General features: G+C 41.1%; 3 protein-coding genes across 3 annotated transcripts; 1 reads left to right on the top strand and 2 right to left on the bottom strand.

The window, feature by feature from the left end:
* The first annotated feature begins 9317 nt into the window (after positions 1 to 9317).
* Positions 9318 to 14708, top strand: dad1 (defender against cell death 1). The gene is made up of 3 exons (XM_072254421.1): positions 9318 to 9621; positions 13132 to 13264; positions 14575 to 14708. Exons 1-2 carry the CDS (start codon positions 9411 to 9413, stop codon positions 13260 to 13262), a joined length of 342 nt encoding a protein of 113 aa, XP_072110522.1. The 5' UTR covers positions 9318 to 9410; the 3' UTR covers positions 13263 to 13264; positions 14575 to 14708.
* Positions 14709 to 18355: 3647 nt separating this feature from the next.
* On the bottom strand, positions 18356 to 51809 carry adhfe1 (alcohol dehydrogenase iron containing 1). Its single transcript, XM_072254429.1, has 14 exons — positions 51724 to 51809; positions 47374 to 47411; positions 45764 to 45807; positions 45562 to 45615; positions 39217 to 39371; positions 32867 to 33063; positions 31161 to 31238; positions 30006 to 30111; positions 27767 to 27919; positions 25941 to 26039; positions 23750 to 23828; positions 22315 to 22411; positions 21648 to 21805; positions 18356 to 20270 (listed from the first exon to the last, which is right to left on the bottom strand). Exons 1-14 carry the CDS (start codon positions 51774 to 51776, stop codon positions 20187 to 20189), a joined length of 1395 nt encoding a protein of 464 aa, XP_072110530.1. The 5' UTR covers positions 51777 to 51809; the 3' UTR covers positions 18356 to 20186.
* Positions 51810 to 57440: 5631 nt separating this feature from the next.
* Positions 57441 to 58749, bottom strand: rrs1 (ribosome biogenesis regulator 1 homolog). Its single transcript, XM_072254673.1, has one exon. The coding sequence runs from the start codon at positions 58703 to 58705 to the stop codon at positions 57701 to 57703; it is 1005 nt and encodes a 334-aa protein (XP_072110774.1). The 5' UTR covers positions 58706 to 58749; the 3' UTR covers positions 57441 to 57700.
* Between the last annotated feature and the right edge of the window lie 13340 nt (positions 58750 to 72089).

The following is a 72089-nucleotide window of genomic DNA, read 5'->3' on the forward strand; positions in this document are numbered from 1 at the left end:
TATTTGAGTCAGAAATCAAGTGGAGCCACAAAGATGGAGAGCCTTAAGGGATAGTCAAATCAACATTTCTTTCTGCACTGCTTTGTTTCACAATGCACGAGATCTACTGTAATAGATCTGAAGCCTATTTTTCATCAATAACTACTTTGTGAATGAAAAGCATTTGAATCAATCATAGTGTTACTCTGTTTATAGCATGATAAAATGATTATTGTAAACTACCGGAACTTAGAATCTATAAAAGATCTAAAACCTGTTAATAAGTAGAAACACAATGGATCAAAAACAACTTTATGAACAAGACCAAATCTCTTACTAGCTCTTCTTTCAGTTAGTCCTGACGAAGGGTCTCGGCCCGAAATGTCAACTGTACCTCTTCCTAGAGTTGCTGCCTGGCCTGCTGCGTTCACCAGCAACTTTTATGTGTGTTGCTTGAAATTCCAGCATCTGCAGATTTCCTTGTGTGAACAAGACAGCATCTCATTTTGGGAGGGTGTAGTTTTGATATAGAATTGAAATTTTTTTTAATACTAACTTATAAAGATTTTGGACAGCTATGTGAATAATTATTTTTGCAGACACTTATATGTTGTCTTCCATATGCACGCCTCTCTGAACTTTATGCTCTTCCACCTCTGATTCCTTAAAAACATCAGCTATACTCATATCACTAGCACCATGTCAAGTTCCGGATCACATCTTCCAAATTCATGTAGAACATTTGGTGCTCACAATGTGGCCTTCTCTGTCTGAGAGAGACCAGAAACAGATTGGGTGTCTGCTTTGTGGAGCATTTGGATTCCTTTCATGGGGCAACTGCAAGCCTCTTGCATTTTTATTACAAGGTCCAATGTAAGCTTGAAGAACAGCACATTGTTTTCTGCATAAGCATGTGCAGTCTTTGGCACTCATTACTAAATTCAACAAGTTAGGATAGAGATAAGGAGGAGCTGCTTTTCCCAGAGAGTGGTGAATCTGTGGAATTCTCTGCCCAATTAAGCAGTAAAGACTACCTCAGTAAATATACTTAAGACAAGGTTGGATAGATTTTTGCATAGTAGGGTAATTAGGGGTTATGGGGAAAAGGCAGGTAGGTGGAGATGAGTCCGTGGCCAGATTAGCCATGATCTTATTGAATGGGGAAGCAGGCTCAACTTCAGATAATTAATTTTTTCTATTTGTATCAAAACTGGCTTATTCTACTCTATGGGGATCTATCTGTGATATTGGCTATTATTACTCTCTCCGCCACCAGCATCTGACTGGCTGGGCATTTTCTACCACTGTGCATTTTGTAGTTTGACATTTCTTTTACATATATCTCCTTTGGCTAGATGTTAGTTTTGTCTGAATACAATCCTGAGGCATGCTTATGAAAATGTGGAATAAAAAGCAATTATTTTCATTCTAATCCTCGTCACTTACTGTTCATTAATTTGAATCACTCTCTTACTAGTTAGCATTGTTTCTGCAGCCAGGTCTAACTGCAGAAATTCTTTCTACAAAACCTCCTCTATTACAATATCAGTTAAAATCTTCTTCCTGCACCAAGTGTTTGACTATCTGTCCTGATATTATCTTTTCTGACTTAATGTCAATTTTTTTTGTTTGATAAAGCTCTTGTGGAATTTCTTGGGATACTTTACTTCATTGAGGACTATATAAATGCAAATTTGATAGTAATTAACTTCTGAACTTTGTTGTTCTTGTGAATTTGGTATGTTAATCATCTGGTTGTTTAACTTATTCAAAGTGGAATTGATTAATCATTTCAGGGTAACCATAGTCTTTCTTGTAAAACCAAATTTACGAGATTAAGTTTACAATATAGTTTAAAGCATTTTAGTAAACACCACATTTTATTTAACTGTACACCATTCTCAAATTCTTACTTTAGGATATTTCTCATTAATAATCTGAAAAAAATCCTTTTTGAAGTTACATATAAATAAAATATGATCAGTAAAAGGACTAGTGGCTGCATTGAACTTGCTCAGAGAGTGCTCCCTTGTGGTGAAATATTGTCAATCTATTAAAGTTGACAGAACAACTCAGTAATTCAACCGTTGTCAGTTATGGGGCTTGTTTAACTCTTCAGCTTCGGCACATGGCCAGTAAGTTTCAGTTACAACTGATGTAACATTTCATTAGTATTAATTGAGAACTTTCAGCATGAAAGACTCATGAATTTCGTTGATGATGGGAACTACTGCATATTGACACCATACAAGTTGTTTAAACATACAGTACTCATGCGTGAGCAGCACATAAACATGTATAGTAGGTTTCTTAGCAGAGAGGCTCATAAACTAGGCTTAAGGAGAAATTAATTACCTCACCTTCTTGTGCCTCCTATATTCTGAGTCAATATATTTGTATCTGTCAGGAGGATGAATAACAACCACAATTAATTACACTTCACAGGTCACAGCACCCCAGCAATAAACCACTGGGCCACTGCTTTATTCTTGCTATTTAGAGCACAATTTGCAAATAAGCTATTATTAATCATTGAATGTGAGGGTCATATGTACTAAGTCCTCACCTGTAGAGCGGAGGACTGTTGTAAAGATAGTCATTGTTACAGCTGTAAACCTGGTACAATTCCAGTTACTGCGCCTGCTAGGGGTGGCTGAGTTATGTACATTTGAAGCCAAGAGGGTTAATCCAACCATCCTGCTTATCTGGGCCACAGGGTCAAAATGCTGAAGTGCACCTGTCTACTGTGCCATATTTTTCATTTGAACCCCCATCAGCTCCATCTGTCTTTCTGTAAAGACTACAGTTCAATTAGATTTAATTAATTGCCTCCAACTCAAAGATAAAGATTTTGTTAACTGTCATTCAATTTACTTTACAAAATCACATGGTATATAATTACATACATATACAGGATACAGATAGATAAGATGAAATAAATCAAGTAAGATACATGGAGACAAAAGTATTCTGTCCAGTCTGTTATTTTCAGCATTTGCTGTTTATATTTCACAATTCCAGCCATTTGTTTTTCCTTATCCTAAATATATTTTCATAAAAATCACCCCACTGAAAAAGGTTAAATAATTTTAGCTATTCTAGGTAAATAATTTTTGATACACATGCAAATATAATTTACCATGAATGTGCTAGCTACAGGTAATTACCAACTGGTAAATTCAGTGATCTGTGCTCAGCAGCAAAATACTGCAAGTATAGATCCACATCACAATGCAGAGAACATACATAAGGTGGTATAAATTACCAAATGCTAAAATGTAAAATAACTGGTTTTATTTATCCATTATGATAATGTATGTTACTCTTCCTTATGGTTAATTTCATGATTAATTTCATCTTTAGTCATTTTTAAATTATCAAATGAATTTTGCTGAAGAATTGTTGATCTGTTATACTTAAAACCTCTAAAGAGCGTAAGGCTAAATTCATACTCGATTCATGTAAATAAAATCATTAACAGTTGCTCTGGTCAGTTTGGAATCGTGTGCCTCACAAGAGGAGATTTAGCAGCTTGAGTAAACTCAACAGATGGGACAATGTTAACTGAAATGCTTTTTTTTTTGTCCTTCCATTGTATAAATGACAAGTAAGTCAAAAGGAACTCCTTCAGACAGAAGCTTTAAAATTAAATACAGAGCCGTATGATTTATGTTTGGACGATGTCGATTAGGTTTTAAGTTAAATGAGATGTTAAATTGCATGTTTTCAAGAAAAGGATGAATTGATGCTTTAACATAACGTTGAATTATGCCCTTTGCTTAGACCAATTTAGTTGCTTAAGTGCAATGAGTAACTGTAGCAGGATTGCCCCCAATCCAGACTTTTCTAAGTGTTTCTAATTCCATTGCAAACAGTTAATACATGAATTAAACTATAAATGTAATTATATAATCAATTATCTAGAATGTTGTTTACAATACTTTTACTTAATGGCCTATTTTATTAATGTAAAGTTCTATAATTCAATAGAACTATGGGTCAAAATTTTACATGAGATAATAATGGTTATTTTGTATTACCACATACAATTGCAGTGCACTGAATGTACAGATATTGGCAATTATATGTGATTGTGCAGACAATAAGTTCTGTCTCAAATACGCAGATACTATGGTAACAATGAATGCAACACTTGGAAAATAGAACATGCTACATTTTAAAAATTTGAGAAAATGGTGTATGTAGAAGAGTCACAAAATATGTAATAAGAACATAATGCAAAGACAAAGCCTGCTTTTAACAAAAGGTCAATAATGTTGTGCTTAGTAAAACTATGCAAGGCTTCATCAATAATCAGTTTGCAGCAACAGGCATCACTGTCTAAAATGTGAAGATAAATCAAAATAGCACACAGTGGAAAACATCAGTGATCCCTTAATACAACATTTTCTTCCTCTCAAAATAAAATGGGGAACATGAGTATGAAAGGAATTACCCCTTTAATGAGGATGTCTTCTGATTACTTAGGTCAAAGTTCAAAGCACATTTACTTATTATCAAAGTACATTTATGTCACCAGAAACAATCCTGAGATTCATTTTCTTGCGGGCATACTCAGAAAACCCAAGCAAAATAACAGAATCAGTGAAAGACTGCACCCGGCAGTGTGGACAAACAGCAGTGTGCAAAAGACAGCAAACTGTGCAAATACAAAAGAAAAATAAATATAAACAGTTTGTAAATAAATGAACAATTAATATCAAGAACATGAGATGAAGAGTCTTTGAAAGTGAGTCCATAAATTGTGGGAGCAGTTTAGTGATAGGTGAGTGAAGTGCTGTTGAAGGGTATTAGTGTTTCCATACCAGGCTGTAATGTAAACAGACAATACACACTCCACCACATATCTACAGAAGTCTGTCAAAGTTATAGATGTCATGCCGAATCTACACAAACCTCTAAAGAAGTAGAGGCGTCACCATGCTTTCTTTGTAATGGCACTTACGTGCTGGGCCCAGGACAGGGCCTTTGAAATGTTAACACCTGTTGTCATTTATATTTGTATTACCCTGATGAGGACTGGCTCATGGGCCTCCAGTTTCCTCCTTCTGAAGTCAACAATCAGCTCCTTGGTCTTGCTGACACTGAGTGAGAGGTGGTTGTTGTGGTAGCACTCAGACAGATTTTCAATCTCCCTCCTATTTGTGATTCATCACCTCCTTCGATTTGGCCAATGACAGTGTATCATAGGGAAAGTTAAATATGGCATTGGAGCTGTGCTTAGCCACACAGTCATAAGTATAAAGTGAGGAAAGCAGGGGGCTAAGCACACAGCCTGTTGGTACCCCTGTGCTGATGGAGATTATGGAGGAAATGTTGCTAATCCAAACTGACTAGGGTCTACAAGTGAGGAAATAGAGCATCCAGTTGCACAAGGAGATATTGAGACCAAGGTCTTGAAGCTTATTTATTAGTTTTGAGGGAATGATGGCATTGAATGTGGAGGTGAAGTAAATAAAGAGCATCCTGATGTTCCAGGGTTGAGTGAAGAGCCATTGAAATGGCCATCTGCCATTACCTTATATATTCTCCGAAACTTCTGCCACCTCCAACGGATCCCACCACTAAGCACATCTTTCCCTCCCCCACTCTTTCTGCTTTCCGCAGGGATCACTCCCTACGCGATTCCCTTGTCCATTTGTTCCCCCCATCCCTTCCCACCGATCTCCCTCCCGGCACTTATCCTTGTAAGCAGAACAAGTGCTACACATGCCCTTACACTTCCTCCCTTACCACCATTCAGGGCCCCAGACAGTCCTTCCAGGTGAGGCGACACTTCACCAGTGAGACGGCTGGGGTGATATACTGCGTCCGGTGCTCCCGATGTGGCCGTTTATATATTGGCGAGACCCGACGCAGGCTGGGAGAACGTTTCACTGAACACCTACGCTCTGTCCGCCAGAGAAAGCAGGATCTCCCAGTGGCCACACATTTTAATTCCACGTCCCATTCCCATTCTGATATGTCTATCCACGGCCTCCTCTATACTGTCAAGATGAAGCCACACACAGGTTGGAGGAACAACACCTTACATTCCGTCTGGGTAGCCTCCAAGCTGATGGCATGAACAGTGACTTCTCTAACTTCCGTTAATGCCCCACCTCCCCTTCGTACCGCATGCCTTATTTCTTTCTGTATTATTATTATTATTTTTAATTTCCCCCTTTTTTTCTTTCTTCTCCCTCTGTCCCTCTCGCTATAACTCCTTGCCCATCCTCTGGGTTTCCCCTTTCTTTCTCCCTAGGCCTCCCGTCCCATGATCCTCTCCCTTCTCCAGCCTCATATCCCTTTTGCCAATCAACTTTCCAACTCTTGGTTCCATCCCTCCCCCTCCCCCTCCCACTTTCAAATCTCTTACTATCTCTTCTTTCAGTTAGCCCTGACGAAGGGTCTCGGCCCGAAACGTCGACTGTACCACTTCCTATAGGTGCTGCCTGGCCTACTGCATTCACCAGCATTCTTTTTGGTGTGTGTTGCCATTACCTTACCTGGATTGGTGGAATCTACAGTTGCTGACAGTCAAAGTGAATGCTGAGGATGTATATAATGGAAAAGGTTTTGAAAATGAGAGTTTCTAACCATTTATGGAATTTATCATTACCTTTTTCCACTTGACATTTGAAGAGATTTTCCTCTGGTTGTCTTGATTTTATTTTGGCTTTCCTTTCCCTTTTTTTGGGAGTTGTGAGATTCCTGACAGGATGCCTTAGTGCAGACATACCTGAAAGGAGAAGGATAATCATAGAGGAATTCTGGGTTACTTGTGCTATGGAAAATATGTTCTGTGAACTCGATCCCACATTCTGCCCTTTCAATCTAACACCCTCCGCTGCATGGTGACATGACTTGTTATATTTATTTGGTGATATTGGTAAATGCGTTTTTATTAACCATCTGTAGTTGCTCTGGTGATCCACGATATAACAAAGCGTAGGACAGGCTTGAAAAGTTGTTGAAGATGATAGATGTAGAGGTTCTGGAAATTTTCTCTCCTGAAGGAATCTGTCTTCCATTGCTTGCTGGCTTTCTTCATTTGCAAAAAGGGGTTGGGGCAGGAATAGAATGTTTAAGTAGGCATAAAAGTGGATAAATACCCAGGGGGCCGATGAATGTTTCCAGGCAAGGGAGAATTCTGCTGGGGCCAGATTGTAACTCGCATCATTGTTGAAACTCATTCCTTGTGTTTTTGACCTACAATAAATGATGATTTTGCAAAGCCTTGATTTCAAAGTATTTGTATTCAAAATGTGCTTTTACTCCATAACAATTTCTGAGAGTTACAGTGTCTGTGCTTTTCCATTTCCAGCCTTTTGTGCTCCCTCAATTTAAATTGCTTTACTATTGGTGACTGTGCCATTGTTTGAATCTCTGAGATTTCCATCATAAATGTATCAATTTTCCTACTCTTCTTTAAAATCCTGTTTAAATCCTCTTTTGGTGACTTCCCTTCTTATCCATTCATGTGACTGGATGACAATTATTATTTATTAATGTCCTGTGAAGTGTTTAGGATAGTCTACCACATTAGAAATTGTATAAATGCACCCTGAAACCTGAATGCCTTTCCATCATCTCTGTAGTACAAGTCAGGAATCTGATGGACTCCTTCCTCTTCAATCGATGAATATACTTCCAACAGTACACCACTGGCACCTTGCCTGCAACTCGGAAATCCATTCCCTTCAGCATGGTCGCTGTACTGTGTGTCATCAAAAGAATGGGACGTCATCTAGACAACTCCCGCACCTCCTCCCAAACCTTCAACCTCATCTATGAAGAAGCCAAGACCAGTGAGTGCATGGGTGCCCTGGACCCATCATATAAATATAATTGCACAGAAAGCACGACAGCACCTCTACTTCCTCAGGAGTCTGCAGAGATTCAGCATGTCATCATAAACCTTGGCAAACTTCTATAGATGTGTGGTGACTGGCCGCATTACAGGGTGCGATGGGATCACCAATACACCAATCTCTTCGAGTGGAAAATCCTACAAAAGGTCATGGATTTGGCCCAGTACATCACGGATAAAGCCCTCCCAACTATTGAGCACATCTACATGAAAATTCACTGTAGAGAAGCAGCATCCATCATCAAAGATCCTCACCACCCAGGCCATGCTCTTTTCTAACTGCTGTCATCAGGTAGAAGGTACAAGTGCCTCAGGACTCACCCCACCAGGTTCAAGGACAGTTACTAGCACACACCACCAGGCTCTTAAACAAAAGAGGATAACTACACTCATACAAACAACAGGAATTCTGCAGATGCTGGAAATTCAAGCAACACACATCAAAGTTGCTGGTGAACGCAGCAGGCCAGGCAGCATCTCTAGGAAGAGGTGCAGTTGACGTTTCAGGCCGAGACCCTTCATCAGGACTAACTGAAGGAAGAGTGAGTAAGTGATTTGAAAGTTGGAGGGGGAGGGGGAGATCCAAAATGATAGGAGAAGACAGGAGGGGGAGGGATGGAGCCAAGAGCTGGACGGGTGATTGGATAACTACACTCATTCTGTTTCTGGTGTTCAATGGTCCCACTTTAAAGACTCTTCCATTTTCAGTTTGCTATTCATCGATCCTTTTTATAGTTACTGTTCTATAGATTTGCTAAGTATGCCCGCAGAAGAATAATATCAGGATTGTATCTGGCGACATGTATGTACTCTGATAATAAATTTTTCTTTGAACTTTTGAAAACTACAAGTTTTCCTCTAAGCTGTACACCTGAGTTGTTCCTCCATTTACGTAACTTCCTCCCCAACAACCTTATGGGAGCTAAACACTAACTTCTCAGGGGCAATAACTTATTAGAAAAGAATGTTTGGTGGTGTTTGAAGGTTGGCACAGTAGTGTAGCTAGTAGAGCGAAACCTTTTCGCACCACTAACTTAGGTTCAATAGTGACCTCTGGTGCTGTCTATATGGACTTCGCACATTCTCTCTTTGATCAGGTGGCGTTCCTCAGATGCTCCGGTTTCCCTTTACATCCCAAAGCGAATTAGTAGGTCAATTGGCCATTTTAAGTTACCTCGAGTCCAGTGTGTTGTCGAGTGTTATAATCAGAGATGAGAACCAGTTACAGTATAAGGGAAATTTGTTAGTGGACGGAATTGATTTGAGCAGGCAATAACCCCTGGGGATGAATTAGCCTTCTTTTATTTCACCTGGAAATTGATAGAAACTTACCAGCGATAAATCCTAAAGGGGATATTTGATTTCTTTTGAAACAAATAGCTTTAAAATTATATAAAAAGTCAAAAGCTGTAAATAGTAGTGATCATCAATAAGGCGGAACAGTGCTTGCGTGGCCGCAGTAACCACGGGTCCGGTCGGACGAATTACTGTGAGGACGAGTTTGCTGACGTGTGTGCAGGACTTCGCTGCCTTTCCGCAATCAGGCTCCAGTTTGACAATGCGTAGCTCGGTTTTCTCGGTTCTCACCCGCTTCTCCCAGGAGTACGCGGCCGGCACTCCTCTCCGGCTGAAACTGCTCGACTCCTACCTGCTGTACATGGCGCTGAGCGGCGCCACCCAGTTCCTATACTGCGCGCTGGTCGGCACCTTCCCCTTCAACTCGTTCCTGTCCGGCTTCATCGCCTGCGTGGGCTCTTTCGTGCTGGCGGGTGAGTACAAGGGTTCGAGAATGGAGTCGGGAGCAGGGGAGGGTGGGGTGGGTAAGGCTGAGAGGGTACAGGCCTGTTGTGGGGCCTTGTGTGAGAGGCAGGAGATTGGGTGGTGTGGGAAGCTGGGGCCAGAGTACAAAAATATGCAAAAGGAAGGAGAATCTGGATTGGGGGTGAGGATGGCCGTCGCTGTTGTGGGCGGTTGAGGTAGGTATTGGGGGCAATACAGCTTGGTTTGACTCTCTGGTAAACCCATTGGATTGCATGTCACCAAAGAACAAGATGATTTTTCTTGGAAGGGTTTCAGCCTGAAACGTCGACTGTACTCTTTTCCAAAGGTGCTGCCTGGCCTGCTTAGTTATTTCAGCGTTTTTTGTGTGTTGCTGTGATTTCCAGTATCTGCAGATTTTCTCTTGTAGATGTTTTTTTGTGTGGGAAGCAAAATATGAGGAGGGTATTTCACAGTAAATCCCAACCCATGGAGTCCAATGCATTGGTGAGGTTGAAATAGGCTATGTATAGTGGCTGGTACTGTTTCTCACTGTGTGCTTGGGATTGTCATGGTATTGCCCTAACACTTTTGTCAAGCTTTTTTAGTGTAGTGTCACATTTTGCCACCACAAACTTTCTTATGACAACACTCCATAACCAAGTTTGGTCAGTCTTCAGTAGTCAAGAGTGCATTCACTGAAGCATAGGAGAGGTTGGCCTTGCACTGACATTTGCAAAGCAACAGGCCAACACCAATTTGCTTCTGCTGCTCTACTGAGTCCTCTATCAATTGATGTTTGAAGCATGACATTGACAAATGTAGACTACTTCCCAAATCTCAAACCATCTCTTAGTGAAGGTAGATATCACTAAATTTTCTGGCAAAGCCTTTGAGAACTTGGCCTTTGGTTGAGTGAACTTGGCCTTTTCTCCTGGAGTGACAGAGGATGAGAGGTGACCAGATAGAAGTGTATAAGATGTTGAGAGGCATTGAGCATGTGGATAGTCAGAGGCTTTTTCCCAGGGCTGAAATGGCTAACACGAGAGGGCACAGTTTTAAGATGCTTGGAAGTAGGTACAGAGGAGATGTCAGGGGCAAGTTTTTTACGTAGAGGGTGGTGAGGGCGTGGAATGGTCTGCCAGCGACGGTGGAGGCGGATACAGTAGGGCCTTTTAAGAGACTCCTGGATAGGTACATGGAGCTTAGAAAAATAGAGGGCTATGGGTAACCCTAGATAATTTCTAAAATAAGTACATGTTCGGCACAGCATTGTGGGCTGAAGGGCCTGTATTGTGCTGTGGGTTTCCCGTGTTCCATGAGAAAAGACCTCCAGATCTGGGGCGTAGTTTGCTGTGGCATAATGTAGCAGATAGTGTGATGCTGTTCTGTCTTGGAGCATTCTGGAATTCAGAGCTTAATTCTGGTGCCATCTGTAAGGAGTCTGTACACCCTCTCTGTGGAATGCCTAGGTTTTCTCTGGGTGCTCTGGTTTCCTCCTGCAGTCTGAAGATCAATTGATCATTTTAAATTGTCCTATGATTAGGTTAGGGTTAATTGGGTTTGTTGGGGTGTTGCTGTGGCAGCATAGCTTGAAGGGTCAGAAGGGTCTACTCTGTGCTGTATCGCTAAATAAATAAATTATTGTCTCTGCACTATGATCCCCTGCCTTCTATGTGCTTTTCAGACCTGGACTGTTACACAGTTAGCATCTCAGGCACTGGAAAAATATGCTGTCTTCTCAAAGTCATCAAACTCATTGGAAGAACAAGTCAACCAGTATCAGTTACATCAGCTCATACAGTATTGGGCATGCCATTTACACTAGTTTGTGCATCTCGTATCAATTGCTTGCCTAACATCAAACACTCTTCATGAGCTCTGTCATGGGAAGGAATTATCAGGCATAAGGGAGGAAAGGTTCAAGGATATACTCGAATCCTCTTACAATTGGAGCAACTCCACTGATACTTTGCTATGTCTGGCCTATGACCTTTCATAGTGAAGAAGGAACATCTGAGATGGCATGGAGAATTTAAAGGTTGAGCATTAGGAGCACATAGAAACCCTATCTAAGTAATGAAGGAGCAGACCACCTCTCAACATAAACTAGTCTCATCAGCTACTTCCTGCCCCATTCATGGATATCTGATTTCTACATTGTGGCTTAAGAGAAAGCTAATGAATCCCAATATGGGAGTGGAACAAAGTCATTGTCCATCACAACTGCCTGGTCAGGAAAAAGAAACAATGTGATGCCTACACTGAAGAAATTTAAATCTTCTCTTTGACGGGAGTTTAGTGAAACTATCTCACAGCTCCCCATCTTTAATTTCTTTGGCCCTTCAACTTTTCGACCACATTTTGACTCAGGCTCACTATTACAGCCATATATCCTTTCTTGGAACGTGTCTCCATAAGACATAGAATAGTACAGCACAGTACAGGCCCTTCGGCCCACAATGTTTTGCCGACCCTCAAACCCTGCCTCCCATATAAGCCCCCACCTTAAATTCCTCCATATACCTGTCTGGTAGTCTCTTAAACTTCACTAGTGTATCTGCCTCCACCACTGACTCAGGCAGTGCATTTCACGCACCAACCACTCTCTGAGTAAAAAAAAACCTTCCTCTAATATCCCCCTTGAACTTCCCACCCCTTACCTTAAAGCCATGTCCTCTTGTATTGAGCAGTGGTGCCCTGGGGAAGAGGCACTGGCTATCCACTCTATCTATTCCTTTTATTATCTTGTACACCTCTATCATGTCTCCTGTCATTCTCCTCCTCTCCAAAGAGTAAAGCCCTATCTCCCTTAATCTCTGAACATAATGCATACTCTCTAAATCAGGCAGCATCCTGGTAGATCTCCTCTGTACCCTTTCCAATGCTTCCACATCTTTCCTATAGTGAGGCAACCAGAACTGGACACAGTACTCCACTCACTGCCAACTTACTCCAGTTGGCTTCAGGATTCGTTTTCGAGCCCTCAATTTGGCCCTTTTGCCAATCAACTTTCCAGCTCTTAGCTCCATCCCTCCCCCTCCTGTCTTCTCCTATCATTTCGGATCTCCCCCTCCCCCTCCCACTTTCAAATCTCTTACTATCTCTTCTTTCAGTTAGTCCTGACGAAGGGTCTTGGCCCGAATCGTCAACTGTACCTCTTCCTATAGATGCTGCCTGGCCTGCTGCGTTCACCAGCAATTTTTATGTGTGTTGTGTTGAATGAACCCAATGATGTGCAATTGTTTTTTAAAAAAAAAATTCCATTGGATTTAATTGACACAAGTTATTATTATGCTATTATACTCTATGGGCCATCACTTGATGCTCTTTAATTATGTTGAATGTGTTTGAAATGGGTGTTGTGTTCTTGATTGCCATCCAGTGAGGTTAGTGTAAATTGAATGGTGGGCTTTGTTTTGGACTTGTGACCAAAGGTCAGTTTAATATTTTTATGTTTACGTATTTTTTTGTTGGAACCCTGCAGTGCTTTGCTTAGACTATTTTTTCTATCACCACAGTTTGCTTGCGGATACAGATTAATCCTCAGAATAAAGGTGATTTCATTGGCATTTCACCAGAGCGTGCATTTGCTGACTTCCTCTTTGCCAGTACCATCCTTCATTTGGTGGTGATCAACTTCATAGGCTGAAGGTAAGTATGAGGAGCAGAAGAGTTGCTTTTCAGCTTTTTTTTGTTCTTTGTACTGTATTGTCTAATGTGCTAGGAATAGTAAAACTTTGTGGAGCTAGTTAAAGTTGGAAGAAAAGAATTAACTTTGGCTTCTGACTCTTCATATTTTCAGTTCTTCTGAAATGTAAGTCATGAAAAAACAAAGTGGAATAAGTTTTATATGATGTTATCCGAGAATATCAACTTGAAAAATACTAGCATATTCAGAAAGGTAGTGGGACTAATTGTGGTACCTCACAGACAAGCATGATATTAATACATTCTATGAATGTGGCTGATCTGAGTTCCATCCCAATTGCTACTGAATAAAAAAATAGTACTGTTTACTTCACATCTAGTTAGATAATTGGAATCACTGATAAATTGATATTTTTCCGAGATCAGGATTGCGAAAGTATAAAGGAAAGTGCTGACCATCTTCGATTTTACCAAGTGATGTATTACCCTGATTATGATCTTGGGTAATTTGGAATCAGTTTTTAAAAACCATTTTCTTTGTCTTGCTTGACTTATTAAATATTTGTAGTGATGAAGTCAAATAGATTCCCTTGTGCTTTTCTTCCCACGAGTTTTTGGGATGTGATAGATCAGAAATTTTCCTTTGCTAGGATTTTTTTATAACACCAACTCAAAAAGTGAATTTACTTTTTAATATGGTGCCTCATGACTTCTGGATTTTTCAAAATACTTGACCCCTTGAAAGTAAGATTAATTGTCTATGACTACTGCTCAATTAATATCAGAAACAGAGAAAATTTGTGCACACAATTGTAGAGACTAGGTTATGTATTGATGGGTAACTGATAAATATTGGTTAGGAACTTAATGCTCTTTTAAAAAGTGCTATGAAATCATCATGAAAAGTAGATGCATTTTGACATCAGTTCTGAAAGATGGGAGATGAACCAGGTTTTTGGGTCTAGCCCATAGAATAAGTTATGAAGGTTGAATTTCAGAAGGTACAAATGAGATTTGAAATGTGACCATCGTGTCTTTAAGTCTTGGTGTAAGTTTATCTGTAGTGGGGTTTGAAATAAGTTTCTTAGAAACCTGTCATTTTGAGTGATGGAAGCTAAATGTATTGTTTCCCCAGTGAAGGGGCACAATGCTGTCAGCAATTTTGAGAGGAAATTTAAGGTATATTAACAGAATTAGGTGGCATTTGTTGGCATTGAACAAAGGATTGGGAACATGAGTAGGACACTCAGCCTGCTCTGCCTTTTAACTTATAGCTGATCTGACTGTAATCTAACTCTCTTTTGTTTTTGTAGCTGTGCAGCAGGAATAATGTAACCCCAGCAGTTTGGAGCCTGTGTTGATGCTGCGTTGGATCAGTTTGTATTTTGTTTACAAAATCTGTTTCATTCCATATGTAAAAAAAAATTAAAAAAAATCTTTTACAAAATGGTTGATTACGTCTTAATTAGTTACTGGAGGATTAAGATGGATTAGAAACTGGTCAAAGATGTGATGGCAAATTCAGCTGCAGGTTAATATTAAATTAGCTAATTTTGTCTGTGACAAATTCAGTTTTGTGACAGAGCATTGAAGTTACCAACAAGGATAACATTCCAAATGTTACCATGTTATTTTGGTGAGGCAGTATTGACTTAAACTTTCATTTCTTGAGAACAAATAAGTTCTGCACTTAACTATTTTGGTGGGATGGGGCAGACTGACTTAAAGTGGTTATGAGAAGTGAAAACCAGCAAATTATTTTTTCGCCTAAACTTACTCCTGTTCCGAGAGCTTTAGTAATCTAGCAAAACTCTGATAATGCCTAATTATTAAACATGCAAACCTTTTCATAATTATTTTGTATAGTGGCACTCAAAGCCTTGGGAAGTTTCAAAGCTTTGGGCCGAGACCCTTTATCAGAACTGGAGAAAAAAGCTGAGAAGTCAGTAAGAAGGTGGGGGAGGGGAGGAAGAAATACAAGGTAGTAGGTAATAGGTGAAACTGGAAGGGGGAGGGGTGAAGCAAAGAGCTGGGGAGACGATCGGTGAAAGAGAGAAAGGGCTGGAGAAGGGGAAATCTGATAGAAGGCCATGGAAGAAAGGGAAGCACCAGAAGGAGATGATGGGCCTGTAAGGAGATAAGGTGAGAGGGGAATGGTGAGGGGGAGGGGGTCTATTGCCGGAAGTTCGAGGAATCAATGCAATCGGGTTGGAGGCTACCCAGATGGAATACAGGGTGTTGCTTCTCCAGACGGAGTGTGGCTTCATCACGGCAGTAGAGGAGGCCATGGACTGACATGTTGGAATGGGAAGTTGAAATCAAATGGGTGGCCACTGGGAGATCCGGCTTTTTGCGGCAGACGGAATGTAGGTGCTCAGCGAAGCCATCACCCAATCTATATCGGGTCTCACGGATATACGGGAGGTCACACCGGATACAGTAGATGACCCCAACTGGTGAAATATCACCTCACCTGGAGGGACTGTTTGGAGCCCTGAATGGTAGGGAGGTGGTGTAGGGGCAGGTGTACCACTTGTTCCTCTTGCAAGGATAAGTGCCAAGAGGTAAATCAGTGGGGAGGGACGAATGGCAAGGGAGCAATTCCTGCAGAAAGCCGGAAGTGGGGTGGAGGGAAAGATGTGCTTGGTGGTGCACCTTCTTGCTCTGACTGCTCATCTTTTTTTCTCGGTTTTGATGAAGGGTCTCCACCTGAAACATCAATTGTTTACTCTTCTCCCTAGATGCTGCCTGGCCTGCTGAGTTCCTCCAGCATTTTGTATGTATGGTTTGGATTTCTAGCATCTGCAGGTTTTCTCGTGTTTGTGATTGGATATTTAATTCTGGATTGTTACAGAGAAAGTGCAGTGCAGGAAGACAATAAGGTGCAAGGCCACAGTGAGGTAAATTGTCCACCTTCTTGTATGAGGCAACTGTCCAATAGTCTCAAAAGCCAGGGATGGAAGCTGTGCTTGGGCTGGTGGTATGTGCTTTCAGGCTTTTATATCTTCTGTCTGATTTTGGTGGGGAGAGGGGAGAAAGAAGAGATTTGTCAATGTTGCTTAATCTAAGCTCACTGTACTAATGCATTGGCTTTATGAATAACAGTATAAAAATTGGAGTTACATCTATTACATCATTTCGTACAGTACCCTGAGGGCAATTCAGGTAGTGATTATAGTAAACCTAAGTTTTAATCAAAATAATTTGGCTTTGATGACATATTACTGACAACTTGAACATTTCTTTTTGCAAGTGGATCTTTGATTTCCTGACTAACAGACTACAGTCAGCATGGATATGCAACACTTCTTCCATGATTATTCTTGCCGCCTTGTTTCAGCCCATACCGGACCTTTATAGTCTGGCCCAGTGTTTAAATCAGTCAAACATCGGCTTGTTCCTTGCTCCTGGGCTCGGGCCCTGCTGCCTCGCCTCAGATCTGCTGCTTTGAGCTGGTTCCAGGTCCACTCCAGTACTGGCCATACCTTAGCTCATTCCTCGCTCTTGAGCCAAGGCCCCGCCACCTCAATCCGACCTATACACGGCATGCTGCAAATATCTTGCACATTTGAGACTTCTGTTCACACAAAAATGTCAAGTTGTGCAGCGGTTTCAAAGCACAACTCCGAAAGGGAAGTTACAGGCTATTGCAGTGACTGTTTACTGGAAAAAGTGTGATAACAAAGTCGTTAGTAGTTTTGTTTGCTGCCAGTAAGTCGTTGCTGTGTTTCACTAGCGCCATGTTGAATTGGACTGCTGAACTGTAGTGGGCTGTATCACAAATGAGTTGGGCTACAGGAAGGAATAGGGAGCCTAGTGACATGGTGTCATGACACCAGCTTTTCTCTCAATGTCAGCAAAAGAGTGATTATTGACCAGGAAAGGGGACAGTACATGTTCTGTTGTTTGCATCAATATGCTGAGATCAAGAGTGTTGAGAGCTTCCAGTTCCAAGGAGTGAATATCACCAATAGCTTGTCTTGATCCAGCCTCTTTGACACCATAGCCAGGAAGGCTCACCAGTGCCTCTAATTCCTGAGAAGGCCAAAGGTGTCTGTCGTGTCCCCTTTGACCTTCGTCAATGTTTATTGATGTTCCATAGAAAGCATCCTATTCGGATACATCATGCCTTCATATGGCAGATGCTGTGCCTGTGACCACAGAAAACTGTGGAGTTGTGGACATGGCTCAGCAAGTCATGGAAACCAGCCTTCTCTCCATGGACTCCTGTCTGTATTTCGCACTGTCTTGGTAAAGTATCCAGCATAAATATCCCAAACATTTTCTCTTCTCCCTTGACAGTCTGTACCAACAAGCTTAAGGATAGCTTCTATCTGTTGTTATGATTGTTCTTAGTATAAGATAAATTTTTAACCACACCATTGACCTTGCACCTTATTGTCTGTAATTGCAACACTTTATTATACTGTTATAATGAATTGATTTGTATGAATGATGGGCAAGACAAGCTTTTTACAGTATCTCAATGCATGTGACAATAATACTCATTAATGAAGGTGCATGCTGTGATCTCCCTGTTTGACCAGGTAGCTCTCTTATCTCTTTTAAGTGATTTGATGTCCATGTTGTGGCCTCACCCCTGTTATAACCCATGTGTTAAATCTCTGGTTGGTGTTAAATTACCCCAGAGTCAGAAGTTCAAATCCCAGAAAATTGCTGGGGACATTTTATAGTTCTAAAATGCCTTTAACAAAGCGAGTTATGTTGTTTGAAGGTGTTCACAAGCAGGCAAACTGTGCAGAAACCAGGTTGAAGTATTTCAATAGGTGGCTAAGCCAGAAGTGAAAAGTGCTTTTTTAAAAACATATTAAAGAAATTAAACATCAGAACAAAGGATTAAGATAGACCAGATATTATAAATATTTTTTAAAAAGTATGTACTTTGAAATATGGGTTAACAATTTACAATTAGTTTCTCAAACATTTAACAACTGTTAAAAGGCAATTACACTATAATCAGCAAGGCTAGTGTAAAATGCTATTCAGGCAATAGTGATGCTGTGTCATGTGGAAACATCAATCTAAATGTTGGGGATAGTGAAATACAATATGGGTAGAACTTCAAAATAGTTTAACGTCATCAGATCTTCACAGATTGTATACTGACAAAATTTCTCAAACTGCAAGCTTTTATAAATGTAACAGCATATGAACATTGGGATTATTTATCAGCTACAGTTGAATAATCGATACAATCATAACTAATGTTTTGATGGTAAAGCAAGTTTATTTATATTATTTTCCATTTAAAAATTACACCAAAACAGGAGTATTGACACTTGGTGTTTACACAAGTGCAATCTCTATATTAAAAGTCCGCTGTGATAATGTTAAAAAAAATTCATGTAGGCATAGGTATTTATTCCAGCCATGAGATCATTCTTAGAATAAAGGATTAAGAAATGCAAAGAATCTCACACCAGTGCAAACATTCTCATTGTCACAGCTGTACTGAACACACAACCTCCTATGAATTCTTGTGAGCATTTGCTTTACTGATTATCGTTCACAGTTACATTTCTCTTGCCCATTGCTGATAATGTCTTACAAATCCTGCATGGGGGGGGAAATTCTTCTCAACTTCTCTCTGATCTTTTAACAACAATCTTAAAACAATAATATCTGGTTAGGGATTAACTTATGAGCCTGTATAAACAACTTTAGCTTAGTCACTCAATTAAAACCTCTCATTATTTTGAAAACCTGTATTGAATGTCAACCTTTTCAGCTGTAAGAATAATCCTAATGTCTCCAGACTGTCAATTATATTAAATAGTCCATTATAAAAATAGTATTAATGGTAAGGCTCTTGGCAGTGTGGATAATCAGAGGGATCTTGGGGTCTGAGTCCATAGGACATTCAAAGCTGCTGTGCAAGTTGACTCTGTGGTTAAGAAGGCATATGGTGCACTGGCCTTCATCAATCGTGGGATGGAGTTTAAGAGCTGAGAGCCCTATAGGACCCTGGTGAGACCCCACTTAGAGTACTGTGCTCAGTTCTGGTTGCCTCACTACAGGAAGGATGTGGAAACCATAGAAAGGGTGCAGAGGAGATTTACAAGGATGTTGCCTGAATTGGGGAGCATGTCTTATGAGAATAGGTTGAATGCACTCGGCCTTTTCTCCTTGGAGCAACGGTGTATGAGAGGTGACCTGACAGAGGTGTACAAGATGATGAGAGGCATTGATCATGTGGATAGTCAGAGGCTTTTTCCCAGGGCTGAAATGGCTAGCACGAGAGGGCACAGTTTTAAGGTACTTGGAAGTAGGTACAGAGGAGATGTCAGGGGTAGGTTTTTTGTGGTGAGTGTGTGGAATGGGCTGCTGGCGACAGTGGTGGAGGCAGATAGGACAGGGTCTTTTAAGAGACTCCTGGATAGGTACATGGAGCTTAGAAAAATAGAGGGCCATGGGTAAGCCTAGGTAATTTTTAAGGTAAGGACATGTTAGGCATAGCTTTGTGGGACGAAGGGCCTGTATTGGGCTGTAGGTTTTTCTATGTTTCTATAATTGAAACCCATCTTCTGGTCATGTTCTACTAAATCTCCCCTGTTTCTTGACCTAATGTGTCCTGTCCGGAACTGAACACAATGTAGTGTGTAATTTTCAGCTTGGGAAAATTGTTAGTAGCAGATGAAACTATATACTCATTTTCCCTTCCACTGATTCAGGGATTGTGCTGGGAACCATTACATGGGAGTAACCTAATTAACAATTGGTGACACTCAGAAAAGTAACATTTCACAAGCTTACAGTGTTTATAGTAACATATAAAGTAACATATCCAAAACATAGTAACATATTTCAGTAACACTTTGACATGTTGGTATACCAGACAGCAGTATCTTTGTTCAGTGAGTTCTCTTTGTAAAGTAGTTTTGAATTCTGTATTTATGCTTGAAGGTCAATACAGTTTCATAGAGGACTCAAACAAATTTGCCAGGTCCTCCTCTGTCTGAGGCCTTGGTGACAGTTTTGTTACCCTTTCCTAAAACAGATCAACAGAAAAGTTATTATCATTTTAAAATATTCAAAGGCATTATTTTCCAGTACACATTCTCAATGTAACAGAACAATGAGATTGATAGTAGACAATGTTATAAAGGAAAAATATGATGAGAGTGATGGCATCCTAGCCTCAAAATCAAACTTCAACTGAGGAATTTTGCCCCAAGTTATTTATTGCAAGTGTGCTGAAGACTGAAATGAAAGATAGTCTCTGCTCAAATGAAAATTGCAACATTAGTGTAAATACCTGATGTTTCATTATCAATACAACCCATTCCTTGCCTCCAAGGCTATTATTTCCTCAAGACAGTTGGGTTATGAGTATTATGTAACAGCAGTTCATTTAGGCAAGTCTGAATAATTAAGGTATTCCAGGGGTTGGTATAATTTGAAGCTATGAAGAGCTGAAGACTGAAGTTAGTCTCTCTCTATCCCTTGAGTGGATTTATTTCTCCAATACAACCCTTGATTAGCCTCTGCACTAATGAGAACTCATTGATGTTTTTCTGATCTCTCATTTCTAAGAATTTGATGAGAGCTAATATTGGACCAACTAGTCTATTGTTAACTGAGTTTTCCTCCTTGATTAGGTGAAATAATTGTAATTGTAACTTGCATCCTAACGGAAGAAGGAAAAATCTAGCCAGATATTCTGATACTTATTTCAATGAAGCCTTTTATTTCCATTCACCAATTTTATACATCACCCATTCTATTTTTAAATATATTCTGTACCACTTGCCATTTAAATTTTAAATTTTCCATTGCAGTTGATTTATCTTTCAATAAGAATTGTGTCATTTCACTTCACTTTCCATGGGATAGCTTGCCCACCTTCCAGAAATTGGTCCAATGCTCCATTCTTTCCTTTTAAGAGCAATCATGCGGTCAACAAATTACCGGTACCAATTTTTCTCTCTTTAATGGATACTATATGGCATAGAAAGAACACTTGCTGCAGAAGACTTGCATCTACATTGAAGAATCCAAACATATTTTTGTTTGGTTTCATCTTGCTTTACATTACCCTTCATTGCGGCAAAATGTTTGGTTGCAAAAAGGTTATTTATTTCCTTTATCGCTGGATCCTCTTGTGCCACTGATCTATCTTGTGATGATTCATGGCAGCAAAGCAAAACCTTTCCCACTTTTATCTAAATGTTCAGTACAACTGCCTATCATTTAATATCATAGCAAAGAGTTACACAACACTGATTTTCTTTGCATGACTAGCAAAACTTAACATAGAAGTATTCCACTTTTTATTTACTTTTGTTCTTGATTTTAGCTCAACTTATTTAATAATTTTAATGAATAGTAGTCCTGTAAAACTCTCTTTATTAATGTTACTGCAGACCTGAGGCAGTGTTCCTTTGACTAAAGCTGGAATATCTTCATTAGTGTAACCAACTGCACTCAGCCCATCTTCAACGTGCAGTTCAAACAAGAAATTCCGAAGCGTATCAGCCAGAACTAATCCTGCATCTTCACGCTTCACAGTCTTCGTGTCAGCTCCTGAAAGAGATGCAGAGTTTGCAGGATCAGAAGAAAATCATGTTATGCATGCACAATACTTTACATGGGATTCCAATATATGTAAAATTCATCTGAAACTACACAAAAATTACCAATTAATCCAATGACTATGCAGTTTATGTGGGCAATAATGTGAAAAATTATAGAACCACAATGCTTTATTTGTATGACACCATAGACTATGTGGAGAGGAATGCACTCCCTGGTGGTATCAGATAATCTGGCATAAGAAATGCAGCATCATTTCAATAAGAGGGGATGAAGCTTCGGCCATTTAGTTTATTCCTTTAGTCACAATTAATGAACAAACATAATAAAATAATCAATGGTGGCTCATGTAAAAGACAGGTCAGATTTCAGCTTTGGTTCATTATTCATAAAATTGTCTTTGTAACTGTATTGTGAAATGATAGTTTTGAGAGGAAATTAAAGGACTGATCCATAAATTCACTCTCAGTTATGAGGAAGCTGAAAAGTCAGACTCCTACCTAGTATCTCAGCTGCTTCCAAATGGCGTTCAGGACACATGGGGCTTGTGAAAGTGAAGACTGCAGGAGAGGTCAGAACGACAGAAAGGCCATGTGGCTGCAATTGAGAACATCACAGTTATATAAGAGTAGCATAAATCCCTCTACAAAGCTCTACTTAAACATCCATATCAAGATATCCTCCCTTAGTCTATATATTCCTGCTGTTAAAAATATAATGTAATCTAATAAACTAAATGATTTGATCTGTATGCAAGACAAGCTTTTCTCTGTATCTTGGTACAGGTGACAATAATAAACCAATACCAGTGGCCACCTGGGTTCATGGGTAGACAGCAATGTTGGCACACCCTACTGTCTGGCATGCCACCTATTCCTCACTGAAATCACAATAGATTGTTGAATATATGAAATTTTACCAAACAGTGAATCATTTGGTATGATTTTAGATACAACATAGATACTGCTGTTAGTTGGGTGGGATGTTCACTTCCTCTGAAAGAGTAAGCTTTATTGGGATCGTTACCTCTATTCTTTGCTGTAATAAGCAACAACATTAAAGTGTCTGCAGGCACCACATGGCCACAAGAGTTTCTTTAGTTACGTAAAGCCTATGTGAGTGATTTCACTTCTGCAAGAGTGAGCAGCAATTTGGAAGATGCAGCAGAGACTTGCTGTGCCTTGGAAATTGAAAGTCAATATAACTGTGACTCCCATGGAGTAAGCAGTTCAGATATGACAATGGAATGTCACATCATTGAAAAATCCAAGTCCATAAATGTATTGTTCATTGGTCAGGTCCAAATAGGATATGGTGTCTCTGACTTTGTTTGGAAGCAGGTTCTCTGTTCAGGCACACATATCTATTTTTCCTATCCCAGGAGCCCAGACACACCCCGAGTGACTGGCCATGGCCTTAATGTGGCCTCCATTAATGGAATATTGTGGCACCCATTGATTTCTGGTTAAAGGCTGGAAAAATAAACGTTCACTGTTTTGTTGCAAAACTTTGTGGAGGTCTTTAAGCAGCTTGGTCACTTCTAAAGGTGCTCAGTCAGGCCTGTTAGTGAAATACTCCCTTTATAGTTAAAAGGGCAACAAACTGGCACTATTTGCTCCTGGTTCTAATGAGATTGTTCCATAATGGTCACAGTATGAAGATATGTAGGTGCAGGCTAAAATGTATGGACTGTGAATAAAGACATCATTTGGGCTGCGCTTAACACCAGGAAAACATCAGCTATTTGATGTCTGAATGAATTATTCAGGAAAATGTCTGGCCCAATTTCACTTCAGGGTCAATTCACCCAGAAGTGATCTCCAGTGCATAGAACTGGGTAAAACTGAAAAGGAATTGCATAGCATTTAAAACTGGTTGTCATGTGAACTAATGTGGACAGCTGAACTGTGTGTACAATTCAAAACCTGTACATACCACCAAAGGATGATCCACATTGTAATCTTCGGCTTTAAAGGTTTTCACCAATCCTGCCACTGGATAGGACATTCCATGGCTAGGAAAGGAAGATCAAACATACAGTCTAAGTCAACATTTTCGTCTACTTGTGACTGGAATTGTGAAAATCCTGTGTAATTTGACAAATCTCATAACAAAACCAACAGAATCGTAAATTATGGGTAAAAATTCTTGAGCATATCAAAACCATTATTGAGTATCTTCATAGATTTGTTATAAGGAACATGTGTAAAACCAATTTAAAGTTTTTTTTAAAGTAGTGATGTCTACATTGATATAAGGATGGAATGGATAGATGTAGTATGTGTGGATTTTCACAAGGCCTTGGACAAAATCCCCTGTAAGATAGTTGTAGAAAATTTTCAGGTGTTAAAGAGTAAATGTTCTCATCTAGATAGAACATTAGTTAATGAATGTGAAAGAAAATTGGATGTGATAACGATGGGAAGGGCTGTAACTTGGACCTCGCTCTTAGTGGACTGAGACACTGGACAGAAAAGAGCATAACCCTAAACAGAAGAGGTTCTATTGATGCTGGAAATCTTGACCAATGCACACAAAGTGCTGGAGGAACTCAGCAAACCAGACGGCACCTATGGAGAGAAATAAACAGTTGATGTTTTGGGCTGAGATCTTTCGTCCATCCCTGAATCATCTGTTTATTCCTCTCCATTGATGCTGTTCAACTTGCAAGGTTCCTCCATGGCTTTGTGGGTGTTGAGCATAATCCCAAACTGTTTCTGACAAAAAAGTCTTGAATTTTGTAAACATGCAGATATTTGTAGTGTATCGCGATATGGGAGAAAAAAAGAAAGATTGGGAGTATAGATGCAGGGGATAAATCCAGACGCAGAGTCTCCAAATGAGCATTTCCTTGAAAGTAGGGCTGTAGTTATATTATGTTTGTTGATGTTAAAACACATATTCATGTATTTTAAGTTTACTTTAGGGAAGCAAATCTATGATGGAACAGGCAAAATGTTAAGTAAGGTTGCCTCACGCATTGGGTGTACAGTCAAACGTTTGCCACATATATTGTACATTTTAGATTTAATCCTCCCAAGTTTTCCCTAAGATAATTACAGAAAGGAAATTAAAATCATTAAGTGCCGTAAACTCAAGAGGATGTAGCCTGGAATAGAAAACTATAAAGATGAAGATAGTCTTTAGATTATGGCATTGGAGCAGAGAAAGCAGAGAAATATGAAGAGATTTGATAGATGACAGTCTATTTCATCTGGGAGTCCAGGACAAAACTATTACCAGTTTAAAAGTACTAGTAAAGTAGTTCAGATATACAGTATTTGTTTATAATTAATTTCACGGTGCATGAATTGTTTTCTCAAAGCTAGATGTGACAGGCAGCATTTCACCTTTGGGAGAAATGGAACAGTATAATCTTATATCAGGAAGATACAGGATTATTATTCATAACACACTTGTATTGGCAATTAAAATCATGGTTAGAACTTGCATGCCTGAGCTTCTAGAAACTTACTGGGGAAGGTTACTTCATCTTGTATTTCTGGCCAAGTTACTTGATTCTGTGTTAAGTGATCATAGCATTCAAATAACCATCTCTGAAACTCTGGAAGAGTAAACGTGACTAGGTTTTCTCTAACTAATTGTTACTTGGAGACCTGGTTGAAACCTGTATGTGAATGAATGTTGGGTAAGGATTGGATTGGACTTGACCCAGATTTTCTCACAACTGTTATTATTACATGATCCAGGCTCACAAAAGGAAAACAACAGACATGACAAGTTTCAAAATACTGTCTCCACCTATGTGCAACTGTAATCTAGCAATAAGAGCAAAGGACAATGTAGCATGTATGCGTAAGCCTTAAAGGAGAAGATCCCTCATTAAGAACCTGCATTTGATTTCTTATACAGTATTAGATTTTTTCTTTAAGTTCTTTGTGGTGCTCCATTCAGGCAGATTGTGTGGAGCAGTTGTGAATAGGCACATTTGATGGTGAGAATTCTTTCACCCAGTTGGTCAGCAGCCTGTGGCTTCAATAGTTTGGCATCAGCTACCTTATGGAGGAAAAGTAACAGCTAAATCACTTTATAAGATTCTAAAGCATTACATTTTTCATCTTACTGAAATGAAACATTTGGAGCTTCATGGCTCATGACTGCTTACCAGAGATGAACACCAGCATTTCCAAATCCAATCCCTGCAAAAACACTTGCAAGGTGCATGTTGAATCTTGCCTCATGGTCATCAGCATTTCGGACAGCACTAGCAGATTTAAAGAGAAATTAATGTTTAAAAAGCATTGTGTAATTCACACCTGGGCTAAGATTGTACTCCACAAGTAAAACAATTGTCAATAAATTCAGACCTGGAATATATATACAAAGTGTAACAACTATATAATTTTCATGAAAACATTTACAATAACCAGTTAAAAATTTAACAATGTACATCACACAGTAAACTAAGGAAGAAGTTCTGTGAGGATTAGATTGGAACATAAAATAAATCAAACACAGAGACGCAAACTATAGACTCCAATAAATATTAATTATATTTAAGGTGCAATGCAACAATTTTCAAGTTGGAGGAAATCGAGAAATCTGAACTTTAGGAATTAGTTGTGCTAACTCATGATTTCTTTTGTTTCTGCAGGGGATCAGGTGGGATCAGCTAGTTTTTCGAATAAGTATGCTGACCTATTCGAATAAACTTCGCAGACTTCCAGTCAAGTACAGATATTTAGTATAACCAATGTTATGATGACAAACTCTGTTATCTTCTTCAGGGATGATGCCTGGGCATGTCTAGTCCAGTGGTATTTACACCCCCCTATAGTCTGTCCTCACTAGACATCCCCAGGCATCATCCCTGAAGACAATGGCAGTGTTTGTAATTGAAATGTTGGTTATAATTGATACCTGTACCTGGCAGGAAGCCTGAGAAGAGTTTATTCATCATATACACCGGGAAACATGCTGACCTATTGATTGTAATTGGTAGCAGGCAGTGATTAGCACTGTGAACAAGTGTCATTATGTATCCCAGTTCTTTTCCTGAAAACAAATATTTTTTAATAAATGTAATTGTTATCTTAAGCAATTGTTCCTAAGCCGTGATTCCCTGTAAAGACAAAACTACATGACATTTGTTACATGTCAACTTTTTTTTTTAACCCCATAAGCGTCATTTTAGGCACCTGGACGAGGCGGGTGGATGACATCATTAACAAAATGTGGAGAGGTTGCTGGAACATTCGGCAGTTAAGGGACAGGGGACTGCGAGCTACCAGCGGGAGAGTGAGCTGGGTGGAGTGAGTTGAAGAGTTCGCTACAGCAGTGGGCGAGTCTAATACTTCTCCATGTCCAGAGGATTGTGATAATTAGCGGCACGCAGTGCATATTGGATACGTGACTGTCACTTTGTAGGATCCATACTTGGGATTTCTGGAGTATCCTGTGGCGACCACTTTTTGTTAATTTGTACATGGATTCCAGTGTGTTACGTGGCATCCACTTGTGTTACAGAATATTCCATAACTGTCACCTTGTGATATCCCTATGGGGATTTTGGAACTTAGGCATCACTTTGTTACCCCTGCACGGACTCTAGTATTTCAGTGATGACTACTCGACTTCTGGAATCTTCTGTGACTGTCACCTTGTGTCATCTTAAGGTGGATTTATGAGCTCTCCCTCACAGACACCTGTACCTGTTCCTGTGGATTTTTGGAACCTTCTGGATTGCTATCCTAGGACTCTGTTTGAGTAAGACTTGGGAAGAACTGTTCCTAGACCTCTGTAGTTTGTGAGCTAAAATGCATAGCACTGTTAATTTTTGTTTGGAGAGTAATTTGTTTAATTGTCTGTATTTGGGTAGGTACTGAAAATATAGCTGTTTAACATTAAAAACTGAGTCTGTGGTCTATTGCTGCTGGCACATAACACATATTATAGAATTTTCAGCAACAGAGGTGCTAAACTTTGCATTACCGCTTAATGTACTTGGCCACAATTCTCAGGGCATGTTTGGACCACACATCACTGATAGGGTTGCTCCCTTGATACGCTGGCCGATTAACTGGGTTTGGAGGGCAGGGTGATCGTAAACTGTATGGAAGAGCTGTGTAGGATTCCAATGCGTGGCTGTTGGGATAATAAGAACAGTGGCAGGAATTTAAGTAATTTTGCTGTAGAGAAATTAAACTTTATAAAATGTGAATATTATTAATAAACAATGAATTTACATTCAGTTTTATCTACCCGATTGTTCTCTTAAAATCACTATTCATATCTCTGTTACTCTGGCAGTAATTTGATTGGTTTGTGGTCCATGTACTTCTCAGCAATGTAATTGCTCAGTATGAAACATTTGACCATTTATGGTTCTTCATCTGTGAAGAATCATCAGATTTTTGTTTGAACATTGGCTCTTAGGTCTCACCCCAAACACTGCTCCTAGTTTAACTTCAAGTGGCTCTTTTGGTAGTGATGCTAAATACATCATTCAGCACAATCTGTTCAAAACACAAAACTACAGTGGTTTCCAGTTAATTGGGGCACATTGGGACATTTTGGCAAATAACAGCTGTTCCAATTAGCTGACATTTCAAGGAAATAGTAAAAAAACATATAAGGCCAACTACTGTTAACTGAGGAGTAACAAATTATGTATTTAAATGAAACTCAGAACAAATTAGAACACTAAGAATACTACTGTAGTACTATTAAACTGCATTTCCTGATAGTTATGGATGGAGGAATTTATCCAGAGTACGCTGCTGTGTTCTTTTGACAGACTGCAAAATATCAGCGCAGACACCAACTACAGGTAAATGGACTGCTTCATACAATGCAGTCAACAAATGCATCCTCCAAATCTACATTTTCATTGTAACATTCAACATGATTGTCAAAGCCTTTAAATTCATTGTAGTTCCTAACTTGTTGAAGTAGTGAGATTGTTCCATTTTCACTCCCAACTGTTTCTAGCATCTCCAAGTCTAAATGCTTAAAACTGAAGTGAGTAAAACAGTTTGGAATTGTTTTACTGCTTATTTCTCACCAACTATCAGTGACAAAATTCTCTGCTGTTGAACACATGCAACCGATGCTATTTAAAAACTGTTCGTTCTAAGCACAGTATAGTGTATAGAGGCCACACCAGTGCACTTGACTGATGCTTGTTAGAAGCTTCAGAAACAGTCTCCCGGCACATTTAAACAGCATAGATCCCAAAAATGATGGGAAACTGGCAATTTTTTTGATTAGTTTTTGCTCTTTAAGAATTGTCCTAAATAAGCATTTGTCCCAATTAACCAATGGCCCAATTAACTGGAATCCACTGTATAAGTAAATGTCATACAGAAGCTAATCACAACTTATTTTCCAACAACAACATGTAACAGTCAAATTTTACCATCTAAAGACCTAGATGATTTCAATGATAAACATTGTGGTAGAAAACCACAAACATGAGAAAGTCTGCAGATGCTTTAAATCCAGAGCAACACACACAAAATGCCGGAGGAACTCAGAAGATCAGGCAGCATCTATGGAAAAGAATAAACAGTTGACATTTTGGACTGAGACCTTTCTTCGGGACCGAGAAGGAAGGGAAAAGATAACAGAATAAAAATGTGGGGGTAGGGGAAGGGGTTAGCAGGAAAGTGATAAGTGAAGCCAGGTGGGTGGGAAAGGTCAAGTGCTGGAGAAGAAGGAAAGGAAGTATGAACAAAATACTTGTGTGGCTCCTTGTGGACTAACTGAGTAAAGAAACTAGAAGAATAGGTGAGAATAAAAATAGGTTAAACGTAACTATCACCCAGTCTGCAGTTCCTGAAGGTCCTGGGACCTGTCACAAACAACCCAACTCCTCTATGAAAGGGAACTCTCTCAAACTAAAATAGAAAATTCCTACCACAAAGGAGCATCTGAAAAAATCAAATGTACACAACAAAGGTGTGTGTTTTTCAAATCACTGTGCCAAAAAATAAGATAAATAAAGAGCTAAACAAATTAAGAAAACAACTACATTGCTATAAAATTACATTATTCATTCTATTATTTAAACTTGTACAACATTGGTTATGAATTTCCTTTAAGCTACCCCTATTATGAGAAGTGTAACAGAAAGAGGATATCCCACTAAACTTCTAGCAAAGGTTTGTATTTCCTGGCCATGGTTCAGGTTTACTTCATAAATGTTTAAAATGATAAAAATAATTCTTACCAAAGTACATCAAATCCACTGTAAGCTGCCACACGGTCAGGCATGTGCAAGGTATGCAAAGGGTCCACGATCCCGAGTAAGGGCTTCAGAGCTCTGCTGGCAATGCCTGAAATTTTACATAAAGCACATAGCAGCAAAGTTAGACTACTACATTCTATTGTTATAAAGCTTCTGAATTCTATGATATTTTGTGATATGAACTAGGACTTATTAGAATAGTACTGACCACCAATAACCATGGGAACATTGTGAACCATAAATTTAGGCTTGGACTCTGTCTCTACTCATCTTAAAGGGGTAATCAAAGGGGTAACCTAGCTTTCATGCCTTTGTGACAGCCAATGAGGGGATCAATCCTTATCAAATATCAGAAATCCAATGGTCCAAAGATCTAATTACTGTGACTGAAGTTCCCAAACTCTTCAAGATGCCAACATTTACTTATCTCTCGCCTTTTAAAAATATCCACTTCTCATTCCTCCTACAAAAATATGTAATTTCACATTTTACCATATGGTACTTTCTCCATCACCTTCCTGTGCAATCGTGCACAAGGCATAAATTGATGTACTGTATTATGAGGAGGAATTGAGCGGAAAGAGGCCAGATTGTCTAAATCCAAAAAGTAAAAAAAAAGCATTTCACTTAAATATATACAATTATATGAGACATGACATGGACATATTGAAGAGCTGTCTCCCTGGTAGGATGCTCTAAGTCAAGGGTTATGCCACAAGGGCAATTCATTTCATTTCCAGTTTGAATCTTTGGAAATACTAGCTAAGGCCTGCAGATATTCAAAAACAGAATGCTGAAAGAATTTAAGAAGTGTAACCTTTTGCCTTCATAGATACTGCTAAACCCAGTGAGTTCTTCTAGTCAGCATCTGCGATCTCTTTTGTCTTTATACTATGGATGTTCATTTGATTAATATATGCAAAACCAATATTGAAAAATACTTGGGAATGAGGGATTTGGAGATGGGGAACCAAAATGGTGTAGATGCATTAGTTCAGCCATGGCTTCAATGAACTGTGGAACTTGCTGAAAAGATGGCATGATCTATTTTTGCTCATGTTCTTAAAAGAAAAGAGATTTCTATCATTTAGAAGTATTTTCACCACACGGACATAAGGAAGTTCTACCCACTTGTACCTGTTTTAAATTTCATTGCTTCATAATCAAACACAGCCACACCCGTGGTCTCACTTCCAGTGCCAGCTGTTGTGGGAACTAGGAAACAAAGTATGTAACTTGATTAGTATTCAACTCCACAATTAATAGTCTTTCCACATAGATTAACATGCAGATTCAAGACGGAATTAAGGTACAACAAATTTGACTGCACTTCAGAAAAAATTTTAATGATTGTTAAGTGATTTATCCTGAAATTATGAAAGACAATTCAATTGTATTTTTCTTTTTCCTTGAAATGTGCAATGGTCACAAAATCATGATATAGTGTACAGAATAAGCATTATTTTGTCTCATCAACAAAGCCTCAAAAATTACAACTTGATAATATATTACTCCATGTGTTGAGTACAGTAAGGGGGGAGTTATAGCTAGACCCCTGGAAGCTTAGATTTTCTGAACATCCAGCAGTCTTTACAATATTACATCTTTTTGCTTATTTCTATAGGCTTTCCTTCCCTCCTGTCAACCATCTTGTGCTCCACGGTGGTGTAGCGGTTAGTGTGACGGTGATACAGCTTGGGGCGTTCTGGAATTCAATTCTGGCGCGGTTCTGTAAGGAGTCTCTGTACGCATTCTGGAATGTGTGGTTTCCCCCAGGTGCTCTGGTTTCCTCCCACCGTCCAGGATGTACCAGGTAGGTTGTAAATTGTCCCACGATTAGGATAGGGTTATTTGGGGTTATGGGGTTGCTGGGGCTGCGTGGCTCAAAGGGCCGTAGGGTCTTACTCCACGCCGTATCGCTAAATGAAATCTCAGGAAAAACCTGTGGTGGAAGGATGCAGCAGGACAGAAGGAGAAGAAAAATTGCTGATGGTTAGTATGCTCACAGAGATGGTGTTGTGGGGAATCCGTTTGTGGTGGGAGTTGGAAGATGATAACCAAAGGGAACAGATGCAGTGATGGGGGTACTTAAAGGTCACAGGTAAACCTGTTGGCCTAAAAGGAATTCCTGCTCCTCTAAGCGCATAAATAGTTCTGTAAAGTGTGGCTTTGGGGCGCACAGGAGCACAGCGATGAACGTACCGTTAATATAGTGCAATTCCTGCCGCAGTCTGTGAGGAGTTTTTATATTCTCTCTGTGAACTGCGTGAATTTCCTTTGGATGCCCCGGTTTCCTCCGGACGTATGATTACAGCTGGTGACTTGTGGGCATGCTACGTTGGCAGCAGGAGCTTGGTGACACTAGCAGGCTGCCCAGCACAATCCTCACTCATTTGATTTGATGCAAAATATCGAACTGTATGGTTCAAGGTCAATGTGACACATAAAGCTAATCTTAACACAAAAGAATATTTTTCTTTAAACAGATGTTGGTGTTCTCTTCATTGCCTTCTGCACCCGCTAGGATTCCCTTATGTAAAGGCTAACAAACTCTGACTTTGTGCGTAAAACATGAGCAGTTTTCAAATAACGGCATTCTAAATGATGTCAATTCATCTGTTACAAGTGATCAAGCTGTCCTATCATAGTTACACCAGGAACACCAGTTTTTGTTTCTGAGCCTTTCCAGAGGTTGAAACCAATCAAAATTACACTTAATATCACAAATAATTACACAGTTCTATCACATTGACAACAGGTTTGTGAATGCCCTTTCTATATCATTTAGACAGTTGCTAATTCAAACCCACTTTATTATTAAAAGATTTTTTGCATGAGCTCACCTGCTATCAAAGGATGGAGGTTAAAGGTGATGGGTTTTCCCTTTCCTATTGGTGCATTGACATAGTCAAATAATTCAGCATCAGGGCTGCAGCTGTAGAGGTTAGCCACTTTACACGTGTCCATTACAGATCCACCTCCAACAGCAACATACGCATCAAATTGTCCTTGTCTCGCAAATGTTATTGCTTCCTTGAAACTAAAGACATCATAAAACATTATAAAGTGACTAAATTGTCAAAAAAATTGTAAAATATCCTCCTCCTACGATGATGCTTCAGGATCAGGAACTATTTGATTTCCTTCCAGCTCTGTGGGTTCTCAGGTGGCCAGTGAGGCCAATGGGGACCTGCAGACTTTGCCACAACAGTGAGGGGCAGCTGAGGCCTGCTAATGGCCCAGTCCCACAGCGGCTTTATCAACCACCCTGGAACCCACACGGCTGCAGAGGAAGCAACTCATCCTTGGGACCGGTGAAGGAGAAGGCTTTCGAGAACAATGTCACTGCCTTTGAAATCTGGTACATCTTCCTGCAGAAAAGAATTTGAAAACATATTAAGGAAAAAAGTTATCTTCAATGCATTTCCCACTCTGCCTCAAGTGTGTTACTGACTGAAGAACTGGTATTCTCCTGTTAAGGCAAGATTCCAGGGCATTTAAGTTGCTGTGTATCTTTTGGAATTTGCTCTACAATCATATGCTTAGGCTTGAGATTACGATTTATAAAGGATTCCAACTGCCAAGGGTGGAACAGTCACTGAAAGCAGAGATAAGCTAGGTAGAATATTTGACACATAAAAGTTATCTAGTCCAAGTTGGCCTTTATGCCCCACTCAACTTTTCTCACCTGCTTTCTCATCTACCTCTACTTTCTCATTGATTTATCTATCTGTTGTCTCACCCAATTCATTGCACAGTCTTTAAATTAAGAGGTAGATAAGATATATTGGAAATCATACTAAATGTGATGATATTTTTTCTCTCGGAGAGCCATGCATGTTTGAAGTTAGCTTCTTCAAAAGCCAGTGTAAGAGAGTCTTTTGAATGTTTTAAAGACAGAGATACGTAGATTATTGATAAACAAGGTGGTGGGGAGGTTATTGTGGCCGGAGGGGAATGCAGAGCTGAGGTGAGCAGGCTTGAGGGACCAAATAACCTACTCCTGATCGTAATTCATAATGTTCACATGGTCCTCAGTTCTCATTTGATGCACATCAGCTCTGGCAGAGTTTGCAGGCCATTACTTCCTATAAAGCAAAACCCAACAGCATGAATTACAGTGAATACTTCACTCCCAGACGAGCTCAATGCCCTTCATGCTCACTTTGAAAGACAGAATCTATGAGGATCCCTACAGCACATGGTGACCCTGTGATCTCTGACTCGGAGGCCAACGTTAGGCTGCCTTTCAGGAAGGTGAACCCTCGTAAAATGACAAGCCCTGATGGAGTACCTGGTAAAGCTCTGAAAACTTGTGCCAACCAACTGGCAGGGTGTTCAATCTCTCATTGGGCTACAGTTCCCACCTGCTTCAAGAAGGCAACAATTATACCAGTGCTCAAGAAGAAAAGATGAGCTGCCTTAATGACTATTGTCCTGTAGCACTCTCATCTACAGTAAGGAAGTGCTTTGAGACATTGGTCAAGGCTAGAGTCAACTCCTGCCTCAGCAAGGTCCTGGACCCATTGCAATTCACCTATCATCACAATAAATCTATGGTGGGTGCAGTATAATTGGCTCTCTATGTGGCCTTGGATCACCTGGACAATACAAGTACTTATGTCAGGATGCTGTTTATTGACTAAACGCTCAGTGTTTAACACTATCATTCCCACAGTCCTGATTGAAAGCTACAGAACCAGGACCTCTGCACCTCCCTCGACAGTGGGATCCTCAGCTTCCTAACCAGAAGACCACAATCTGTGTGGATTGGTATTAACATCTCCTTCTCGCTGACAATCAACACTGGTGCACCTCAGAGATGTGTGCTTAGCTCACTGTCTACTTTCTCTACACCCATAACTGTGTGGCTACGCACAGCACAAATGCCATCTATAAATTAGCTGATCATGTAACCATTGATGGCAGAATCTCAGATGGTGACGAGAGGGCGTACAGGAGCGAGATATATCAGCTTGTTGAGTGGTGTTGTAGCAACAACCTTGCACTCAACGTCAGAAAGACCAAAGAGCTGATTGTGGTCTTCAGAAAGGGCAAGATGAGGGAACACACACATAGAGGGAGCAGAAGGGAGAGAGTTCGCAATGTCAAATTCATTGGTCTTAATATCTTGAAGGACCTAACCAGGTCCCAGCATATAGCTGTAAAGAAGGCAAGACAGTGGCTGTATTTCATTAGGAGCTTGAGGAGATTTCAAATGTTACCTAAAACACTCAAAAATTTCTACAGATGTACTGTGGAGAGCATTCTGACTGACTGCATCACTGTCTGATGTGGTGGCGGGGGGTGGGGGGGGGGCTACTGCGCAGGATCGAAGTAAATTGCAGAGAGTTGAAAAATTAGCCAGCTCCATCAAGGGCACCAGCCTCTGTAGTAACCAAGAAATCTTCAAGAAGCAATGCCTCAAAAGATGGCATCCATCATTCAGGACCCTCACCACCAGGACATGCCCTCTTCTCACTGTTACCTTCAGGAAGGAGGTACAGAAATCTGAGCAGTTTTTTGTATATTATCATGAATTGCACTGTACTGCTGCCGCAAAGTTAACAAATCTCATGACATATGCTGGATGATATTAAACCTGAATCGGATACCAATTTAAATCCAAGATTTTTTAAATAACTGGGCTCAGAACACATGCACTGTTAGCACCATAGAACACTACAGCACAGAAATAGGCCTTTTGGCCCTTCTTGGCTGTGCTGAGCATTTTACGACCCATGCATTCCTTTTATTTTACTCGTGCACAAGGAGAATAGCATGGGGCCCTGTCACACACCCCGTTCTGAAATCTGAACAGAAAAATGCTATTTTTATACATAATTGGCTTATCAGATACGGATATTGATCATTGTTAATTGTATATATTTGAATTCCTTACTCACAAGGAATCACATTCATAAAAGAAGTGTTGAAGTCAATCAAAACTCTAAGTGGACAGTTGATGATACTTGGAAGTTAGTAACGCCTTAGTTGTTGGGTATAGCTCACATCTTTCCATTATCCTCATCTCATCTGTCTCTAGCACCCCCTTTTGTGTAAAGGGATACTATGCCTCAGAAGACCCTTTTGGAAAAGTCTCACTAGCATAAGATATAGGAGAAGTAGGCCATTTGGCCCATTGAGTCTATCCCACCATTAAATTATGGCCTGATCCAATTCGTCCAGTCATCCTCACTCCCCTGCCTTCTCCCCATATCCTTTGATGCCCTGGCTAACCAAGAACCTATCTATTTCTGCCTTAAATGCACCCCGAATGACTTGGCCTCCACAGCCACTCATGGTAGCAAATTCGACAGATTTACCACCCTCTGACTAAATTAATTTCTCCGCATCTCTGTTCTAAATGGATGTTCTTCAATCCTGAAGTCGTGCCCTGTTGTCCTAAACTCCCTACCATGGGAAGTGCAAAGGCCTCACCTGTTTGCCTTGAGAACACACTGCCGCCATCAACCCAGCCTATCTTGTGTGTAGTAAGCAGGAATGTTTCCGGTGGTCTCAGTTTGCTAATATTGTCCCAGGCTATCCTTGCCTTACTGCAACTTTCACACCCCTAATCTTCTCTAGTATCATGCACTTTTCATAAATGGCAGCTAGAACTAAACAAGGTAATACCAAGTTTAGTCTAACCAAGGTTTGTCACAAGCTTAACATAACTTTTCTGCTTTTCAATACTGAGCATCTGTAGATAAACCTTGTATTTTGTACTTGGTTTCTTTATTTTTAATTGTCCTTATTTTAATGGTCACTAGTTTTAATGATTTGTGTGTTTCTTTTCTAGATTAATGCTCTCCAGCCAATTACCTGTAAATTCTGGTGTATAAACCAACTCCCTATTTTCAAGGTTAAAAAAGTGACTTTTTCATGTTACCTTTGTATATTTAACCAGGAAAGATCACAAGATCTCACATGCCGATACTCAGCTTTGCTGGATCCAGAACCTGGAAATTTTGTGAACCAGTACCTGCTACAAAAATAGGCCTACACATTATAGAACGTTATAAGCAAATTCTTAATAAATAAATCAGGGAGGGAAGTTTTGGATTAGGTTCCCAATGGTAAAGAATCTTCTGAAATGTAACCCCCATGAAACCATTTAGTGCCCATCATAATCTCGTTAAAACATAACACGGGGTGGCGGGATCAGTACATGTACTCAGTATTGAATTTGCGACACCATGTGCAAAAGATTAAAACAAATGCGATATGATGCTGGCTTCAGGCTGAAGGTTGTTGATTTTGCTAAAGGAACAAATAATTCTGCAGCTGCTAAGAAATTTCGTGTAAACGAGAAACAAGTGAGAGAGTGGAGAAAGGCAGAGGACACGCTGAGGGAAATGCCAAAGGCGAAATGTGCAAACTGCGGGAAAACATGCCAGTGGCCAGAACTGGGAGAAAAAGTTTTAGAGTGGGTGAATCACCAGTGATCATCTGGATACAGTGTTACCAGAGAAATGATTCGAGTTCAAGTGTTGAAATGGGCCGAAAAACAGTGAGGTCAGCGAAAGTTTCAAAGCTACGTGAAGTTGGTGCACCCGATTTATGAATGGACGTGACCTTGTGTTGAGACAAAAAATAAAGATTGCTCAGAAGTTGCTGAGCGACCTTGAGAATAAGATTATGGCCTTCCAATCGTTTGTAATCAAGCATCGAAAGGCATATTCTTACCCGCTCTCACTGACTGGTAACATGGACGAGACACCAATGTTCTTTGATTTTGCTGGCAACCGCACTGTCAATCAGAACTGTCCTTGTCAAAACAACTGGACACGAGAAGCAACATTTTACTGTCGTGTTAACGTGTATGGCTGATGGGACCCAACTACCACTGATGGTGATTTTTAAGAGGAAAACATTCCCAAAGAAAGAAAAATTCCTGTGGGGTCTTGTTGTTTACGTTCAAGAACACGGCTGGATGGACAAAGCGGGTTGCTTGAAGTGGGTTAACGATGTGTGGCGTCGACATCCTGAAGGTTTCAGGAGGGAAAAGTTGCTACTTGTCTGGGACGTGTTCAAAGCGCACTTGTCAGGTGAGACAAAAGCAGCATTGAAAGCTGAAAATACGGACACTGCAATCATCCCCGGTGGCTTGAAGTCCGTGCTCCAGCCACTAGATGTGACTTTAAACAAACCATTCAAAGAATTCATGCGTCGAACAATGGGATGCGATTTTTGGAGAGTCAGATAATGAAGAGTGTGAGAGTTTCAAGCTCTGAACGTTTGACGACAACAGTGTGTACAAGTAAATTCAGAAACAGAATGTGTTTTGTAGATCTTTTCTTTTGCGTAGGTTTCATAAGTGTTTGTATTTTCTTTTGTATTTGACTCAAAAACAGCCAATAAATATGACCTGTCTTCCGTGTATTCGTTTTTCCAAAGTTGGCACCCTCTGTATAAGCAGACCCCCTAATTTTAGACCAAATTCTCGGCTTATACACCAGAATTTACGGCAGTATAATTTTCCAAGTTTTATGTGGCGTACTTATTTTTCTTACCAAAACTCAATTCCTCCTGCTTTTCTGTGTTGAAATTTATTTTATAGTGTTATGTCCATTCTGCAGGTATATTGATATAAATTGTTGTAGGCCTCAATATTGAGTATACCATTCAGGTCAGCACTGAGTGTAAATTCAGAAACATTTCTGATTCCAAGAATTGAACTGTGAACACGGATCATGCTGTGGAATGCAACCCTCTGCCTTTTGCCACTGAATAGAGTGCTATACTTCTACCCTTCTGCAGGCGACCACACCTCCACCCACAGGACCAAGCCACGCAACCAATTTCATCCCTGACCCTCTGTTGGGACTGATTCTCCAAATTAATAGTTCCTATTCAGTCCTCAATGGACCCTATCAAATGCTTCTGAGACCCGATCTCTTTCCGCAACCCTCCCTATAATCGTTTGATCACTGTGCATCCACCTCAGCTGATCTCCACTCCAAAGTCCCAGAAGGCCTAAATCTTCACACCTGCAATGATCCAGTGTTTCCTCTTTAATTTATTTTCATTAAGTTTGAAACATCCAAGGCACAATAATGCAGTGATATGTGATTCAATTTCTACTTTGTTTTTAAATTCCTAGTGTAACAGCAATGTTAACGATATCACCGATAATTGCTCTATTAAAACTTTGTTCCTTAAACTTTCATTGAAATGAAGCGCAGCTTACCTTAAATCAGTTGGCTCCACTCTGACCTTGTCAAACACTTGAAAGTTTACTCCATTCTTAACTAGTGAATCCAGGACAGCTTTGACAGGAGGAAGCTTAGCCAGATTTTTGTCTGTCATTACGCAAACTTTCCTGGCCCCAATGTTCTGAAGGTCCTATTGGAGTACCAGAATCTGAATTATTTTTAGATGAAAAACTCAGAGAAACATTCAACAATTAGTAGTGAACAACTAATGATTTTGTTTAAACTCTACCCTCCTTGAAATGCTAGTCAGAAAAGACTAATCAGTTTACATTCTACCATCCTTATAGTTACATGATTCAGTTCAAGCCAATGTATTTAAAGAAAACATACCTAACAAATCAATGTCAGTCTCATTGGATGCATAAGTATATTCTCTATAATGGTGGGACCAACATTAAATCAAATGTAAAAGTGGTGGAAAGACTCCAGTTAATGTTTCAGTCTCCTTCTTTCCAATTTTCTGCCTCACCGCCTGAGTCCTTCCAGCATTTTTGTCGTTGTTTCAGATCCTAATATCTGCAGTTCCATTCATTTTCCTTTCTTAAAAACAAATGTTGTTTCCTTATAGGGATGTGGTCAGAGCTGGAGTGGAATTCCGTAGACAAAGCTCTGTAGACAACCTAAAGTGTCACCATCTCAATCCTTTTTTGCTTCAGACATAGATAGAATTTGGAGGTGTTGAGTGTGAATGATGAAGTTCAAATTCAAGTTTAATTGTCGTTAACCCTACATGTGAATAGTGCCAAAGGAGTGCAGGTAGGACCGATTAGAGACAAAGGTGGGAAGATGTGCCTGGAGGTTGTGGAAGTAGGTCCTCAATGAATACTTCTCTTCGGTATTCATCAATGAGAGGGAACTTGATGATGGTGAGGATAATATGAGTGAGGTTGATGTTCTGGAGCATGCTGATATTAAGGGAGAGGAGGTGTTGGAGTTGTTAAAATACATTAGGACAGATAAGTCCCCGGGGCCTGACGAAATATTCCCCAGGCTGCTCCACGAGGCGAGAGAAGAGATTGCTGAGCCTCTGGCTAGGATCTTTATGTCCTCGTTGTCCACGGGAATGGTACCGGAGGATTGGAGGGAGGCGAATATTGTTCCCTTGTTCAAAAAAAGTAGTAGGGATAGTCTGGGTAATTATAGATCAGTGAGCCTTACGCCTGTGGTGGGAAAGCTGTTGGAAAAGATTCTTAGAGATAGGATCTATAGACATTTAGAGAATCATGGTCTGATCAGGGACAGTCAGCATGGCTTTGTGAAGGGCAGATTGTGTCTAACAAGCCTGATAGAGTTCTTTGAGGAGGTGACCAGGCATATAGATGAGGGTAGTGCAGTGGATGTGATCTATATGGATTTTAGTAAGGCATTTGACAAGGTTCCACACGGTAGGCTTATTCAGAAAGTCAGAAGGCATGGGATCCAGGGAAGTTTGGCCAGGTGGATTCAGAATTGCTTGCTTGCAGAAGGCAGAGGGTGGTGGTGGAGGGAGTACATTCAGATTGGAGGATTGTGACTAGTGGTGTCCCACAAGGATCTGTTCTGGGACCTCTACTTTTCGTGATTTTTATTAACGACCTGGATGTGGGGGTAGAAGGGTGGGTTGGCAAGTTTGCAGATGACACAAAGGTTGGTGGTGTTGTAGATAAGTGTAGAGGATTGTCAAAGATTGCAGAGAGACATTGATAGGACGCAGAAGTGGGCTGAGAAGTGGCAGATGGAGTTCAACCTGGAGAAGTGTGAGGTGGTACACTTTGGAAGGACAAACTCCAAGGCAGAGTACAAAGTAAATGGCAGGATACTTGGTAGTGTGGAGGAGCAGAGGGATCTCGGGGTACATGTCCACAGATCCCTGAAAGTTGCCTCACAGGTGGATAGGGTAGTTAAGAAAGCTTATGGGGTGTTAGCCTTCATAAGTCGAGGGATAGAGTAAGAGTTGCGATGTAATGATGCAGCTCTATAAAACTCTGGTTAGGCCACACTTGGAGTACTGTGTCCAGTTCTGGTCACCTCACTATAGGAAGGATGTGGAAGCATTGGAAAGGGTACAGAGGAGATTTACCAGGATGCTGCCTGGTTTAGAAAGTATGCGTTATGATCAGAGATTAAGGGAGCTAGGGCTTTACTCTTTGGAGAGAAGGAGGATGAGAGGAGACATGATAGAGGTGTACAAGATAATAAGAGGAATAGATAGAGTGGATAGCCAGCGCCTCTTCCCCAGGGCACCACTGCTCAATACAAGAGGACATGGCTTTAAGGTAAGGGGTGGGAAGTTCAAGGGGGATATTAGAGGAAGTTGTTTTACTCAGAGAGTGGTTGGTACGTGGAATGCACTGCCTGAGTCAGTGGTGGAGGCAGATACACTAGTGAAGTTTAAGAGACTACTAGACAGGTATATGGAGGAATCTAAGGTGGGGGCTTATATGGGAGGCAGGGTTTGAGGGTCGGCACAACATTGTGGGCTGAAGGGCCTGTACTGTGCTGTACTATTCTATGTATGTTCTATGAAACAGTGTTCTGCCTGGGCCAAACACAATACCAACAGTCACACACAGCACAAGGCACATATAGCACATGCAACTGTGATAGCGGTAAAGCACAGAGTCATGAGAAAATGCCCAAGTCCCTCAGTGTAAATTGGTGGTGCATGGGATGCTGTCCTGGAGCTCCATTTCTGCAGGAACAAGCATGCAGCGGTTCTTCATCATGTGCCACTGCAGCCGCAGACAGACGCAATGCAGTTCGTTTTCTGCCAAGTGGAGGGCAGCAATGATGAGCAGGGCCAGCTTCCAACTTAGCCATGCCACGCCGCCTCAGGTGTCTCTTCCCCTAGGCGGCTGCAACAGGCGATCCCAACCTCATGGCGTAAGAGCCCTGTCCATCTAACAACCAAGGCCACACAGCTCCCGCACTGTCGGGTCTCTCCAATGAACCAGTGATGTCGACTTGCAGTATTCTATATTACCAATGTCCACAGGGTCTTGCAATCACAAGAAAAATACCAAGACAATCACTTGCACTGTTTGTTGGACTGTGCGCTGCCTCCACGCACCACCTCTGACGCCTTCTTCCCCAGGTGACTGTAGCAGGCAACAAGTCCACCTCCACCACCATCAAGCAACTCGCTGATGGGCAGACCTGCAGTACTTCATGTTTTTATTATCCAGTGGTGCCTTGCAATTCTAAACAAAGAAACATAGAAAATAGGTGCAGGAGTAGGCCATTCGGCCCTTCGAGCCTGCACGCCATTTATTATGATCATGGCTGATCATCCAACTTTGAACCCTGCCCCAGCCTTCCCTCCATACCCCCGATTCCCGTAACCACAAGGGCCATATCTAACTCCCTCTTAAATATAGCCAATGAACTGGCCTCAACTGTTTCCTGTGGTAGAGAATTCCACAGATTCACCACTCTCTGTGTGAAGAAGTTTTTCCTCATCTCGGTCCTAAAAGCCTTCTCCTTTATCCTCAAACTGTGACCCCTCGTTCTGGACTCCCCCAACATCGGGAACAATCTTCCTGCATCTAGCCTGTCCAATCCCCTTAGGATTTTATAAGCTTCAATCAGATCCCCCCTCAATCTTCTAAATTCCAACGAGTACAAGCCCGGTTCATCCAGTCTTTCTTCATATGAAAGTCCTGTCATCCCAGGAATCAATCTGGTGAACCTTCTTTGTACTCCCTCTATGGCAAGGATGTCTTTCCTCAGATTAGGGGACCAAAACTGCACACAATACTCCAGGTGTGGTCTCACCAAGGCCTTGTACAACTGCAGTAGTACCTCCCTGCTCCTGTACTTGAATCCTCTCGCTATAAATGCCAGCATACCATTCGCCTTTTTCACCACCTGCTGTACCTGCATGCCCACTTTCAATGACTGGTGTATAATGACACCCAGGTCTCGTTGCACCTCCCCTTTTCCTAATCGGCCACCATTCAGATAATAATCTGTTTTCCTATTTTTGCCACCAAAGTGGATAACTTCACATTTATCCACATTAAATTGCATCTGCCATGAATTTGCCCACTCACCCAACCTATCCAAGTCACTCTGCATCCTCTTAGCATCCTCCTCACAGCTAACACTGCCACCCAGCTTCGTGTCACCCGCAAACTTGGAGATGCTGCATTTAATTCCCTCATCCAAGTCATTAATATATATTGTAAACAACTGGGGTCCCAGCACTGAGCCTTGCGGTACCCCACTAGTCACTGCCTGCCATTCTGAAAAGGTCCCGTTTATTCCCACTCTTTGCTTCCTGTCTGCTAACCAATTCTCTATCCACATCAATACCTTACCCCCAATACCGTGTGCTTTAAGTTTGCACACTAATCTCCTGTGTGGGACCTTGTCAAAAGCCTTTTGAAAATCCAAATATACCACATCCACTGGCTCTCCCCCATCCACTCTACTAGTTACATCCTCAAAAAATTCTATGAGATTCGTCAGACATGATTTTCCTTTCACAAATCCATGCTGACTTTGTCCGATGGTTTCACCGCTTTCCAAATGTGCTGTTATCACATCTTTGATAACTGACTCCAGCAGTTTCCCCACCACCGACACTAGGCTAACCGGTCTATAATTCCCCGGTTTCTCTCTCCCTCCTTTTTTAAAAAGTGGGGTTACATTAGCCACCCTCCAATCCTCAGGAACTAGTCCAGAATCTAACGAGTTTTAAAAAATTATCACTATTTCTTGGGCTACTTCCTTAAGCACTCTGGGATGCAGACCATCTGGCCCTGGGGATTTATCTGCCTTCAATCCCTTCAATTTACCTAACACCACTTCCCTACTAACATGTAAAGGATGAACAATTACACCTTTGGTTGGTTCCAGAGAGGCCATCTTACCAGAATGATGGAGCTGGATCAAGGACATTACCCACATTCAATAATGCATCATTGCAATTACTTCTGGGACATCAAAGATGGAGGGACTATGTTTCAATCGCTGATTTTGTTTGACAAATAAGTCGTTACTACTGGGTAGCACGATGGAAGATAGTTATTAAAATGAATCAAAGAATTTCTGTGACCCAAAATTGTTTCTCTTTCCACAGATATTCTGTGGGCTTCCAGTAATATTTTACATACCAAGTTACTGAATGTGTTTTCTTTACCCACAATATGCCTATGACTCTATTGATGTATGTCTTCAATAGTGTTGTACAGAAGAGTGATGCATTTGAAAAAAAAACACCACAGACATACCCTTAGACAATTCTTGCTGACAATCAACACTGGCACACCTCCGGGGCGTGTGTTTAGCCCACTGCGCTACTCTCTCTACACCTATGACTGTGTGGCTAGGCGTAGCTCAAATACCATCTATAAGTTTGCTAATGATACATCTATTGTTGGCAGAATTTCGGATGGTGATGAGAGGACGTACAGGAGGGAGTTTTCTCAGCTAGTTGCGTCATGTTACAGCAACAACCTTGCACTTAATGTCAGTAAGATCAAAGAATTGATTATGGACTTCAGGAAAGGTAAGACAAGCAAACATAAACCAGTCCTCATAGAGGGATCAGAAGTGAAGAGTGAGCAATTTCAAAGTGCTTGGGTTTCTGAGGAGCTAACCTGGACCCAACATATTGATACAGCTGCAAAAAGGCACAACAGCTATATTTCATTAGGAGCTTGAAGAAATTTGGTTTGTCACCAAAGACACTTGCAAATGTCTACAGATGTACCATGGAGAACATTCTAACTGGCTGCATCACCGTCTGGTATGGGGCAGGGGGCGGGGGAGGCTACTGCGCAGGATTGAAATAAGCTGCAGAGAGTTGTAAACTTAGTCAGCTCCATCATCGGCACTAGCCTCTGTAGTACCCTGGTCATGTTCAAGGAGCGATGCCTCAAAAAGGTGGCGTCCATCATTAAGGATGCCATCACTCAGCCATGCCTTGTTCTCATTGCTACCACCAGGTAGGAGGTATAGAAATCAGAAGGTACATATTCAATGATTCAGGAACAGCTTCTTCCCCTCTGCCATCCAATTTCTGAATGGACATTGAACCCATGAACACTACCTCACTACTTTTTTGTTTCTATTTTTGCACTACTATTTAACTATTTTATATACTCATTGTAAATTCACAGCTTTTCCCTATTATTACGTAAAACAACAAGTTTCATTACATATGCCTGTGAAAAAGAATTTCAGGATGTATATTGTAAACATTTCTCCGACATTAAATGCACCAGATTCTGATGCACTGAACGTCCAGAATTGTTGCAGATGAGTGTTGAATTATTGTTCAAACTTACTCAATGAAGTTTAAGTCTTAATGAAGGCTTTTGAATAAATTCCCTTACCATACCAACTTCATTTGTCACTCCTTCTCCATATCGGATGTTCGAACAAGCCATCTAAAACAGAACCAAGATGTACAGAGATTGGCAGTTTGGAGAAAGAAAATATGTTACCATATTGTGATAGAGTTTATCTGCATTATAACTGATCAAGTGAATAAAAGTTGTAAAAAAAATCAGAGGACATTTGGTGAATTATATGTACCTCAAAAGCATAGTCTGTTGCTCTGGTTGTAACATGTCCCGGTGCTGGAACACAAAAACATCAGTAGTAAGCTCATAACTTCCAATCATTCTTATATCATTGTTATCTCAAATCTATCAAGTATTGTGAACTTCTGGGGCCTAAATTCTTTACATAAGTTTAGTAATCCAGTACTGTACTGTGTCCTCTTCTCTTCTGAGAGATCAATTTCACATTCTTTTATTATATAAAACTATTAAAAAGTAAAATAACAGGAGCCAAGTAGATGACAGATGACCTAAATGAGTATTCTGCATCAGTCTTCACTGTGGAAGACACTAGCACTGTGCCAGCTGTTGAAGGTGTGAGGGAAGAGAAGTAAGTGCAGTTACTATTACAAGGGAGAAGGTGCTCAAAAAGCTGAAAGACCTAAAGGTGCATAAGTCTCCTGGACCAGATGAACTGCATCCTAGGGTTCTGAAAGAGGTAGCAGTAGAGATTGTGGAGACATTAGTAATGATCTTTCAAAAATCATTGGGCTCTGGCATGGTGCCAGAGGACTGGACAATTGCAAATGTCACTCCACTCTTTAAGAAAGGAGGGAGGCAGCAGAAAGGAAATTATAGACAAGTTATCCTGACCTCAGTGGTTGGGAAGATATTGGAGTCAATTGTTAAGGATGAGGTTATGTAGTACTTGGAGACACAGGATAAGATAGAACAAAGTCAACATGGTTTCCTTAAGGAAAAATCTTGCCTGACAAACCTGTTGAATTCTTTGAGGAGAGTACAAGTGAGATAGATAAAGGGGATGTTGTGATTGTTGTATATTTGGACTTTCAGAAGGCCTTTGACAAGGTGCCACACATGAGGCTGCTTACCAAGTTAACAGCCCATGGTATTACGGGAAAGTTACTAACATGGTTAGAGCATTGGCTGATTGGTAGGAGGCAGCGAATGGGAATAAAAGGATCCTTTTCCGGTTGCCTGCCAGTGGCTAGTGGTGTTCCGCTGGGTTCTGTGTTGGGACCACTCTTTTTATGCTATATATCAATGATTCAGGTGATGGAATAGATGGATTTGTTGCCAAGTTTGCAGATGATACGGAGATTGGTGGAGGGGCAGGTAGTGTTGAGGAAACAGGAAGGTTACAGAAGGACAGACAGATTAGGAGAATAGGCAAGAAAGTGGCAAATGAAATACAATATTGGAAAATGCATGGTCATGCACTTTGGTAGAAGAATTTAAATGAGTAGACTGTTTTCTAAACGGGGAGAAAATCCAAAAATCTGAGATGCAAAGGGACTTGGGAGTCCTTGTGCAGAACACCCTAAAGGTTAACTTGCAGATTGAGTCAGTGGTGAAGATGGCAAATGCAAAGTTAGTATTCATTTTAAGAGGTCTAGAATATAACAGTAAGGATGTGATGCTGAGGCTTTATAAGGCACAGGTGAGGCCTCACTTTTAGTATTGTGAACCGTTTTGGGGTCCTTATCTAAGAGAAGATGTGCTGGCATTGGAGAGGGTTCAGAGGAGGTTCACAAGGATGATTCAAGAGAATGAAAAGGTTATCATATGATGAACATTTGATGGCGCTGGGGCTGTACTCACAGCCTTGTAACAGAATCTTACCTTGTGAGTAGGTTTGAGAGTGAGCAGGACATCGACATCTGGTGAAATAAGAAAAAATATTCAATCCATGTTGCTTTTAAAAGCATTCAAATAAATTTGCACTTAATATTTATTTCTCAATAGTCCTGCATTAAAATGTCCAAACTGTTGTTCTAAAACTTAATCTACGGTATATTGGTATAAAACAACAGGCTGTTTTTCAATTTCTGTGTTATTAGAAAGTATTTTGAGGTGTGTATCTACACCAAACTTGTAAATACAGGGTAAAGTTCAACCTAGATAAGTGTGAGGTGGTTCATTTTGGTAGGTCAAATATGATGGCAGAATATAGTATAAGTGGTAAGATTCTTGGCAGTGTGGAGGATCAGAGGGGACTTGGGGTCTGAGTCCATAGGACACTCAAAGCTACTGTGCAGGTTGACTGTGCGGTTAAGAAGGCATACGGTGTATTGGCCTTCATCAACCGTGGGATTGAGTTCAAGAGCCGAGAGGTAATGTTACAGCTAAATAGGACTCTGGTCAGACCCCATTTGGGGTATTGTGCTCAGTTCTGGTCACCACACTACAGGAAGGATGTGGAAACTATAGCATGGGTGCAGAGAAGATTTATAAGGACGCTGCCTGGATTGGCGAGCATGCCTTATGAGAATAGGTTGAGCGAACTTGGCCTTTTCTCCTTGGAGCAACGGAGGATGAGAGGTGACCTGATAGAGGTGTATAAGATGATGAGAGGCATTGATCGTGTGGATAGTCAGAGGCTTTTCCCCAGGGCTGAAATGGCTAACATGAGAGGACACAATTTTAAGGTGCTTGGGAGTAGATACAGAGGAGATGTCAGGAGTAAGTTTTTTTTACGCAGAGAGTGGTGAGTGCGTGAAATGGGCTGCCGGTGATGGTGGTGCAGCCGGATATGATAGGGTTTTTTAAGAGACTCTTGGACAGGTACATGGAACTTAGACAAATAGAGGGCTATACGTGACTCTAGGTAATTTCTAAAGTAAGTACATGTTCGGCACAGCTTTGTGGGCCGAAGGGCCTATACTGTGCTGTAGGTTTTCTATGTTTCTAAAGTTTACTCCTTGAAGGATACTCATTCCAATTTCTGGTTGAATTCAGAATGCCTCCACTTCAAATTGCAGACAATTTTTTTCTTATGTGGTAGGTACAAGTTGCCATTTCTACAGGAACTTATCAGAGGATAAAAAAAAGACAAATGTTTATATTTACAACAGAAATTTCACAGCAGAGTTTGATGACTAGCTCAGTAAAATTATAATAACCTTCCCAATAATTGTTTATCTGCACTTTCTCTGTAGCTGTTACACTTTATACTTCATTGTTATTGTTTTACCCCTGCTCTACTTCAAAGCACTGTGTAGCAATTCAATTAAACAAACTTAAAAGTTTGTATCCGAAAAACAGAATTTCAAAAGTCCACTGCTCTGTAATTTTAGTCCATCAATAATGTGGCTCCTGTTCACTATAATATATTAATACACAATTAAAACTGAGTAACCAACAGATCATTGTTTCGAAAATAAAATGCTACAGACCCTGGAAATAGGAAATTTAAAAAAAGTAATTGAAAAGCATGGCAGGATAAGGAACAGCATTAACATTTCCGCTGGATAATCCCTCAATAGAATTGAAAAAAATGTTGTGGGCTTTATTAAAAGTTCATTGCCATGAAACATTAATCAGTTTTCACTGTTTAAATTTCAACGGCAGAATTGACGAGACTGGGAAGGACATCTGTTGCTGCTGTTCTACAGTGTGATCTAAGGAAAAGTAATGCCTGACCAATCTTTTGAATTTCTTGAAGGAGGAACAGTGTGAATAGCCAAGGATAGAAAGACATGCATACATACAGTATATCTTTTCTCATATCCTTAGGGTACCACAAATACATTAGACCAAATAAAGTATGTCTGGAAACATAGTCACTGCCATTATAGGCCTTCAGTAAGACACTGCTACTTAGGCTTATGAAAAAAAGTCAGCATGTATACAATTAGAAGACAAGACAAAGCAAATTGACTGCAAAACAGAGTAAGGTTAAGTACTGTTACTCAAACCATCAAATATTGATAAGGATATTCTGCAGTGATTGGTGCTAGCACAACTGGATTTATAATTTCAGAATTTGTTGATGCTAAGAGTTAATACTTTGGAAAACTGTGACATTAATAATCTTGCAGAATGAGACTGTGTATGGCAAATTAATTTTGATACAAATAAGAATAATGCTGTTACACGTAGTTAGAAATAAAACCTCTATATTCCTAGATAATAGGAACCTAAAGACAACAGACACACCAAGGGATCTAGAGTCACATACATCACTTGAAGCAACAATTCAAACTAATAATTCAGGTCACATACTTTTCACTTCTTTAGAAGGACAGAACAGAACGTCAGAGAAGACACATCAAATACCTTGATTAAATCCTTCTTACATTACCGCACATGGTCCTGTTTTTGCTATCGCAAGAGGGACCATCAGACATGGGAGCAAAACTGGGCCATTTAGCCCCTTGAGTCTAACTGCCATTCAATCATGGCCGATTTATTGTTCCCTCCCAATCCATTCTCCTGTAACCTTTAACACTCAATCATGTGACAATGATTAAAAAATGCAAAAGCATTGAAGATGCAAAAAGGACTTTAAAAGGTTGAACTGGTTTAGTTCTTTTCACTGGAAATCAGGAGACAAATGGAAAACTTAACACAAAATAATCTGCAGATGCTGGGGTCAAAGCAACACTCACAACACGCTGGAGGAACTCAGCAGGTCGGGCAGCATCCGTGGAAAAGATCGGTCGACGTTTCGGGCCAGAAGCCTTCGTCAGGACTGTAGGGGGAAGGGGCAGAGGCCCTATAAAGAAGGTGGGAAGGAGAAGGCTGGTAGGTTCCAGGTGAAGAACCAGTAAAGGGAAAGATAAAGGGGTGGGGGAGGGAGGCAGGGAGGTGATAGGCAGGAAACATGAAGAAAGAATAGGGGAAAACACAATGGATAGTAGAAGGAGGCGGAACCATGAGGGAGGTGGTAGGCAGCTGGATAACTTAACAAGAGTCTAAAAAGGACACTATGGGAGATTGGGAACTGTCCAACTGTCAGGATAAGTACAAGATAATCACTGCCAAATTAATATGTCAATTCTCAAGAAACTGTTTTACCCAGAGAGAGATGAGAATATGGAACTCAACATAGAACACAGAATAGTACAGTACAGTACAGTACAGGCCCTTCGGCTCACAATGTTGTGCTGGCTCTTAAACCCTGCCTCCCATATAACCCCCACCCCGCACCTTAAATTCCTCCATATACCTGTCTAGTAGTCTCTTAAATTTCACTAGTGTATCTGACTCAGGCAGTGTATTCCATGCACTAACCACTCTCTATGAGTAAAAAAACCTTCCTCTAATATCCCCCTTGAACTTCCCACCCCTTATCACAAGGAATACTTGAAATAAAGAATATAGATGAATATAAAAGTAGACAAAATGTAAAATATAGGTTACACTGAAGGTCAATGAAAAGGGATGGAAGTCACCTGGTAGTATGGCCAGCTTCTAGTAATTCTATGCATAGGGGTCTTGTTTCAAAATGACTAGACCTGTATATACAATTATAGATCAAGTATGATATGCTTCAGTTGCCCATTAAGTGTCAGGTTGTTACTAAATTGCCTAACATTGATATTGTGCTTGCGGCTGAATGAATTGCAGGTACAACTGTTGAAATCAACAACATCTAGCATCAACGGGAAATCTTTTCATGTTTTATTTAAAAATATTGTTGTTCTGACGACAGAGCAACATACCGAGGCATTCAAGAATTCTACCTGCACAAGTGCAGCCCAACCTGCTATGTACTTCAGCACTTTTTTTTGTTTCCAAATCTGTGAGATTGCCGCTGGCGTTAACAGTAGACCAAGCTGCAAGGTTATGCGCGGCGACAGGGCCGTAGCTACCTCTCCTGTTATCTAGTAGCAGCCCAGACTCTCGGTGTCAGCAAACTGGGGAAAAAAAAGTTTGCGGGTGTTGTGGTTCGAACTTAAGAGTAACATTTTTATAAATTTCATCTGGTTGTACTGATGCCAGTAAAGTCCGGAGGCCCGCACGACCAGTTATTTGGCTCAACCTCAGCGCCCTGGCTGGCCGGGGGCAGCGGAGCGAAACCACAAGGCGCCGATAACCAGCTCTGCAGTGACTGCGACCCGCGCTCGGTCCCGACCCGTCTCCAGACGGCCAGATTCCCGATTCCCTACGGTTCCGTTGAGTTCAGCTGGCGCTAGCCAAGCAACCCAATGGCCCGGGCGGCGGCGGCAGCAAGAGACTGTCACTTACGATGCACTTTGCAGCTGCCTCAACAGATGAACAACCCTCTCTCGAACGGCCATGATTAGGGAGTTGTGTGAGTTACCGAGGGTCAAAATGTCCCACAATACGTCAGCTCAACTATATTATACTGATTGATATATTCAGACATCCCACCCTTAAAAAACTCATTTCAGGGAGGTAGCACCCCCCGGTCGACCTCCACGAGTGTATGTATACAGGACATTTGATTATGATAATAATAGATAATAGGCATCCTTTAGTCACGTGAGACCATGGATTAGCGCCTTGGAAGGTTGTATGGAAAACTGGCAGTTGCCTATGCTGCAAGTCTCCCCTCACCACGCCACTGATGTTGTCCAAGGGAAGGGCACTAGGGGCGACACAGCTTGGCACCGCACCGCTGTCGTCGCAGAGCAATGTGTGGTTAAGTGCCACGCTCAAGGACACAGCACACTGCCTCAGTTGAGGCTCGAACTAGCTACCTTCGGATCACCAGAGAAACCTTAACTACGTTTGTACTTGGCCACGCGCCAACACGTGTGTTTGATTATCAAAGGACAATTGATTTGATCACATATTGAAACTATTTACATACATATATATATATATATATATATTCCTTGTTGAGTATTTTGTTGGCAGTCTCAATGCTAAAGCTAAATGCTGATGCAAACAGCTTTTCTATTTCTTTTGCAAACTGTCCTTGTACTGTAATGTGGCTTGCTTGGCAGATTTGAGCATTTTGCCGGAAGTCTCAACCTCATAGCAGTCTTTGTCAATGAATTTGTTAAATTTGCAAGACATCAGATTCACAAGTGTTTTGTGTGACAGCTGACTTCTGAATTCCGCCTTAATGTGACGCACCATGCAGAATGCCCTTTCTACATCACAGTTAGAATTTGGCAGCACCAAAAGCAGTTTCATCAACTGGCAGAGCACTTTGACTCTCAACTGCCCTGTGCTCACAGATTTTACTTTGTACAGCTTCCCCCAGAACTCACCAACTGGCAAACTTTTGTAGTTTCGCACCAGTCCTTCAAGGTTAGTTCAGACAACTTTAAGCAAGTCTACAGGGAGTTTGGACTTATCACATAGGACATCAATAGAGTAGCTCCTTAGCACAAGCCAGCTAGTTTAAATAACGTTAGCTATGCTAATGAACGAATGACACCTGTTAATCTCACCTCAACATGTCTTTTACAGTCATTTAACCCACCATGGGCAATAGAAAAGTCACTGTTGCAAACAGTGCAGCAAGCAACACTGTCATTATTTCTGATCCCTATTAGGCAGGGGTACACTTTAATGTAGTCTGGGGTGAAGTACGCTTTATATTTTTTTTGGAACACTCTGCCATGGTGCTGCATGACACTAAACTGAACTGACGGACAATGAAAGAGAGGGAGAGAGGTCAACTGTAAAGCCCACCCACAGAAAAAACTAATAGGTCTACTTAGCACAAAGAGAGACCAATCAGGATGCTCTCTGTCACTGTCTCGCTACGTCTGTCACTCGGTCTCTCTCTTCTCTCTCTCCCTCTCGCTCGCTCGAAAAAAAAATCGATTTCCGGGATATTGTATATAATTTGCAGGCATCAGGGAGCCACTAGCAATATGTGGGAGACTCCTGGAACTTCCAGGAGAGGTGGGATGTCTGTATATTGCACATTGTAAATCCAGCAACAATATTTGATCGTGTACAAGTAAGTACAAAAGAAAAAAATGTGTTATTGTCGAAAGAGGCCACTTGGCCATTTGTACCAATGCCAGTTCTTAAAAGAATTATCATTAACCTCAGTCTGGTTATCTATAAGGTCTTCAGGAATTTCAGTTTTTTTGGATAACTTTTAGGATCATAGCAACTGCTACAGTAAAGGAGAACATTTCCTTATCTTATGCTCAGCTTGTGCCCTCTGGTTACTAATCAACTTGCAGGAAAATAGCATTTAATCACTCACTTTGCTTTGAACAAACTATGATTCTGAATACAGTACGTAAGGGTCAGATGTAGAATAATCCAGTACAGGACTGGAGAATCATAGTGTGCACATTACTATATATTTTGAACAAGAGAAAATCTGCAGATGCTGAATTGAATTGAGTTGAATGATCTTTATTGTCATTATACATAGGTACTCTGTTTGGCTTCCTCTCAGGCAATTAAATAAAGCGGTAAATAAAAACAAGACCATAATAGAAAAACAGTATTAAATGGATAAGTAACGGAAAATAAGTTGCAGCAGCACCAGAGTATCAGAGTACCAAAGTGCCGTTAGTGCAAGTATTTGAGTCCTTGTGTGTGCATGTGTGTACTCACTGTTTCAGTCGTTGTTCTGTGGAAGCGGTGTGATGGAGGCCACAGCTCTGGGATAGAAGCTGTTCCTCAGTCTATTTGTTCTGGCTTTTAGTGTCCTGAACCTTTTGCTGGACGGCAGCGGGTCAAACAGGGAGTGGCTGGGGTGTGTGGTGTCTCTGGTTATGCTGATTGCTTTCCTCCTGGGTCTGCTAGAATAGATGGTGTCCAGTCCTGGGAGCTCCATCCTGACAATTTGCTGGGCCGTCTTCACCACGCGCTGCAGGCCTTGTCCAAGCAATGCACACAAAATGCTGGAACAACTCAGGCCAGGCAACATCTATGTAGTTCCTCCAGCATTTTGTGTTACTATATTTTGAATTGGATGTAAAGGGTTTCATTATGATGCTTGAGTTAGAGGGAAGAGTTTACCCGATGACCAGGCAAACATTCTTATTCGATTATTACGTTTACCTGTGTAACAATAGTGAATGCCTATAAAATACAATATAAAGGAAATAAGGCAATTCCTCAAGCTCTGTAATTGAAAATTTGCAAGAAATTCATTAGCAACAGTGGAAAAGAGAAATATGTCATTTAAAAAAAATGTAGAGTCTCCACAACTGCAAAACATAAACAGCCAGACTTATGAATGTAATCTGATAGGAGAAGCAAAATAAGAACAGAGGATTTTGCTTGGGACCAATACATTTTGCTCCAATTAAGCCACTGCCCCAATTGGCTGAAGTTTCATGGAAATAATTAAAAAGGTATTAAAAAATACAAACTAGCATATTTTTGAAAGGGCAAATTAGAACACTATCAGTAGTACTACAGTAGTATAAATCTGTGTACTAGTTCCTCATTGTTATCGACAGAGGAATTCATCCACTGTACCTGTACGCTGCAGTGTTCCTTTGATTGACTGTAAATGAACAAAATCAGCGCAGATACCTAGTATAATGGACTGCTTTCATACAACACAATCGATGATTGCGTCCTCCAAGTCTTCATTTTTATTGCAGCATTCAAGATGATTGTCAATATCTACAAATTATTTATAGTTCCTAACTTGTTGAAGTAGTGAAATTTAAATTTTCACAGTACATTTCAGGAAATCAAAGGCCAGTGAATGGCAGGGAAACTACTGGTGAGGATTCTTAGGGAAGAGGATTTATGCATTTTAGAAAAGCATGGCCTGATTAGGGACAGTCAGCATGACTTTGTGTAAGGAATGAGCTTTTATTTTGAGGAAGTGACAAAGGTGATTGATGAGGGTAGGACAGTGGATGTTATTTACACTGACTTTAGTACGGAATTTGAGAAGTTTTCTTATGATAAGGTGATCCTAAAGGTGACGATGCATGGGATCCAAGATGATTTGGTTGTTTGGATTCAGAATTAGCTTGATCTTGGAAGGCAGAGTGTGGTGGTGGTGGTGGTGGAAGGCTGTTATTCTGATTGGATCCCTGATCAGTGGTGTTCTGCAGAGATCAATGCTGGCACTCCTGTTGTTTGTGATATATAGAATGTATTTATTTAGTTACAGCACAGTAACAGGTCTTTCCGGCCCAATGTGCCGTGCTGCCTATTTGCACCCATGTCACTAATTAACCTACTAAGCAGTGCGTCTTAGGAATGTGGGAGGAAACCAGAGCATCCCAATGAGGACACCTACACGGTCCAGGGGAAAATGTACAAATTCCTTACTGACAGTGGCAGAAATTGAACCCGGGTTGCTGGTACTGTCATAGTGTTATGCTAACCACTACGCTACCACACCACACGATTACATAGATAGAAGAGTAAATGGTGGGTTAGTAAGTTTGCAGGTGACAAAATGATCAGTAGATTTGTGGAAAGGTTATGAGAAGATAAAGCAGAATATGGATTTTTTACAAACATGGGCTGATGGGAGTTTAATGTGGACAGGTGTGATGTTGCACTTGGGAGGTCAAATCTAAAGGCAAAGTATACAAGCAGGACTTGATATACGGAGGGATCTTGTAGTCAGAACTCATTTCTCAGGGTAGAAATGTCGAATACTAAAAGGCCCGCATTTAAGGTGAGATGGGAAAAGTTTAAAGAGGATGTGCAAGTTGTTCTCTTTTTACAGATTGATTGGTGTCTGCAATGTGCTGCCAGAGGAAGTGGTGGAAGCAGATACAATTGAGGTGTTTAAAGGGCTTTTAGGCACTTCAGGCAACGTGAAGGAATGGAAGGGTACAGATTATGTGCAGGCAGAAATTTAGTTTAACTTGACATGGTGTTCAGCAGATTTTGTAGCCTGTTCCTCTTTTATATTCTACATAACAGGGGTTAAGCATTGAACTAGCAATCCAGAGAGTTGCATTGATGCATATTTATCAATGTGGGTGAGGAACCTCTGTGATATAAAATTACATGTAAAAAACCCGACTGGTTCACTAATAAGGAAATTTGCTGTTTGACCTGCAGATGGAACTTAATGCAGACAAGTGTGAGGTGTTGTGCAATGGAAGGACACACCAGGGTAGGTACATGGAGCTTAGAAAAATAGAGAATTATGAGTAATCCTAGGTAATTTCTAAAGTACATGTTCGGCACAGCATTGTGGGCCAAAGGGCCTGTATTGTGCTGTAGGTTTTCTGTTTCTATATCAAGTTTTTAAAATGCAATTTTAAAACAAAAATACAAATAACAATTAAATCATTATGAAATCTTTCTAACTCCACTTTGGGTTACAGAAGCATTTCAATAACCTGTCAGGCAAAGAGTAATGGTTTTAAATGTGGCAAATAAGCGGATCACCAATGTCACAGCAAACAAATAAACTAGATTAACTAAAAAAAAGTGCACTTACTGTCAAATATGGAGACTTTCCTCGTCAGCTCATGGGTATAATCTTGTCCAACTGTTTTACTTATATTCCCTGGAAATCTACTTTCCTAATGTTACTAAATAAGATCATTGTCCATTAAGAAATAGGAAAGGCATATTTGCATTTTTAACTATATTAGATCTTGAAGTTTTATTTACAATCATACAAGTAATCAACTTGAAAACAGAATCAGTTAGCTAATTTCCGCAGAAAAGCCTTAAGGGGCAGGACGGTAGCATACTGTCAGCACGTTTTACAGCACGGGGACCAGGGTTCAATTACTGTTGCTGCCTCTAACGAGTTTGCACCTTCTCCCCGTGACCGCATGGGTTTCCTCCAGGTGCTCCGGTTTCTTCCCACAGTCTACAGACGTAGCAGTTGGTAGGTTAATAGGTCATTGTAAATTATCCCGCGATTAAACTAGGATTAAATGGGGGGGGGGGGTAGCTGGGCAGCGTGGCTCGAAGGCCCTATTCCGCAGTGTCTCAATAAATAAATAAAGTAGGTGACATTTTGAACAACACTCACCTGGGTACTACTGGTCATTTTAAAGTAGAATGAGTACAACGAATACTGGTGGGGAAGGACATTTTATTCAAGGTTTGTATTCGTTTAATACAATATAAAACCATTTAGCTGGTTCTTTAGCTAAAATTGTAACTTATTTAGTACTTTTAATTCATTGTTCTCACCAAATGAAAACTATAATTCAGTTTATTTTAAATATGAACAATGTTAAAGTTGTCATGTTATGGACTAGATATTTCCATCGCAAGACTACAGTTTATTTAAAATCAGAAAGTACAATACCAAGAGTTCCATTCGCAATGTTCATTTACCCCTTCCTCTCTTACTGGCTGATTTTCGATGTTGGTGTTTTCCATCTTTTCGATGATAGTTTTTATGTCCTTTTCTGCCTTTTGACCCCACTTTCTTTCGTTTTGCTGCCTGCTCCTGCTCATCTTCACGAAGCTGCTTATTTACAGCTTTTGTGAGGTCTAGTTTTGGTTTCTTGCTGGCCATAATTTTTAAAAGTTCCAGTTGGCTCTGTTTCTCTGCAGAAAAATCTCCGATCAGGGGCTGGAATTTCCTCTTCTTGGCTTTATTCTTCAGCTCCTTTTCCTTGGGTAATTTATCTTGAAACTTGCCAACTGAAGCTGTGGAGGTCTTCGCCACGTGAATGGCTTTGCTTAGATCACTCTTACTGGGCTGACTGGTTGGGGCTAGTCCCATGGTCGGTACTGTAATCTTCTGAGCTCTAGCGATATTACGCAGCCTATTCAGTTCGTTCTTCGCCACTCTTTCTTTTTTAGCTGCGGCACGTTTTGCAAACTGATCTTCATTGGGATCGGCCGTCTCAGGCACCTCAATGACCCAGTGTTTGGTTTCATCGTTGGCTCTCTTGTAGCCCCAGCGCCGCCGCCAATCTTTCTTCTCCTCGTCCCAGACCAAGTTAGTTTTCTTTTTCTTTCGGATACCCTTGAGTCTGGCGAACTCCTCCCAGCGGGTGCGCGGCCGGGGCTTGGGCACAGCCTTCTCGCGGGGGATACGCGTGGTGCCCTGGGGCAGCTTGGCCACGATCACGTCCTGCACCCGCTCAGTGGGCAACTTCCAGACGGCGTTGACCAGCAGCTGCGTGTTGTCGCGGGCCAGGGAGCGCAGGAACTGCTCGGGGTTGTGTCGGAAGTCGCGGACGTTTGGGGCGTTCACGTCGAACGCCGTCAGGTTCCCCAGATCGAACTCGAGCTCCAGCTCCTTCTCGACACTGATACTCTTGAGGCACTCGGCCTCGGCCCGCTCCACGTCCGCCAGGACATCCTCCACCACCGTCGCCATCCTCACCCACGCTACACAAGGCGAGCCTGCTTGGGTGAAACGATTGCTTCCGCCCGCGTGTTTCCTCCCGTTTCTCATTGGCCCAATGCACCTTCCAATTGACCAATGGGAGCATTAACAGGGAAAGGTCACTGGCCGTGTTGACAATTCGTATTAGTTCTGCCAAGTGAAACGTTCTGGCTGAATTCGAATTATTGCATTAAAAGCGAACACTTGATAAATTATAACCAGGTCTCCGAAGGTGTTCTTGCAATTAAAACCTAGAACTAGAAGTAATAGGTTAATCTGGAAAGCTAGAGTAACACGCACAAAATGCAGGAGGAACTCAGCAGGTCAGGCAGCATCTATGGAAATAAATACAGTGGACGCTTCGGGACGAGACCCTTCTTCAGGAAAGGAAAGGAAAGGACAAGATGCCAGAATAAAAAAGTGGCGGGAGAGTAAGGAGAACTAGCTAGAAGGTGATAGGTGAAGCCAGGTAGCTGGGAGAGATAAAGGGCTGCAGAAGAAGGAGTTTGATAGAAGAGAAGAGTGAACCTGGGGATGGGGGGCGGGGGGACAGAAGAGGTGGTGTAGAGCTCAGAGGGTGAAAAGAGCTGTGAGCGGAAGGGTGGATGCCTGTTCTATTTTGAACATTTAAGAGAAATTTTGGTAGATATATGGATGGAAGGGTATAGAGATCTGTATATGGTCCGGGTACAAATCGATGGAACTAGGCAAATTAATGGTTCGGCACGGAGTAAATGGGCCGAAGAGCCTGCTTCTGTGCTGTAGTGTTCTATGACTCCTCCGAGGGTGTTCCTGTGAAGGATCGGAATGGAATGTGGCTACGCACATCTCACCTTCCTTTGCTGTAATCCGGAGCAAAGAATCGAGGACATCCTGGCCTCTATAAAGATGTAGTGGAAGTGACTCTTGTCATTGATTCGCTCTTCCAAAGAGCGAAATGGGGGCGTATGAACCTGGAAGTCTGCGTTATTAATGTTACCCCGCCCTTATGAAAGAAAAGTGCAAACTACAAGAGTAATTTGATCTTTGACCCCGACGGCTGTTCATCTGTTCCGAAACCTAGCTCTGTCCCTGGAGCAGTGCAACTACTCAGGGTTTCTGTAAGAATAGGCTAAAGAGTGAGATTATTAATCGGCCGAGATTAAAAAACTAAAAATAAATAATGCAGGTTTTGGAGATTGAAGGGCGGAGTGGGGGGAGGAGGGGGTGGAAGAAGGATGGGAGAAGACTTCCTTCCCTTCAGGGCATTTTCACCATTGTCTTTGATCCTTCTTTACTTTATTGCCTTTATAATGCAATAAATGCCTACAGACTTAACCGGGATAGATGTATTTTTCAAATTTTAGAGCGTCTTTGATTTTAATTTCTGCACCATCGATAGTGTTTTTAGCTGCTAAGGCTTTACTGTCAGAACTTCCCTCCACAAATACATGGTTGTCTGCTATTGTCAGTCCTTGACGTCACTTCATAACACCTGGTTCTCTGACCAAACTTTAGGTCGTCAACTCCAATATTTTCTGTTGCGGTAAAGTAATAATTACTTTTTATTGGTGCTCTTGTAAATAACTTTTAAGATGTTTTGCTGGGTTGAAGGTGCTATTAAATGCAAGCCGTTGCAGTGAACCTACAAGGTAGTTACATTAAGCCACCAACTGGTGGCAGTAAAACTATATCTTTCAATCGTCTCTGCCGGGGGTGTTGTAAATCGAGAAAATATTTGCAAATTCATGGGGCTGCAGAGCAGGAAAATCAAGAAATACAAGAGAAAAATAAGATCCTGCCTTACTTAACGAAAAAGCTGCGTAATCATTTTCCTGCTTTCTGTCTGGTAGTTAGTGAGATTAACAGGATGTCTAACTGCCTTGTGGCAAAGCCAACGTCAATGATGGTGCCCAGCTCATTTACCACTTGTAAGTACCAATGCTGAGAAAATACTGGCACTTTTTGACAGCGGCATTAATTAATTAAGTTGCTCAAATATGGCTTGGTCCTTGGTTAGAGTAAAACATTTCAGCCACTTTATTTAGGCAGTATGAATAGTAATGTACTTTGGATCACCTTACAACAAATTTTCTTCATTTACGGGTTAGAATTTAATGTAATTCTCTAATTATCCTTGAGACAGTGTTGCGAAACCTTCTTGAACCACTGTCATTCTTCTGCTAAAGTTTCTGTTTGCAATGATGAAGGAAGAGAACCACATTTCCAAATCAAGTGTGACAATGAAGGGTATTTGCTTTTGGCAGTGTTGCTATGCACCTGTTGTCTTGCTCTTAAAAGTCCTCCCAAAGTGTTACATATTGCATTTATCAGGATTAAATCCCATCTGCCATTAGTCTGCTCACCTGACTATCTGCTTGATATCACCCTGTATCCCAAGGCTCCTCATTCTCTGCAATATCACCATTTTTCCACGTGCCCTCTGCTTCCTCTTACCAAACTGAATTTGGATCCAACTTGCCACAGGCTCTAACTATTTAGATCAATCTCCCAAGTTTGCCTTGTTGAGGCCTCACTGAAATCTGTGTAGGCATATTAACCACTCTGCACTCATTAGTACATTTTGTATCTCTTTAAACAATTAAGTGAAATTACTCTGTTAATAATAGGGGTAAAAAACAGACTATCTTTGAATAATCTCTGCCTTTTCAAGTGTATCTTAATCCTGCCCCTCAGATTTTAATTAGCTATGACTGATGTCAGACATACACTCTTGTAATTAACTCCTTTCTTCATGTAGTCCTTCTTGAATAAGTGCACCATACTTATTGTCTTCCAGTCTTCAGGCACTTCACCTGTGACCAGAATCAGAATCAGGGTTTAATATCATCGGCATATGTCGTGAAATTTGTTGACTTAGCGACAGCAGTACAATAATTGTACTATAATTGATTTACTTATTTATTTTTTCTATGTATGATAATATAGAAAACATAAATAAGGAAATCAATTACAGTAAGTATTAAATAGTTAAAATAGTGCAAAAATGGAAATAATGAAAAAGTGAGGTAGTGTTCATGGGTTCAATGTCCATTTAGGAAACGGGCGGTAGAAGGCAAGAAGCTGTTTGTGAATTGCTGAGTGTGTGCCTTCAGGCTTCTGTACCCCCTGCCCAACAGTAACAGTGAGAAGAGAGCATGTCCTGGGTATAGGGGTCTTAATAATGGATGCTGCCTTTCTGAGTCACCACTCCTTGAAGATGTCTTTGATATACTACAGAGGCTAGTACCCAAGATGGAGCTGACTAATTTTACAACTTTCTGTAGCTTTTCTCAATCCTGTGCAGTAGCTCTGCGTACGGTGATGTAGCCTGTTAGAATGCTCTCCATGGTACATCTATAGAAGTTTGAGTGTTTTAGGTGACAAACCAAATCTCCTCAGACTCCTAATGAACTTGCCTTCTTTATAGCTGCATCGATATGTTGGGACTGGGTTAGATCCTTAGAGATCTTGACACCCAGGAATTTGAAATTACTCACTCTCTCCACTTCTGATTCCTCTATGAGGATTGGTTTGTGTTTCCTCATCCTACCCTTTATGGACTTCAGCTAATTGAGTGCAAGGCTGTTGCTGCAACAATACTCAACTAGCTGGTGTATCTCGCCTCTGTACGCCCTCTCATCTCCACCTGAGCGTCGACCGACAATGGTTGTATCATTAGCAAATTTTTGATGGCTTTTGAGCAGTGCCTTGCCACGCAGTCATGGGTATAGAGAGAGTAGAGAAGTGGGCTAAACATACATCCCTGAGGTGCACCTGTGTTGATCGTCATTGAGAGTAGTTATTATGGTCTTCCAGATTGTGGTCTTCCAGTTAGGAAGTCAGGGATCCAATTGCAGAGGGAGGTACAGAGGCCCAGGTCAAGTAGTTTAATGATCAGGACTGTGGGATTGATCGTGTTAAATACGATGCTATAGTCAATGAACAGCATCCTGACATAGGTGTTTGTATTGTGCAGGTGATCTAAGGCCATGTGAAGAGTTGTTGAGATTGCATCTGCCATAGACCTATTGAGGTGATAGGCAAATTGCAGTGGGTTCAGGTCCTTGCTGGGGCAGGAGTCCCTTCTAGCCATGACCAACCTCTCAAAGCATTTCATCACCATAGATGTGAGTGCTACTGGGCGATAGTTGTTGAGACGGCTCACGCTACTCTTCTTAGGCACTGCTGTAATTGTTGCCTTTTTGAAGCAATGGGAACTTACAACCGTAGCAGTGAAAGTTTGAAAATGAATACTCCTGCCAATTGGTTGATACAAGTTTTCAGAGCCTTACCTCGGGTCCTGTTGCCTTGCGAGGGTTCACCCTCCTTAAAGACAGCCTAACATTGGCCTCTGAGACAGAGATCACAGGATCACCAGGTGCAGCAGGGATCTTCACAGCTGTAGTTATATTCTCCCTTTCAAAGCTGGCATAGAAGGCGTTGAGTTCATCTGGTAGTGAAGCATCGCTGCCATTCATGCTATTGGGTTTTGCTTTGTAGGAAGTAATGTATTGCAAACCCTGCCAGAGTTGTTGTGCATCTAATGTTGCCTCCAACCTCACTCGGAATTGTTCCTTTGCTCTTGAAATAGTCCTCTGCAAGCGATAGGAAAAAAAATCAGGCCCCAGTAAATCTCCTCACTTGCCACCCATCATCAAGTCCTAGGGAATTAACCGCCATTAAACTTGCTAAGCCATCTGCATCCCCCTGACTATGACAGCTTCAGTGTACTAAGGCCCAGTGCCTGAGGTAGTGGGCTTGCCACCGTGTTCAACAAGCATTTTAGATCCAATCTGTCAACAATTGTTCGGGTTTTGAGGTACATGCAGTTTAAAATTTGTGGTACAGATCATGTCCTTTGCCTTGTCATTTATGCCCTCCAAAATCAAAGGTTCGAAGGTTCATTTATTTTCAAAGTGTACAAGTGGAATTCTTCTTCTCCAGGTAGCCATGAAACCAAGAAGGAAAAGAAAGGTAGCATGATTGTCAAACCCCAAATCCTCCTCCCCGCACAAAAAACAAACAAAAACAGAACAAGCACATCAACCCCCAAGTCCCTCCTCCCACACAAAAAAACCCAAACAAATGGGACAGGCTTATCAACCCCCAAATCCTTCTCCCTGCACAAACAAAACCGAGAAAGATCGGGCGAAAATCCAATGCCTGTTTTCTCTCAGAATTCTTAACTTCCATTATATTGAACCATGACAGAATTGTCATTGCTGGCGATTTCAATACTCATATTAATAATCACTCAAGTGCAAAGCCTTTGAACTCACGAACTTACTAGACAGCCTAGATCTTAACCAGCATATCACTGAGCCCACCCATTGACTTGGAAATACACTGACTTAGGAATCAAAAAAGGGTTAAATATTATTGAATTTACTGAATTGAATTTATTTAAAATCTTACATCCATCCCCAACATGAGGGAGTAAAAGTCTTCGGGTTATGACTCTGTTACTCAATATCTCTCTGTCTGAAACCACTATTTCTGATCATTATTTGATGCTGTCCTGCCTACAACCAAGACCGCCCAAGAAATTACAGTTAGAAAACCAATTCTTGTTTTAAATTCTCAGAAGCAACACACACAAAATACTAGAGGAACTCAGCAGGTCAGGCAGCATCCATAGCAATGAACAACCAGTCAACGTTTCGGGCCAAGACTCTTCCTCAGTCCCGGGGGGAAATTGCCAGAATAAAGAGGGGAAGGAGGCGAGCTAGAAGGTGACAGGTGAAGCTATGTGGGTGGGAAAGGTAAAGGGTGGAGAGGAAGGAATCTGATAGGAGAAGAGAGTGGACCATAGGAGAAAGGGAAGGAGGAGGGGCCCCAGGGGGTGGGGTAACAGGCAGTTGAGAAGAGATAGGAGGCTAGAGAGAGGGGAGGGGAAGGATTTTTTTTATTGGAAGGAGACATCAATGTTCATGCTATCAGGTTGGTGGTTACACAGATGAGATACAAGGTGTCACTCCTCCACCCTGAGGGCAGCCTCAATGTAGCACAAGAGGAGCCCATGGACCGACATGTCGGAATGGGATGGGAATCGGAATTAAAATGTCTCCGCCACTGGGAAGTCCTGCCTTTGGATGGAGCAGAGGTGAAGAAGCGGTCCCCCAATTTACGATGGGTCTCTCCAACGTAGCGGAGGCACTGGATACAATAGACGACCCCAGCAGATTCGCAGGTGAAGTGCTGCTTCAACTGGAAGGACTGTTTGAGTCCCTGAATGGAGGTGAGGGAGGAGGTGAATGGGCAGGTGTAGCACTTCTGTTGCCTGCAGGGGTAAGTGACTGGAGGGAGGTTAGTGGGGAGGAGTGAATGGGCAGGTGTAGCACTTCTGTTGCCTGCAGGGGTAAGAACTGGAGGGAGGTTAGTGGGGAGGTGAATGGGCAATGGAATCACAGAGGCAGCGATCCCTGCGGAAAGCGGGGTGGGTGGGGGGGGGAGGTAAAGATGTGTTTGGTGGTAGGATCCCATTGGAGATGGCAAAAGTTTCAGAAAATAATTTGTTGGACGCGGTGGCTCATGGGCTGGTGGGTAAGGACAAGTTCGAATATGGGGTGAGCGCGGATGTATGGGAAATGGAGGAGATGCGGGTGAGGGCAGCATCAATGGTGGAGAAAGGGAACCCTGTTCTTTGATGAAGGAGGACATATCTGAAGTCCTGGAAAGGAAAGCCTCACCCTGGAAACAGACGTGGCAGAGAGGAAGGAACTAAGACATAGACATAGACATAGAAAGTAGGTGCAGGAGTAGGCCATTCGGCCCTTTGAGCCTGCACCGCCATTTGTTATGATCATGGCTGATCATCCAACTCAGAACCCCGCCCCAGCCTTCCCTCCATACCCCCTGACCCCCATAGCCACAAGGGCCATATCTAACTCCTTCTTAAATATAGCCAATGAACTGGCCTCAACTGCTTCCTGTGGCAGAGAATTCCACAGATTCACCACTCTCTGTGTGAAGAGAACAGCATTTTTACAGTAGACAAGGTGGGAAGAGGTACAGTCAAAATAACCGTGGGAATCGGTAGGTTTATAAAAGATGTCTGTCAACAGTTTGTTTTCAGAGATGCAGACAGAGAAATCAAGAAAAGGGAGGGCGGTGTCAGAAATGGACCAAGCGAATTTAAAGGCAGGGTGGAAGTTGGAGGCAAAGTTGATGAAATTGACAAGCTCAGCATGGGTGCATGAAGCAGCACCAATGCAGTTGTCAATGTAGTGAAGGAAGATTTGGGGAGCATTACTGGGGAAGGCTTGGAACACGGACTGTTCTACATAGCCAGCAAAAAGGCAGGCACAGCTGGGCCCCATGCAGGTGCCCATGGCTACCCCTCGAGTCTGGAGAACGTGGGAGGAGCCGAAGGAGAAACTGTTGAGGGTGGGGGCCAGTTCCACCAAATAGAGAAGGGTTGTGGAGGGGAACTGGCTGGTTCTTTTATTGAGAAAGAAGCAGAGAGTTTTAAGGTTTTCTTGATGGGGGATCGAAATGTACAGGGATTGGACATCCATGGTGAAAATAAGGCAGTCAGGGCCAGGGAATTGAAAGTTAGGAGACTGAGAGCATTAGAATAGTCACTGGTATAGGTGGGAAGGGACAGAACCAAGGGAACAGAATGGAGTCAAAGTATGAGGACACAAGTTCAGTGGGGTAGGACCAGACAGAGACAATGGGCCTACCTGGACTGTCAGGTTTGTGGATTTTGGGTAGGAGTAGAAGTGAGTAATGTGGGTAAGGGAACTGCAAGTTTGGTGGCAATGGATGGTTCTCTAGAGGCCAGTGATAGTTTTGGAGCAGTTTTTTGATAGTCCACAGTGAAGTCCTCTTCACAGGGTAGGTAAGAGAAGATGTCTGAGAGTTGTTGCTTGGCCTCAGCAAGGTAGAGGTCAGCCTGCCTCACTGCAACAGCACACCCTTTGTCTGTGAGTTTGATGGTGAGGTTGGGATTGGTGCAGAGAGAGTGGAGGGCAGAGCTTTCAGAGGGGGTAAAGTTCGAGGAGGAGAGAGGAGTGCTGAAGTTGAGCTTGTTGATGTCTCGTCAGCAATTAGAGGCAAAAAGATCTAGGGCAGGCAGCCAACCAATGCCTGGTGTCCAAGAAGAGGAGGAGGGTTGGAGGTGGGAGAAGGGATCATCAGTGCGAGGTGGGGAATTCTTGCGGAAGAAGTGGGCTTGGAGGTGGTGGTGACAGAAGAAAAGTTCAGCATCGTGGCAGACGCAGAACTCATTGATGTGTGGGTGAAAGGGGGAAAGGTGACCTGGCTAGTTTATCTGACCCATGTGACCTAAACTTCTGAGTAAATGAAATGGTTGATTGTTTCAACAATAACTTGACAAATATATTGAACACAAAGACCCATTTAGGGTTAAAAAGGAATCACTTAGAAAAACATCACTATGGTTGAACAATTCTGCCTGTGAACTCAAGAGATCATGCAGAATAACTGAGAGAAAATGAGGGGAAACTGGACTCAAACTCCACTGCAATATTTTCAAGGAAAAACTAGCCTCCTTTAATGCAGCAATACAGTCTGCAAGAAGAACCAATTTTTTTTAAAGATTATTACAGAGAATAGCAGTGATTCAAGAATATTGTTCTTATCTATAGAGTGTCTGTCGGACCCTGCCTCAACTTATAACATCCTCAGTCTAACATCAGCCAGAAAATGAGAGGAATTTGCAATATTTTTCATCAACAAAATTCCTTCCATTAGTGAGAATATAGCCACAGATACTGATAACATCTATAGCAAAGTTCAGAAATGATGCCAACCATGTCAAGATTTTCAAGTATTTCCGATTCAGAACTCTGTAAGATAGTAACAAAGAGTAAACTGTCTACTTGCTCTCTTGACCCTGTCCCTACTGCATTTTTAAGGACTCTTTTAATACAGTCTTCAATTTTTTTAGAAAAAAATATTGGCACATCCCTTGAAACTGAAGTTTTTCCAGATACTGTCAAACCCCAACTAGCTAACACCAGGCCAATTTTAAATATTCCATTCCTAGGCAAGATTCTTGAGAAAGTCATTTTCAATTAGAAAAGGCAGGTTTTAGAGCAAACCACAGAGACAGCCCTTACCGAAATTGTCAGTGACCTTAGGCTTAGCACTGATGCCACAGGGTCTCAGTCTAATTCTTCTAGATCCAACTGCTGCCCTTGACACAATTAACCACAGCATTCTCCTAGATCATCTTGAGAACTTGGTTGGCCCCTCTGGTAGTGCCCTCAATTGGTTTTGATCACAACAATCTCTTACTCAATGTCAGCTATGACTTCAGGAGGAAGAAACCAGAGGTCCATGAGCCAGTCCACATCAGAATATCAGAGGTAGAGATGGTCAACAACTTTAAATTCCTCAGTGTTATCATTTCAGAGGACCTGTCCTGGACCCAGCACATAAGTACAATTGAGAAAGAAGCATGTTTATTTCCTTAGGAGTTTGCAAAGATTCAGCATGACATCTAAAACATTGACACATTTCTATAGATATGTGTTGGAGAGTATATTGACTGGTTGCATCACAGCCTGATATGGAAACATCAATGCCCTTGAATGGACAATCTATTAAAAGTAGTGGATATGGCCCAGTCCATCATGGGTAAAGCCCTCCACATCATTGACCAGAGTCCTCGCCTTTGAGACCCATCGAATCTGTTTCCTCACTTACAACAGGTGGTGAGAGGGAATTGCTCTGAGAGGAAAGCAGGCATTAAAGGAAGTGTGAATTCCAATGATAATGGAAACTTGCAAGCTTACTTCAAAAGTGCAAGCAAAGAATTTGCAGCAGAAGTAACACAGAAGAGATGTTGCTGAACTGTAAGTAGTTGGTTGATGTTGCTTGTTTGGAGAAAGTTACATTTGTCACTGGATGAGATACAGGATACCGGGTTCCATAGAAGCCTTACAATATGTCATTATCATCAGGGGAATGGCAATGGCAGAGAAATAACTGGGATTAAATAATATCTAGTTCAGTATCTAATATAGAGTAATTATGTTGGTCTAAAATTGTTGAGGTAGATATTTTTGTGTATTTATTTTGATTATATTTATTAAAGTAGTGTTATATAACACTTGTTGGAATTATAGCAGAAGGCAATGCACCATGCTGGAATTATTCAATAATTTAAATTAAAGTGATTCAATAAAGATGTTAAAATGATAATCATCCATCCCTTATATAAGCAAAGTAATGAAAATTTTCAAACTGAATGGAGCACCTATATGAGACAGGGAATGGGATGTGAGAAAAATAAATCAATAAATTGAAGCCAATTGTGCTCACATCCATGTGTATGTTGTACTTAAAACTGATTTAACAAAATACAGGTTTTGTCTTGTTTACTGAGTTATGTGCTGCAGTAGCCCTGTAATAAAAAATGAGTGCTGTCGTATGAGTGAGTTGAACTGTGACCTTAAGACCCTGGCACAATTATAATATTATTAAGTCATTTTTTACAAGTTTTAAAAAAGCACAAGAATATTTTTTATAAAATTAAAGTCAAGGATATACATATAACATGACATTTCAAAGTGGGTAAATTATTGGTAACTTGACATGATGTATTAAATGAACAGAAAAACTAATAAATATTTTCAAAGCATTAATTTTTAAAAAGTTCATCAAGTGAAAAATAAAAATTAAGTTTGAATGGAATAAACATTTAAAATAATCTTATTTGAAACTTTTAACCTCTAGTATTTTTGAATAAATAGGCACAAACGTAATACACAAATCACTCGAAAGCTTATGACAATTAAATTGATGTTAAGTGCTCTATAAATGACAGATCTTGTGCTACCTTCATTGCTATTCTATTGTAGATCTGTGACAAGGGTAGGAGAAAAAGCAGGTGCCATAAAAATAATTACTCAGGGCTAAAGTGTGCCCTTTTGAGTTTGTTGATTGAATAATTCATTGAATTGACTTTATTTCTTACATCCTTCACATACATGAAAGTAAAAATCTTTATGTTATCTCTCCATCTAAATGTGCAATTTGTAATAAATAGTACGTACAACAGGACAGTCAATATAGCATAGAAATACAATTGTATCAGCATGAATTAATCAGTCTGATGGCCTGGTGGAAGAAGCTGTCCCGGATCCTGTTGGTCATGGCTTTAATGCTGCGGTACTGTTTCCTGGATGGTAGCAGCTGGAACAGTTTGTGGTTGGGGTGACTCAGGGCCCCAATGATCCTTCAGGCCCTTTTTACATACCTGTCTCTGTAAATGTCCTGAATAGTGGGAAGTCCACATCTACAGACGCACTGTGCTGTCCGCACCACTCTCTGCAGAGTCCTGCGATTAAGGGAGGTGCAGTTCCCATACCAGGCAGAGATGCAGCCAGCCAGGATGCTCTCAATTGTGCCCCTGTAGAAAGTCCTTAGGATTTAGGGGGTTCATGCCAAACTTCCTCAACGTCTGAAGTGAAAGAGGTGCTGTGTTCACACAGCCAGTATGTACAGACCACGAGATCCTCAGTGATGTGAATTATTTTAAATCTGCATTACTTACCAAGTACATTGTAACTGAAACAGATCATAGTTATATATAGGTGTAATTTGATTAACACCAATTCACTCTAACAATATATAAGTGCATCAGAATTGTGGTACGTAACTTTATGTATAGTTTAGGGGAAACTACTGTTCTAAACACTAATTAGAAACACTTTCCAGCATAGTTTTCAATCATGCGATATTAAGTAAAATAACTATAACCAGAAAAATATGATACGGTTAACTCTAGATTGTTCTTCCTGCACATAAAAACTTCTCACAACGAAGATGCTGTAGATATTGCAAAGTGGAAATGAAATAAAAATAATAGATGATTTATTTACAGATTTCCTGAAATGATATGATTCATGGTGCAGACAAACCTGAAAGGCTGCTTTCACGTAATGAAAGCTTGAAGTTGGTCCCAGCTTGAATCCAGGGGCTCTGGTTTTCTTTGCATAATGCCACAATGCCCACCACACCTGAGGATGTCGAATGTTGATATAAAAGTGGAGACTAAAGAGACTGCAAATGCAATAATGTGACACAAAAGTCACCCTACTGGAGGAACTCAGCCGGCAAGCAGCATCTGTAGAGGCAGAGAATACTGCAGTCTGGTGAGAAAAGAGGCAATAAGTAGAACAAAATAATGGGCAGATGTACAGTGAGAAAGAGGATGGGAGATCCAGTAGGTTAAGCTAATAGATTACACTGGACAACAAAGATTTTGCTTCCTGAATACTTTTGGGTGTATCTTATGGATTTTGGGCAGCTGATCCTGGAAATCACCATGACGTTTCCCTGTCATGCACCATAAGACATAGGAGCAGAATTAGGCCATTCAGCCCATCGAGTCTACTCCACCATTCCATTATGGCTGATCCCAGATCCCACTCAACCCCATACACTTGCCTTCTCGCCATACCCTTTGATGCCCTGACCGATCAGGAAACCATCAACTTCTGCTTTAAATATATGCACAGACCGGCCTGCACCACAGTCTGTGGCAGAGTGTTGCACAGATTTACTACACTCTGGCTAAAAAAATTCCTCCTTAAATCTGTTCTAAAGGGTTGCCCCTTAATTTTTAGGCTCTACCCTCTAGTTCCGGATACCTCCACCATGGGAAATATCCTCTCCACATCCACCCAATCTAGTCCTTTCAACATTCGGTAGGTTTCAATGAGATCCCTCCACATTGTTCTAAATTCCAGTGAGTACAGGCTCAAAGCAGCCAAATACTCCTCATATATTAACTCCTTCATTCCCAGAATCATTCTCGTGAACCTCCTCTGGACTCCCTCCAATGACAACACATGCTTTCTGAGATACGGGGCCTAAAACTGTTGACAATGCTCTAAGTGTGGCCTGACCAGTGTCTTATAAAGGCTCAGCATTATTTTCCATTGCTTTTATTTTCTATTTCCCTTGAAATAAATGCCAACATTGCATTTACCTTCTTGACCACAGACTCACCTGTAACTTAACCTTCCAGGAGTCTAGCACGAGGACTCCTAAGGCCCCCAGCACCTCTGACATTTGAACCTTCTCCCCATTTAGATAATAGTCCGCACTATTGCTCCTTTTACCAAAATGCATTATCATGTATTTCATCTGCCACTTTTTTGTCCATTCTTCCAATTTGTCTAAGTCCTGCTGCATTGCTTCCTCAGCACTACCTGCCCCTCCACCTATCTTCGTATCAACCACAAACTTCACCACAAAGCCATCAATTCCAGTATCTCAGTCATTGACAAACGATTTGAAAAGCAGCGGTCCCAGTACTGACCCCTGATGAACACTAGTCACCGGCTGCCAACCAGAAAAGGCCCTTTTCATTCCTACTTGCTGCCTCCTGCCTGTCAGCCATTCCTCTATCCAT

This window comes from Mobula birostris, chromosome 1, assembly GCF_030028105.1.
Source record: "Mobula birostris isolate sMobBir1 chromosome 1, sMobBir1.hap1, whole genome shotgun sequence".
Taxonomy (NCBI): domain Eukaryota; kingdom Metazoa; phylum Chordata; class Chondrichthyes; order Myliobatiformes; family Myliobatidae; genus Mobula; species Mobula birostris.

What these genes read in the sequence shown, in the direction of transcription:
- dad1 (XM_072254421.1), top strand. Translation starts at nt 9,411, where the DNA reads ATGCGTAGCTCGGTTTTCTCGGTTCTCACCCGCTTCTCCCAGGAGTAC. An exon ending in GGGCTCTTTCGTGCTGGCGG is followed by an intron (nt 9,622 to 13,131) that starts GTGAGTACAAGG and finishes CTATCACCACAG; the next exon opens with TTTGCTTGCGGATACAGATT.
- adhfe1 (XM_072254429.1), bottom strand. Translation starts at nt 51,776, where the DNA reads ATGGCCGTTCGAGAGAGGGTTGTTCATCTGTTGAGGCAGCTGCAAAGT. An exon ending in GTGGAGCCAACTGATTTAAG is followed by an intron (nt 33,064 to 39,216) that starts GTAAGCTGCGCT and finishes TGATGTCTTTAG; the next exon opens with TTTCAAGGAAGCAATAACAT. An exon ending in CCTCCATCCTTTGATAGCAG is followed by an intron (nt 31,239 to 32,866) that starts GTGAGCTCATGC and finishes TTTGTTTCCTAG; the next exon opens with TTCCCACAACAGCTGGCACT.
- rrs1 (XM_072254673.1), bottom strand. Translation starts at nt 58,705, where the DNA reads ATGGCGACGGTGGTGGAGGATGTCCTGGCGGACGTGGAGCGGGCCGAG.